A 61,097-nucleotide genomic window follows, 5' to 3' on the forward strand; every position below is an offset into this window, starting at 1 on the left:
TAATTTCATCCTTTTTTTTTTATTTCCTAAATGCTTGTGATGATCAAGTTTTTATATATGCCATTGAAATTGCCTGAAAATCATAAATAAGCTTTTAAAAAAATATATGTTTAACTAAAAACCTTGTTAAAAAGAAATGGTCAAAACGATATGAAAACCATGCCAAATTAAAAGATATTTTATATAACTGTAATACAGAATTACAGTTGCTTATAAATGAAATATACTCGATACATTATGCAGTAATTATATACAGTACAGGCAGTCCCCGAATTACAAAAGTCCAACTTACGAACATCGCCAATTCGAATGAGATTAAACTTTAAATTACAGTATTTTATGTAACATTATTATTTTCCTTCATTTGCTGTACTGTATTTTGTCATTCTATTTCATCATTTGTCTTAAATTAAGTGACTTTAGATGTATATAAGGACTTAGGATACGATATAGTGGGATTTTAAACATTGTTCTGGAAGTATGGAATGAACATAGCATCTGTTTTGACTGAAGTACATTTTCGACTTAAGAATGTCCCCAGGAACGAAACTCGTTCGTAACCTGGGGACTGCCTGTATAAAAAAGCTTGAAAAATAACAGACACATCTGCTATGTATAATGGATGAATTATTAACACTATACCAAGTAAATCACACTACTCCGTATTTTGCGCTGGGAGTAGTAGGGAGAGGGCTAAGGGGTTGTGACTATAGTGATGGTCTTATATTTCCATTAAAAATACAAAACTAATACAGTGGTTCCTCGGTTAATGACCGGTTCGATTAACGAAATTTCGGTTCACGAATTACCTCCCATAAGGATCTTCAATTCGGTTAACGAACAAAACTTTGATTAACGAAATCCTTACTAAAAACACGTTTTGTTGTGAGCACCAGCTGATCAGCTGATGGGTAAGTCTGCCAATTCAGTAATCTGTTCTATGCTTACATTCGTTTCCAGTGGAGTAAATATCAAGAAAGTTGTGCATTCTAATATTTTTGCATTTTTTATATTACAATTATTATTTATTTTAAAATTTAGTTAACATAATGATAATATATGCAGTACAGGGAACTAGTTTTTTGTGCACCCATCAGTCGCTTGACTCCGCCACCAGGCGTCAGCTTGGCTTTGTTAACAGTGGATTGAACATCAATTTTGTTGGTGCCTTGAATATTTTTGCATTTTCACATTAAAATTATTGGTCATTTTGAAATTTAATTAACATATTGATAATTTATAGTGCAGTGCAGTGTTGATTTAAATAAAATAATCTTGAATTACACCTAGTGAACTTAAAATTTTACTGCATCAAGCATGGGTCCCCTGAAAGGTGATTTCTCCTCCATCCCCACTTCCTTCTCTTCTCCCTTCTCCTCCACCCCCACTTCTAATTCCCATCATCATCATCATCAACCAGGAACCTTCTACATACACACCTCAAAGTAAGTGTACTTTACTGCATTTTTTTTTTTACTTTGTATGTACTTTTTGGTGAGTTGGAACCAATTACCCAATATCCCATTGAAATAATGGATTCGGTTAACGAAATTTTCGGTTAACGAACGACCCTCTGGAACGAATTGTGTTCGTTTACCGAGGGACCACTGTACTGAACAGTATAAAATGCTGAAAAACATACAAAAATATATAAAGAAAACGTAAAAAATATTATCACAGGTGTAAAGTAACAGAACAGCTTTGGCAAACTCTCAACTCCCTACATGAACCTCCTTTCCCAGCATCATAAACCTTATCACCTACCTTTCTTATGTTATGTAACAAATGTGCTACTTCAAACAACATTTGTGTACAATCTAGATGAAAAAAATACAGCTAAAACCATTAAGGAAAAGCCAAATAAAAGTTTAACACAACCACCATTTGCTTCGTCACTGGCTGCCAACTCCCTAGCAACGGGGCTCCCCCACACCCTGCTTACTGCTCAGAGTGCTTAATTCTAGTGCACAAAGAAATGTTTATTCCTTTCATCTGTATGACCATATATTAATTATTTCTTTTACCTTTTTTATGCATAATATGCATGTAGGATTGTGTGTACATATAACCGAGTAAAAAAAATGGAGAAAGTTATGTCTATCTACCTGAAATTACGAGTTGAAAAATAACCATAACACCTCACAGCTTGGCCTGGTAGCAGGATTGATTGATTGATTTGTGGAATTTAGGCTCAAACCTGATTTGTGGAAATAAGGCTCAAGCCAAACACTGAAGCCAGTAGACCAATCAGCACTGTATGACAATTATGGGAAATAAAAAAACAACCACATCCACACATCCAATCAAAACAAATTAAAAACAGCCGATGCTTCACAACCCTCTGACAAACGTAGAGGATGACGTATTAAAGAAAACTTGGCTCATTTTCCACCAAGGGATCACTGGACACAGAGAAGCATGCAAGGGTACACAGCACTTGCCTTAGATTAAAACAAATTTTCCATATTATAACTTGTAATATAACTGAAATTGTTTTAAAAACCTGGTATCAAGAGGGTTAGAATGATGTGGCTAGTGAGGAGTCTAACTTGGCAACAATGCTGCCAGCAATGTAACAGATGCAAATGAAAAGAAAATTATAAATAAATATTCATTTCTAGCAGGTATTTGTAGATATAAACCAACACATATAGTGAATAATGTTCTGCTCTTCATGCAGAAACAAAAAGAAAGAAATAGCCAGAGGTATGGTAGGCACGCCCAGGATAAAAGAGCTTACTGGTACTTATCGTTCACTGTAAATGACCCACAGAAATGCATGAATTTTAACCCCTTAAAATATATTGCATACTGTACAGTAGATAGTTCGACCCCTGACATTTTGCATAAAAATTTAATCATAAAAACTAAGCCTTACACGAGTATATGCAGTATTTTCTTATTAATACGGCACTCACGTGTTACATATAATCTGATGACCTATATCATATTCAGCATCTTTGTATTATGCATGTGACATTTATTTATTTTTTTTTGTATTTACTACAATTTTATTTACAGGCTATGGAAGGTTCAGTGAATGCAGGAAAATTAAACTGTGAAAAACACCGTCGGGTGTGCCAGGGGGCGGGAGTACGAGCTTACCCTACAGTGCGTCTCTACAGAGGCTCACCCAATGGTGATCGTCAGAGTACAGATGGAATTAATTTCCGAAGTCTACTTAAAGAGGATATACTTAGTAACTTGCCACACTGGCTACCCAAAGATAAGATAGGACATGATGAGTTGTGATTGCGTGTTTGTTATATTAGATATATCATCATCAGCCTGTACCACTCCTCTGCTGGGTGAAGGCCTTCCCAGATATAACACATTCTACTTTCTTGAACCTTCCCTGCCCACTGACTACTGCCTATAAATTTCCTGATAGGTAGATCAGTATCCCATATTACTATTACAAGTACTACAGTATTACTGTTTTCATTATTTTATTATTATTATTAATTCTATTTACAAGGTTTTGATGATATGATTACATTTGCAAAGTTTATGAAAATGATCCTTAAGTTCTTGTTATTAAAATAAATTGGTGTTTGATATTCTATATAATATTAGACATAGAAAAATTCAGTACACTCTTAAAGTCTTTCCATGATGGCAGTTGACTCATAAAATTGTTTTGTAATTTTTTTATAAAAATACCCTAGACCATAAATTTGTATAATTCTCTACCAATGAGAATTTTCCTGATAATCAATAGAGTAATTCAGAATATCCTACTTCTGATATCTTGCACAAGGGGGTGCATTAGTGAGTGGACTTGACAGTGATGAGTATCTTTCCCTGTGCTATTTATTGTTTTTGATAAGGAGACATGAAGTGACTAACTTGTTGTCTCACATAAATGGTGTCTAGTGGACCAGTTGCCCAGGTTGTACCACATCTGCACATATTTCAGAATCTCTTACATAAGTAAAATTTGAAGTCTGCATTTCAGATTTATTAACCTTATGCTATATTGTATTTTAATTTTCTTATATTGTTCTGGTTCTTGCAAAGAACAATGTTTAGAGAAGTAGGTTTTATAGAGGAAAAAAGTGACTGAAGAAAAAAGTGTTATTACAATAGACTTTACCTCAGAAGTCTTCAGTAACTTACTTGTAATAGTTGAAATTTTTTAGTGAATCATTAACATGTTCCTTTTAAGATCCAGACCAAAAATGCCAACCATATAAATGTCATCTAGTGGAGAGCAACCTATAATGATAAGTCTGTTTCCAAATATATGTACTGTGATATTTCTATACTTAAATGTTTTCTGGTCATATTTAGTAATGGTAACTAGTAGCCAGTGTGACCTCCACTACAAAGTCAAAAAGATGAAGAATTTCCTAAGATTTCATGTTTAATCTGAGTGACATGTGAAAATCTTACATCTCATTATATTCCTACTTGGTGGAGCATATAGAGGCGTGGTGCTTTCTCTCTGTTAATGTTTTGGTTTTTATATAATAACCACCAAATTTAAGTAGGAAATAGTGGTTAGGGATTAGCAGTCATATTATGAGCAGTCATATTATGTCCCACTTGTGGTACTCTTGTTATCTAGAGTTTCGTTTGTTCTTACCTAATCTTTTTTTACATGCTGTAATTTTTGTCTTGGGAGCATTGATTTTAGTAGAATAATTTGAATTAAGTTATGTTGGAAGTGAAAAATATACAGAAGAACAGTGTACATTGGAAGAGGCACAAATTCTTCTTACAGGTTGAAGCTCCCTTATCTGGCAACCATGGGACCAATTCCAAGCCAGATATAGGAAAATACAGGTTATTCAATAGTTTGTACAGTTATCCTTTGTTTAGCATTAATTCACTAACAAAAATTTGGTTTCGCAATATAACATTTTTAACACCCTTTCTTGTTTAACGTTGTCAAATTTGGTTTAGCTATGTTCGACTCGCTATGATGGAGGAAAACTGAGGATAAGGTGGCCTGTGAGATGGCATGATGCCTTTGGTACATGTATTGAAACTATTAAAGTTGTGGATAAATCATTACAATACACTAATGTGGCTTACAAATACAGAAAATATAATATAAACACATCCGGGCAGTCACCAAGCTGAATCGAGATATGTGTGTGACTGCTGCCTGTATGCCGAGACGTCACATAGGGGGAAGGGAGAGTGAAACTGGCCACAATTACAGCTCAGTGCCCTAATACACATGCTCACTTTCCACACATCCACACCCATGCTCTTTATTTTTCCGATTTTATAGTTTTCTAGTACAGTATACTGTACAGTAGTAGGTAGTAGGCAGCTCTCAAACAGGGAGGTACTACTGCCTGGGAGGATATTGGAAGCATAGTGTTTTGTCTAATGGTAGACCCTGCTGCCATATGGCATCACAAAAATTGTGACCAAGTCCCAGGTTACTGATCTGACTTTCTGCCTCATTTACACACAATTACAGGGTCTCAATTGTTTCTCTTTCTTTGACAACACAACATACATAATGTATATCGTTTCTCATTCTTGATTTATTTTTTCGTTTTTGTATTTATTTATGATTATTGTTTTTACTATTTTGTTATTAATTTTTGAATTATTATAATAATAATAATAATAATAATAATAATAATAATAATAATAATAGTTATTATTATATTTTCGCCCCCCAGGCCCTGATATGGGTGAGTGACCTGTGCCCGGGTGGGCTGAAACCCGTAAAAAAAATAATAAATACTTATACGGTACTATAAAACTATGAAATAATATACAGTAATTTTTCCTTTTTCTTTTTAACAGGGACTAGCCTATCCAGGCATACATAGGTCACCAACCCACATCGGGTCCTGGGGGAGGGGCAAAAAAATTTGAACTAAAAATAAATACATAATTTAAAAAAGATTAAACAAATTAAGATGATAAACGATATTCTGTATATGTTGTGTTGTCAGAGTAAGAGAAGCAATTGAGACCCTGCAATTGTGTGTAAATGAGGCAGAAAGTCAGATCAGCAACCTGGGACTTGGCCATAAGTTTTGTATACAATACAGCATTTTCTTTATTCTAAGCCACATTACAATATTGTAATGATGTGCACTTGGAGCACAGAATCCCCAGCTTTTCCAAGTTCCCTCATGATTTTTTCCCAGTGAGTTGAAGATCGCTAAACCAAAAATTGATGTTTAAATGAGAATGGGCGTTAAGAATTTTAAATTACTAAACTGAAAAATCACTAAGTTTCTAATTGTTAAACGAAGGATACCTGTACAATAGATATGGCTGGTATTGCACAAAAAGTAGTATCTATGTACTGTACTGTATATAGAACAGACAGGATTTAAAAATGTTATCAAGGTCCATTTTTATTTTCGTTTGAAGTTCCTGTTGTGAGCCCATGACTAATGTCATATACAGTGAGTTCTGCTATGACACGTGTTTTGACAACGCGAATTGGCTCTTAACGCAATTTATGAATAGAGGAACGATATTTCTATAACGCGAACGCTTGTTTGCTGTAATGCGATTTTTGTTTACTATTTTTCCAATTTTGTGGTATTAACTGTGAATATGGTAAAGAAGAATATCTCCAAGAAACGTTCTGGTGATCGCATTCCCAGTGATGATCGTAAAAGAAAGGCTATAACCCTTGAAGAGAAGCTCGATGTTATCAACCTCAAAATCACCTTCTCCCCCATCAAGTTATATTCATATTTTTTCAAGGTAAAGTGTTACATTTACTGTATGATTTCATTATTAGATATGAATGTAACATTTATTTAGACTGTGCTAACCTTTGTGTTAGGCTAACTACTAATTGTTATTTGATTTCGAGTAGTAATCTGCACCTAACCCTATTTTCTCCATAAGCCCTGTTATTTTTATTTCGCGAATTTCTATAACACGATGTTTTACAAGAACACAACTATCGCGTTATAGCAGAACTGACTGTACAGTATTGTTGCACAATTTACAGCAGTCAGTAACATTAATGTTTTCCTTTCACACACACACACACACACACACACACACACACACACACACACACACACACACACACACACACACACACACACACACACACACACACTGTCACTATGTTGAAATGAACTGTATTTTGAGCTGATCCCCATCTAAGTTACTATATGTCTTATTTGTGTCACTTATGTCACTTGTATATTATTTGTAATTCGTAACCCATTCCCCAAATATGTAACTGTATATTTTCAGCCTTCTGGCTGCCAAGCTCTTTCAATAAACCGTTAATTATTATTTTACACACACACACACACACACACACACACACACACACACACACACACACACACACACACACACACACACACACACACACACACACACACACACACACACACACACACACACACACACACACACACACACACACACACACACACACACACACACACACACACACACACACACACACACACACACACACACACACACACACACACACACACACACACACACACACACACACACACACACACACACACACACACACACACACACACACACACACACACACACACACACACACACACACACACACACACACACACACACACACACACACACACACACACACACACACACACACACACACACACACACACACACACACACACACACACACACACACACACACACACACACACACACACACACACACACACACACACACACACACACACACACACACACACACACACACACACACACACACACACACACACACACACACACACACACACACACACACACACACACACACACACACACACACACACACACACACACACACACACACACACACACACACACACACACACACACACACACACACACACACACACACACACACACACACACACACACACACACACACACACACACTATTTTAACAGTACAGGGGGGTCACGGGGTTATGAACGGACTCCGTTCCCGAGGACATTCATAAGTTGAATTTGTACTCAAGTCGGAACACATGTTATGTGCATACCGTACTTACAGAACAAGGTTTAAAATCCCACTATATCATAGCCTAAGTCCCGTTCGTATCAGCGTGTGTTCGTAAGTTGGACGTTCTTAAGTCGGGGATCTCCTGTACATACATACATACATACTGTGCAGTCACACATGTGCTCAGACATACAATGGTCTTAATCAGAATGTTAAAATTTACAATTCTGTAATTTCTAAAAGGTTTTTACTCTAAAAGTATGTACAAGAGTTATATCACTGATTCTGGTGAGGTGGAGGGACTGAAGTAGCCTTTATGTATGTTTTATCTTGTTATTCAGATGTGAGCATTGCTACTCTTGTAGTACTGTAAGATAAAGTACTTGGAACAGTTAATTTTATAAAAAATAAATAAAATTAAAGGTAATAATTACTTCATGAAATTTTGTCTTGTGAAAGTGGGTCCTGTAGGCATGACAGCCTAAACTTAAGTTAGGTACCCATTCACTGCTGGGTAGATTGGGGGTGCCCTGGATAAAAACCAACAGCCCTTAGGTCAGGAGGCAAGTGCTCTGTATCTACTTGACCATGCAACTTATCATGAATAAAATTGGCTTTGTCTCTCAAGAACATAATTTATTAAGGTTCCTCAATCTAAGCTCACCATGTGATTATTTTACTAAACAGAACTACACATGGAAATAAGATAGCTTTATTATTCCCCTGGGCAAAACCTTATAGAGGGATAGAGTTTTGGTGATGTACATTTTTCTGTTGACAAATGTTTTCAACAAAATCACAAAAGTTCCATTGGATGCATCACAACTAAGATTTATGCATTAGTTCTTTTTGCAGATGTTATTACATAGTTGAGGTTTGCTTTAGTTTAATAAGCATCACAACAAGCAGACTAATTTCAATAAGAAACATTCGTGACATTTGTGTTATTTAGGGAGGGAATATATAGTCTTAACTAGCCTGTAACTATGTTTTATGTACTGGAGGTTCCAGTCCTCATGTTCCAATGTATCCAGGAAAAGAAGGGGAACGAGTCTTTCTAATGGTAAAGACAAAACTTGATCATACCTCCTGATGGTGATTTCAAGAATGGTAACCACTCAATAAACACACTGGTTTAACAAATAAATCAGTTTATTTCACTTGTAAACCCAAAACTATCCATAGATATATTCTCTGAGATTTTGCTAAGGAAGTTTGGTAACTTCCCTTCCCCTCCCTGAAAAATCTTGGATCTGAGACTGTTATGTATGTGTTCAATTGTATTTCTTTAAAGCCTTTTCCCATTAAATGCAGGGTGACATTAAAATTTCATCCACAATAAAATTCATAAATTTTAGAAATGCACTTTGGAGTTTCATGTCTACAATTTATAAACTTTGAATTAAATTGAAACAGTTTATTTAGCCAGAAAAACACAGATACAGAGTGGATAATAATAACAATATTAACATGACTGAGCCAGTTGAGAACCTGAGCTCTCTTTTAGGCACCTGATATATACTATACAGTTATCTCAAGGAAATATTATGTAACATTTAGTATCATCTGGAACAGTACAATAGCATGGTGGTAATAAGAACATCTCATAAAGTTTCCACGGTTATCACTTCAATATTTATTAATTTTATTTATTTTTTTTATTTTTTTTAGTTTATTTTTTTTATTTATTTATATAATACAGTATTACCCCGCCTAAAGCGGTTTCACTTAGCGCGTTTTACCATATACGCGGTGCCTCGCCAGAGCTGAACTTTCACTTAACACGGATTTTTTCCACATATACGCGGTGAGTGTCCGGCTCGAGACGCTATTTTTAGATTTGCCCCACCCGCCACCCTGCCTGTTTTAGCTCATAAAATTCATACAAATTACCCGGTCAGAATATAATTTACATTGCTGGAATTCTTATAATTTGATGATCATTTTGAATATAAACATCATATATTTTGCATTAGACATACAAATTTTAGATAAAATGTTTTCTCTAGTAAATATGTTATCTTTTGTGCAAAATATGACATTTATATTCAAAATATTCCTGGTCTTACAAGGAATCCAGCAATGTCAATTATATTATCCTAACTTTAATCTGAGGTATTTAATACAAAATGTTAAAATTTAATTTTTTCACCCACTCTTCTCTTGAAGGGAGGAGTGGTGGGGGGTGGGGGGGAGGGTTGGGACTGACCGCGCGGTTGAAAGAGGGGGGGGAGGCAAGGTGGGGTACTTTGATTGACAGATAGTGTCCTGAAGAATATTTTTTTTTTTATTAACTGAAGACATTTGTTTTAGCTCATAAAATTCATACAAATTACCCGGCCAGAATATAATTTACATTGCTGGAATTCTTATAATTTGGTGATCATTTTGAATATAAACATCATATATTTTGCATTCGACATACAAATTTTAGATAAATTGTTTTCTCTAGTAAATATGTTATCTTTTGTGCAAAATATATGACATTTATATTCAAAATATTCCTGGTCTTACAAGGAATCCAGCAATGTCAATTGTATTATCCTAACTTTAGTTTGAGGTATTATTTATTAAAATTTAGTGGTTTTCCCCCAAAAATTTCTCAGAGAGGGAAGAGCCAGCAGTGTAGTGTGAGAAGAGGGGGAGGGAGTTGAGTCCATTATTTGAATGGACATTAACTTGGCGACTGTATTTCTCTATTTCTCTGAAGTATTAATTGTGTGCATGTACCATCATAAAATTAAGATGTTATTTTTACTACAACATAGTTATGTGTCTTCAAAAAGTGGAGTTTGGGGGTCGGGCTGGTTTCTATTGGAATTAATCCCATATGTTCTGTTGTTCACTTAACACGGATTTCACTTAACACGGGACCCTCTGGGTTCTATTGACCGCGTTAAGTGGGGTACAACAATTACAGTGGAATTGAAAAACTTAAGTATAATGGGGGAGCAGTACAACATGGGCTGTACAGTAAAAATGTTGAACAAGAGGACAGAGCTGTCAGGACTATGTCTAGTTGGCAATTATGTTTATTTCAATGGTAATTAATTATCTATTTACATGATAATTTCCAATAAAACGGTTTTGATGTTACAATAAAAGCAGGTACTGTAAATACAGTATAGTAGGTGTTACAAGAAATATTAATACTTAGACAATACGTAGATGTTTTTTAAGAGATGATTTAAAGGAAGGGAGCGTACCGGTAGTCATTTTCCATTATTCATTTTCTTTAATTGGTTTAACAATTGTGTTATGGAATCTTGTCATGGAAGGGCAACATTAGAGCGGAATAGATCTATTACAGCAGTTTGAGGATGAATGACTGCAGATTGTGGGAATGTGTGTTGCTCTTGATTAAGGCCACCCACTTCCAGCCTTGGGAAAGGCCTGAGAAGAATGAAAATTAAATTAAGTGTATAGTACTGTACTGTGAAATTACTAAATTGTTGATTACAGAGCTCAGAGTTGACCTTCCATGGTATATAATCATATTCAAGTTAACTAACCCCAAAAATAGTATACTGTGTCTGCTTACCATTCTTAATTGTAAATCATTAATCATGAACAAAATCCTGTCTTATTTTCGTATGGGTATATTTTTTTAAAGTATAATTTACAAAGTTGCATTTTTGGTGTTTCTGATGTTCTATGGCTGTACGAGTCATAGTAATTCCCTGTGGTCAAATAAACATTTCATATTATAACTTGTCTGTTTATCCATTCACTAAAAGGATATAATAGGAGTTCATAGTTTGCATGATACTGTGTAGAACCTATGTGTGTGTAAATAACATGTTTATAGTGCATCTTGGGGCCTAAGAATCTGTCATGCCAATTTTGAACACCTGAAAAAAAATAATAATTCTGCGAGTTAAAAAGACACACAGGTCTCTCCAGTACATGATTTTTTTTTAATTCTAAGGAGTCTCCTCTCTCCTCTCTTCTCTTCTCTCCTCTGTCTCTCCCCTCTCTCTATCTTCTTTTCTCTCTTCTCTTCTCTCTCTCTCTCCCTCTCCTGTCTCTCTCCCCTCTTTCTCTCTCTCTCTCTTTTCTTTCTTCTCTTCTCTCTCTCCCTCTCCTGTCTCTCTCCCCTCTCTTCTTTTCTCCTCTCTCTCTTCCTTCTCTCTTCTCTCCTATTTTCTCTCTCTCCTCTTTTCCTTTTTCTCTTCTCTTTTCTTTCTTCTCTCTCCTCTGTCTCTCTCTCTCCTCTCTTCTCTTCTCTCCTCTCTCTTCTCTCTCTCTCTGCCTGTCTCTCTCTCTTCTCTCTCTCTCTGTCTCTCTCTCTGTCTCTCTCTTCTCTGTCTCTGTCTCTCGCTCTGTCTCTCTCTTCTCTCTCTGTCTCTCTCTTCTCTTCTCTCTACCTCTCTCTCTCTCTGTCTCTCTTCTCTTCTCTCTCTGTCTCTCTCTCTTCTCTTCTCTCTCTCTCTCTCTTCTCTTCTCTCTCTCTGTCTCTCTCTCTTCTCTTCTCTTCTCTCTCTCTGTCTCTCTCTCTTCTCTTCTCTCTCTGTCTCTCTCTCTCTTCTCTCTCTCTTCTCTCTGTCTCTCTCTCTCTCTTTACACACACACACACACACACACCTTCTATCATATACTGTACTGTGTGGTATACCGTCCACCCCTTTCACCCACCAGACACACTCTTGTCAATCACCTCATTACCACCTCAGAGTTAGGTATCCATGTGCCAAGCTTGTATTATGTGGGGATTACAGTATAACAAAATTGACACCACTGATATCCAGGACCAGCTGCTACTATCACAAGTTGTGAACTTACCCACACACACGGTCAAAATACCCTTGACCTTATCTTAACTGACTTAGCGGACCAGTACCAACCACCTCAACTATTGCCTCCTAACGGGTGTAGCACACACCTATCAGTGCTCTGGTCCCCAGCTGCCACTACCAGCCAAGAACAGAAACCCTACATTAAGACTTACAGGACGATTACTGACTGTAGTATGTCTCTTTGGGCAGTGGATAGTTCACCATCCCTGGACTGAGGTACTGTACTTAGTGTGGATGATGTGGACACCAAATGGATAAATTATACCAGCGCCACCACGGAAGTTCACCACCACTTCTTCCCCGAGAAGTCCGTCAGATCACACCCAGCTGACTTGCCCTGAATCACACCTCGGATCAAAAAACTTATGCAGCAGAGAGACAGAGTCTTTTACCTAAATGACCACAACCGCTACAGGTCCCTTCGCAACCAAGTCATCTGCGAAATATGCACTGCAAAGAAGTCCCACTACTCAACCAAGTTGCAACACCTGAAGCAGACCAACAACAGTCAGTGGTAAGGTAAGCTTAAAGAACTCTGTGGACTAAACAATAAGACACACCCCCTCCCCTTCCTTAGCCATCTCACTAATGTTGAAACAGCTGAGCAAACAACCATTTCGTAACTACTGTATATGCCAGACGCCCCCGGCTTGACACAACCAGCCTCCCTGCTTACCTACCAGCCCCCTTTCCCACTGACTTAGAAGAATTTGAAGTAGCAAAACCTCTGGACAAACTGAAGTTAAAGCACTCCACCACCCCTATTGACTTACCAATGAAACTTTACAAGGAGTTCTCCCCGGAACTAGTTAAACCCCTCTGCTCCATCTTCAATGCTTCCCTCAGCCAAGCAAGATGCCCAGCTGACTGGAAGACCTCATATGTGTCACCAGTGCCTAAGTCAACCAGCCCATTGCAATCGCTCCAATACCCAGCTTAATCTGTGAAAATTTCGTAGTGACATTGCCATAGATCCTCAGTAATTTGGCAATATGAAAACTTCCTCCACCACTCCCTGTCTTGTCAGCTTTCTCGACTGCATATACAATCTGGAAAAAACGAAAAACGTCTGTGGCTGTCGCCTTCACTGATTTCACCAAAGCATTTGACCTAGTCGACCACAATTTAATCATCGACCGAGCTATCGACCTCGGGTTTCGAAGAAGTCTTATACCATGACTTATAGACTTCCTCAGTGACCAATGCCAAGCCGTACGCTTCTGAAGGGCTGTCTCCACTTTTCAGTCACTCACTTGTGGCGTCCCCCAAGGCACCAAGATGGGACCGCTCTGCTTCCTTATGCTTATCAATGATGCCCTAAGAGAAACCCCCGCTCGCTGGAAATATGTTGACGACTCCATCATTGGGATCAATGTCAATAACTCGGCTCCCGACAATACCGCCCTCCAGGATTTATTGAACAGTCTCCAAAATTGGGCCACCAACAACCACGTCACCATCAATCATACCAAGACTATGGGTATGCGCATCAACCTCTCCGACATTGTCCCGCCCCCTTCCATTACTTTAGGCCCCAACTCACTCCAGGTTGTAGACTCCACTAAGCTCCTCGGCGTCACTATAGATAAACTAAATTGGAAAACACACGTCAGTAAAGTTATCAAATCCTCCAGTTTTCGTCTCCACCTCCTCCACCGACTCAAGTCCCTCGGAGTTCCTGCGCCCGAGCTCCTCAGTGTTTACTCAACATTCATACTTCACAAGCTCACCTATGCCTCCCCTACCTGGTCTTCCTCCCTAAATGCCACACAACGTAAACACCTAGAAAAAGTGCAAAAAAGGGCGTGCAAGATTATTCTCTCCCTTTCCTACTCCACATACTAAGAAGCGCTCAACACTGACACTCTCAGCTCTCTCTGACCATCACCATGACCTCATCTGCAAATTTGGTGAGAAGCTTCTGCACCATCCTTAACACTGGCTCCTACTACCACCTGAGATCCCTCATCCGCGAATTGCTGTTTGACACCACAACCGCATCCAGCCCATATGAGCACGTACTGGTAGCTATAAAAACAGCCCAGTTCCAACCATTGTAAAAATTATCAATAACTTGTAATCAACCAGTGTATTCACTCCCAGTCAATCTTACCTTTTTGCACTGTCACTATGTTGAAATGCCCTGTAGTATGACCTTCTCCCCACCTAATTATTATATATCATATTTGTGTCACATATGTTACTTGTATATTATTTGTCAATCAAGAGACCCATTCCCCAATTGTGCAACTGTATATTTTCAGCCTTCCGGCTGCCATGCTCTTTTAATAAACCGTTAATTATTATTATTATTATTTTATTAGATGCATTTTTCAAAGCCAGTATTGTGCCATCTTTAATTCCTGACGACATGACCTGATAAACTATATCGTATGAAATGAAAACACTTATATTAGAGCTGTAAGAGTGAATGAATGACAGTAGGTGAAGTGAGAGTCTTTGTGCTGTTCATAGGTCCAGTTACAATGTTATGTATGATGATTGTTCATAGTGGAGGAGTGTACACTCGCACCAAAAAGTATCGGTGCAGGGTGAGATCGGTGAGTTCCGAAACGATACGTATACACTGTGATATGTCGGGAAGGTTGGTAAGTGTATCCTCATAAACCCCCCCCCCCCCTCCACTAGGTGTTGCCATATGGCTGACAATCAGGGCTGCCAACGAACGACTGGAACAACTCGCCTTTCCCAATACCTATCGTCATTGGTCTCAAATAGTTCACACTACAGTATGCACCAATACTTTTTGTTGCGAGTGTACCTGGGTGGTTGACATAGCAAAAGCACAAAGATAACATCAAAAACTTTACAAAAAAATCTATGTTAACTAGATACAGTCACTTAACACCAGCCATAAAAATAATATATAGAAGGTAGAGTGTCAGGTTAATCATTATGTTATTTTTGTGCTTTAGTTTGTTAAGCAGGCAGGTTTATCCTTAACTCTTCAGTTACAAGGACGATTCGTCATAGGAAACTCTCTGAATCTGGACTTTTCAGGGGCGTATCCAGGAATATCAAAAGGGGGGCCACAAGAAGTTTGGGTGGGGGAACATGGCGAGCAAAGCAACCCACCCAGCTGGGGGTTTTGGGGAGCACTGTAAGCCTTCCCAGAAATTATTTTGAAATCTGACCAATATCATGGGCATTTTGAGGTAATTTTGAAGCCAGATTTACTTAATATTAAAGGGATATTCTGAGGTCAATAGTAATTACCTTTAACTGTACAAAAATGCATGAGTACAATACTGCATTAAAGAAAGGTATTGGAATTTTCTGATGAAAAAAGGGAGTCTGGACCCCCAGGATCCCCCCCAATGGATTCACCCTTGCTTTTATGTACAGTACTAAATATCCATAAGCTTTTATTTTTTTACAATATGTTCAGTATCTACAAGAGTAAAGTTATACTTATTAACAATTGGACTTCCAAACAAGCCTCAGGAACGTAACTCATTCGTAAGTAGAAGAGATGGAATAGATAAACATGAATTTTAAAGAATGAAAATAAAAATAATCCAAATGAATAAACAAATAAATAAAATATTGTAATATGTGGAGGTCCCCAGATTGCGTAGGCCCCTGGGCAGCTGCCCACTTTGCCCACTCCTGAATCCGGCCTCAAACAGACAAGACCTCCTCTCAACAAGACCTCCTCACCACACAGCAACTCCCTAACACTGCATTGTATATAATATATATACGTGTATATATAGAAAACGCCATTGTGAGTTTACCTTCTCACCTCCTTCCTTAGTGCGAGATCTCATTACGCTACGCTACAGTGGAGTCAGAATAACCCTTAAAAGTGAGAAAAATGCACTTACACACTGTGGCATTTCATAAAATAAATTTCTTCAGTACCAGTATTATATTGACAAGGTTCCACACACCATCACATCAACACTTATTCCTAAATCATGTTATGCCGAGGCATAATTTCGTATTATGATTTTGCAAACTAGGTGTTTGATTGTTTTCTGTCCCTTGCAGCAGTTATTTTGGCAAATTTAGTGAAATTTTCGTGTATATAGTGATGTATTAATTATATTATGTAAGAATATTCTCGCATGTATTGCATTATTTTTTTCTGGTTTACTTATTATTGTAAGCCTCGATCAGAGAAGAAGGCGTCTCTGGGTAATTCAAGGATGTTCGAAAAGCGTCTGACGAGGCATATACAGTATAAGCGGACGCGGGCTGCCATGGAGGGGGGGTTGAATCGATAGCTTCTGTTCATAGTTTAAAGAATAAGCCTAACAGAACAACTGAAGACAATTGCTGTGAAAGTATTGTGGAAGACTAAGGAATTGTAAACTGGTAGTGTGCTGACTATATATTGGAAGTGTGGAGTTCAGCTGTGAAGAGATTACCTTGTTAACAGTGTTGTGAAGAATTACGGTTTATTAAAGAAGGCTACAGTGTACAAGCGTGTTTGTGACCTGGTGGAAATCTACCTGCCTATTGTTTGTCTGTACACTGATACCAATCGTCGGGAAATTACCGGAGACTGGCGGGATAGCCAGTGGTAATTCGACAACACTTGTGAGATATCTACTGCTTCTGTACATACGACCCTCGCGGGTAGCCAGTGGTGGAAGCTGGGTAAGCCGTGAAGGAGGAAGGTCGTAACAATACTTTACCCTTCTTCTGATCCTTAAGTTTACCATTATATGTCTGTTATATAAGAGTGTACAATTGTGTGGTGTCTGTCAGAGATTTCATTCCACACGATACTACTACTCAACACCTACAGAGAACTCCACATTAATAATACTCGCATTTAAACCAAGTCTGAAAATATGCCCAAAACTGCCATTTGATTGAGATTACTGTACTCAAACACGTCACTGAGAGATCCCTAACGTACAGTTGCCTAGTTTATACTACAGGAGAACAAGAGGAAATGAAACAGATCTCACTAATGTTGACGCAGCTGAGCAAACAAACAACCATTTCGCTACTACTGTATATGCCAGACGCTCCCCCGGCTTGACACAACCACTCTCCCTGCTTACCTACCAGCCCCCCCCTCCCATTGACCTAGTAGAAGAATTTGAAGTAGCAAAACGCCTGAACAAACTAAAATTAAAACGTTCTACCACCCCCATTGACTTACCAATGAAACTCTTCAAGGAGTTCTCCCCGGAGCTTGCTAAACCCCTATGCTCCATCATCAATGCTTCTCTCAGTCAAGCCAGATGCCCAGCTGACTGGAAGACCTCTTATGTATCACCAGTGCCCAAGTCAACCAGCCCACAATCCTTAAATCAGCTACGACCTATTGCAATCACCCCAATACCCAGCCTAATCTGTGAAAGTTTTGTGTTCGACTGGGCTTATGCTGATATTGCAGGAGTCGTAGACCCTCAGCAATTTGGCAACATGAAAACTTCCTCCACCACTCACTGTCTTGTCAGCCTTCTCGATTACATATTCCGCCATCTCGAGAAACGAAAAACGTCTGTAGCTGTCGCCTTCATTGATTTCACCAAAGCATTCGACCTATTCGACCACAATATAATCATCAACAAAGCTATTGACCTCGGGCTTCGGAGAAGTCTTATACCATGGCTTACAGGCTTCCTCAGTGACCGACGCCAAGCTGTACGCTTCCGAGGGGCTGTCTCTGTATGATATATATGGACACAAAGTAGTACCTTCAGCTGTATATTATTATATTACTCTTATATTACTCCATTAATTATGTATAGTAAAGTATTACAGAACATGTATTAATTCTATGTAATATTCTATTTATTGTGCACCATATTATGTATATAAATTATCATATTTATACTTTATGTATTTAGCTTGTGAATGCTGGCATCTGTACAGGCCAGCGCGTAGTAATACATAGATAGAGAGAGAAGACAGAGTCCTCGTGGCGTGACCGCGGGCTTCTGCGTCCTATTGTAAATATCTCCCGTACGAGAATAGAACCAACTTTTAAGACAACAAGTGTTTGTGTATACCCTCAGTAGTATAGAACATTCTTTGGGTATCCCTGGCAATACACGCTAGAGTCTCCACCTTTCAGTCACTCACCTGTGGCGTCCCCCAAGGCACCAAGATGGGACCACTCTGCTTCCTTATGCTCATCAATGATGCCTTAAGAGAAACCCCCGCTCGCTGGAAATATGTCGACGACTCCACCATTGGGATCAGCGTCAACAATTCTGCTCCCAACTATACCGCCCTTCAGGATTTATTGAACAGTCTCCAAAACTGGGCCACCAACAACCATGTCACCATCAACCATACCAAGACCATGGTTATGCACATCAACCTCTCCTCCGACATTGTCCCACCTCCTTCCATTACTTTAGGTCCGAACACACTCCAGGTTGTAGATTCCACGAAGCTCCTCGGCGTCACCATAGACAACAAACTAAATTGGAAACCACACGTCAGTGAAGTTGTCAAATCCTCCAGTTTCCGTCTCCACCTCCTCCGCCGACTCAAGTCCCTCGGAGTTCCTGCACCCGAGCTCCTCAGTGTTTACACAACATTCATACTTCCCAAGCTCACCTATGCCTCCCCCACCTGGTCTTCCTCCCTAAATGCCACACAACATAATCACCTAGAAAAAGTGCAAAAGAGGGCATGCAAGATTATTCTCTCCCCTTCCTACTCCACATATCAAGAAGCGCTCAACACACTGACCCTTTCGACTCTCATTGTCCATCACCACGACCTCATCTGCAAATTTGGTAAGAAGCTTCTACACCATCCTCGACACCGGCTCCTACTACCACCTGAGATCCCTAGCCCGAGAATTGCTGTTCGACACCACAACCGCATCCAGCCCATACGTGCACGAACTGATCGCTATAAGAACAGCCCAGTCCCAACCATTGTAAAAATTCTCAATAACTTGTAATAGACCAGTGTATTCACTCCCAGTAAATACTACTTCTTGCACTGTCACTATGTTGAAATGCACTGTAGTTTGAGCTTTTCCCCATCTAGTTATTATATATCTTATTTGTATCACTTATGTTACTTGTATATTATTTATAATTCGAAACCCATTCCCCAAATATGTAACTGTATATTTTCGGCCTTCTGGCTGCCAAGCTCTTTCAATAAACAGTTAATTATTATTATTATTATTCTTAGATGTCCCGGAACCACGCCCTTATCCAATTCCACGAGCCTCCACTTTACGTATTAGTCTTTCGTGGGGGATTCTGTCGAAGGTTTTGCCAAAGTCGAGGTAAACCACATCATAATCGTGTCTGTCATCCACTGATTTGAAAACCTTTGAAAATAATGATAATAGACTTGTCAGAAATGAATGCCCACTTGTGAAGCCATGTTAGAAATCAATGGCCAATTTGTGTTTCTCAGTGTGATTTCGAATTGAGTTTGAAATTATTGCTTCCAGTAATTTGCCCATAATTAAAGTTAAACTAATTGGACGGTAGTATGTGAAAAGTGATCAATCTCCCTTCTCGAAAATTGGTATCACATTCGCTATCCTCCATGATTCTGTCCGACTTCCCTAAAATTCCTACTTATGAATAACCTTCCCCCATAGATGCTTTCGATGATAATTTTGCTGAAAAAAAACCCCAACCAAAATAAGAATAAAAATTAACAATAAACATTTAAGCTGCACTTACCTTTATTGTAGCAAATGAACCTTGAGGTGGTGGACGGCGTGGGAGGCTGCTTACACATACAGTACAATGTATAATCACACTTATATTTAATTACACTTCATATTTAGTCACACTTATATTTAGCTTCACTTATATATAGGTTCACTTATATTTTGCTTCACTTATATTTAGGTTCTTATATTTTGCTTCACTTATATTTAGGTTCACTTATAGTTAAACTTGTATTTGGCTTCAATTATAGTTACTTAAATTTAGGTTGACTTATAGTTATACTTATGCACTAATATATAGGTTCACTTATAGTTCACTGATATTTAGGTTCACTTATATTTAGCTTCACTTATATTTAGCTACACTTATAGTTACACTTACATTTAGCTCCACTTAGTTACACTTATATTTAGCGTTACTTATATTTAGTATGCACTTATAGTTACACTTATATTTAGGTTCACTTATAGTTTTACTTAAACACTTGTATATAGGTTCACCTATAATTCACTTATATTTAGCTTCACTTATATTTAGCTACACTTATAGTTACACTTACATTTAGCTCCACTTACAGTTACACTTATATTTAGCGTTACTTATATTTAGTATGCACTTATAGTTACACTTATATTTAGGTTCACTTATAGTTTTACTTAAACACTTATATATAGGTTCACCTATAATTCACTTATATTTAGCTTCACTTATATTTAGCTACACTTTAGTTACACTTACATTTAGCTCCACTTAGTTACTTATATTTAGCTTTACTTATATTTAGTATGCACTTAAATCAAGCTGATGTCGTAAAATGTTACTTCACTTCAGCCCAAGCATCTCACAGGCGTCATTCAAGGAGACCACAGCATCGATTGTCACAGACTCTATATATTCAGTTTTTCTATAGTGGGTAGAGTTCTTAGCACCATTCCTCATCTCCCCAAGGTTTTAAGTGCTTTATTTTTTTTTCATTGTATGAGCAAAAAGTAGGCCGTCAATTTGGCGCCCCTCAATCACTGTGCTGAGTGGTAGAGTGTTTCTTGGAACAGGGTCGAACCCCTTTGGCTGTGGGAAGAGGTAGTGAGGTGAGGGGTGATGCAGTGAGGTGAGGGGTGATGCAGTGAGGTGAGGGGCAGTGAGGTGGAGGACAGTGAGGTGAGGGACAGTGAGATGTGGGGGAGAGAGGTGTGGGGGGAGTGAAGTGAAAGGTAGTGAGAGAGATGGGGGACAGTGAGGGGTGGATGAGTGAGGGGTGGAGGAGTGAGGGATGGCGGGTGAGGGAGAGGCAGTGAGGGATGGTGGGTGAGGGAGAGACAGTGAGGGATGGTGGGTGAGGGAGAGACAGTGAGGGATGGTGGGTGAGGGAGAGACAGTGAGGGATGGTGGGTGAGGGAGACACAGTGAGGGATGGAGGGTGAGGGAGAGACAGTGAGGGATGGTGGGTGAGGGAGAGACAGTGAGGGATGGTGGGTGAGGGAGAGGCAATGAGGGATTGAGGGGCGGGGCTGGGCGGGGCGGGGCGGGGTTGTCCTCTCGCCCGCATGTGCCCATCACCGCCACAACAACATCCTGCATCACTTTCCCGCTCTTCCTGGGTGCCTCACCACAATATACATTCACTGTACACACGTGGAGTGGGTGTACACATGTGGAGTGAGTGTACACATGTGAGGGGGGGGGAAGTACGTTTGTGGAATATCGAGTGATGATAATCCCTTGATTAATACCCCATGACCCCTGATACTCTTACAATAGCCAATTATCGGTGTTGGGAAATGTGGTTATAAAGGCGTGTTCGTCGCTAACAAGACTTCTTAAAGGTGCAGAGCTACCATACTACTACATTACCATATTACACTACTTCCACACTACCATCACCACACTACCACACTACCACCACCACCACCATATTACCACACTACTACCACCACCACTATTACACTACTTCCACACTACCATACTACACTACTTCCACATTCCCACACTACCACCACAGTACCATACTACCACCATACTACAGTACTTCCACATTACCACACTACCACCATACCACCACAGTACCATACTACAAGGGCGGATCCAGGGGGGTGGGGGGGGTCCGGATCCCCCTTTTCACCAGAAAATTACAATAGTTTTCTTGTTAATACAATATTTTACACAGACATTTTTGTAAAGTAAAAAGTATTTACGATTGACTTCAGAATATCTCCTAATATCAATTATGCATGGGTTCAAAATGACCTTAAAGTGTCCATGATATTGGTCAGATGGGTCGGCTCCCTGCGTTCACCATGTTCCTCCACCCACAACTTCCTGGACCCCCCTTTTGATATTCCTGGATCCACCCCCTGTACTGCCACACTATCATACTACCACACTATCATACTACCACACTATCATACTACCACACTATCATACTACCACACTATCATACTACCACACTATCATACTACCACACTATCATACTACTACACTATCATACTACCACACTATCATGCTACCATAATATCATGCTACCATAATATCATGCTACCACACTATCATACTACCACACTATCATGCTACCACACTATCATGCTACCACACTATCATACTACCACACTATCATGCTACCACACTATCATACTACCACACTATCATGCTACCACACTATCATACTACCACAATATCATGCTACCACACTATCATATTACCACACTATCATACTACCACACTATCATACTACCACACTATCATGCTACCACACTATCATGCTACACAATATCATGCTACCACCATACTACCACACTATCATACCACCACACCATCATACACCACACCATATACTACCACACATATCCCACACTGCTACCACACTATCATACTACCACACCATCATACCACCACACCTCATACCACCACACCATCATACTACTACACCATCATACTACCACAATATCATACCACCACACTATCATGCTACCACAATATCATACCACACTATCATGCTACCACACTATCATACTACCACACTATCATACTACCACACTATCATACTACCACACTATCATACTACCACACTATCATACTACCACACTATCATACTACCACACTATCATACTACCACACTACCATACTACCACACTATCATACTACCACACTATCATACTACGACACTATCATACTACGACACTATCATACTACCACACTATCATGCTACCACAATATCATGCTACCACACTATCATGCTACCACACTATCATGCTACCACAATATCATGCTACCACACTATCATTCTACCACAATATCATGCTACCATAATATCATGCTACCATAATATCATGCTACCACAATATCATGCTACCATAATATCATGCTACCATAATATCATGCTACCATAATATCATGCTACCATAATATCATGCTACCACAATATCATGCTACCATAATATCATACAACATTGCCATCCTACCATAAATATACAAACTGGGGTTATATGATGGGCGCCCTACTGAAGCTCAGAGGCTCAAGTACAGAAAACTGTAAGATATAGTAACTTCTTTGGAGTAAAGATTGTGAACTCTTGGAATGTCCTGCCAGAAAATGTGACGGCAGCAAGTGTGAGCTCTTTTAAACCCACACATGTTTAGCTACATTGAAGAAATGAAGAGCCCACACATGTCCAGTACTCAATAATAGCGGGCTAAGAACTGACCGGCCAGTGAGGGAGTTGGCAATGAATGGTTGTCAAGGGCAGTTGGTGTCAACGGCCGTCTTGACAGATATTGCAAGCCAATATCAGTCCCATTCATTGATAACTGGGACAACTTCTACGGCAGAAGGGACCTTTATGCTAGGGATGGAGTGGCTACCCTGGCTGGGACTCTCGAAAGGGCAGTCCAAAAGATGTCGAAGTCTTTAAACTGCTAGGGGAACATGTGAGCACGGGGGTGGAGGAGACTGCAGTGGGAGCGGGTAAACAAAGTGAAAGGTTACAGGAAAATAGTGTTAGGAATGACGACAAAACTAAATTAGACAGCGAGTTAAAACCTAAACGCGGCAAAGGGAGGACTCAGAACACGACTAACTTAAATGTCTACTACACGAACAGTAGAAGTATGAGAAACAAAATGAATGATATTAGGGCCTTGGTGTGTACCGAAAAAATATGATATACTAGCATTCACTGAAACATGGATCAACCTAGACTCACGTGAGTTACCTGTCAAATACCAAATTGCAGGTTACAAATTATTCCATACCGATAGGCAGATTAGGAAAGGAGGCGGAGTAGCAATCTATGTCAGGGATAATCTGAAGTGTGAAATAAATAAGGAAATAAGAACTGAGCGGAATACAGAAACAATTTGGATAGAATTAATCGAGGGTAGGGAAAAATTAATCACAGGAGTAATATATAGACCTCCCAATCTTGATAGAGTCAATGAGCGACTTATCTGGGATGAAATGCGCAGGGCTTCCATACACAACAAAGTCTGTATATTAGGCGACTTTAACCTTGGCCAAATAGATTGGACTGACCTTACAGGTTACTCAGAATCAGAGGATTTTCTCGAGACGATCCAGGATTGTTTTCTAAGTCAACATATAACCGAACCCACCCGGGGTAATAATATACTCGATTTAGTTCTGTCGAACAGACAAATCCTCATTAGTAATGTCGAGGTAGGGAATGAACTTGCAAAGAGCGATCACAAAGAAACTAGATTCCAGTTAGATTTTCAGGGCAGCCGTAAGGAAAATTCCACAAAAGTCCCAGATTTCAGAGGGGCAAACTTTGATAGTTTGAAGAGGCAGTTGAGAGAAGGGGCATCACGCTTGGGGGTGAACTACTTGGACCTGACGGTTGAAACACACCCTGATAACGAGATCTGAGGTTACCGAGTTCCACGACAATTTAAATAATGAGTTACTCAATGCACAAAGGCAGAACATACCATACAAAAAACTCAGATCAAACAACAATGACCCTAAATGGATAAATAATTATTTAAAGAACATTATTGGTCAAAGGAAGGCTATAGGTAGGAGGATAAATCGTGGCAAAATTTACCTCCGGGATTATTATAAGGTTTTGGCCGGTAGGGTTAAGACCGAGATAAGGAAAGCAAAGAGGAATAATGAGCTGAGGATAGCAAGGGAGGCGAAGACAAACCCCAAGGGATTCTATCAAATGTATCAAACTAAAACACGAGAAAAGATTGGGCCAATACTGTACAGTCAGATACCAGCGAGCTAACTGATAACGATGGAGAAATGAGCAATAATCTGAATATATATTTTTCAACAGTTGTCACCACCGAAAATTTAAACATGATACCCGAGGCACCGACTCTATTCAGAGATAGTGAAGAAAACAAATTAAGCGAGATAGTAGTGACTAGTAACGATGTTAGTAAGCAAATAGACAAACTAAAGCCTAATAAGTCACCTGGTCCCGATGAGATATTTGCCAGAGTATTAAAGGAATGTAAGAAAGAGCTTAGTATGCCCTTAGCAAAGTTGTTTAACATGTCATTAAAAACAGGTGTAGTACTAGAATCCTGGAGGATAGCAAATGTAATACCGATTTTCAAGAAGGGGGATAGATCACTATCCTCTAACTACTGTCCAATTAGTCTAACATCAATTGTAGGCAAATTACTGGAAGCAATCATTTCAAACTCTATTCGAAACCACCTGGAGAAGCACAAATTGATCAATGATTCCCAGCATGGCTTCACAAGCGAGCGTTCATGTCTAACTAATCTATTAACATTCTTTTCATCAGTTTTCGAATCGGTGGACGAGGGGCACAATTATGATGTGGTATATCTCGACTTTAGCAAAGCCTTCGACAGAGTCCCCCACGAAAGACTAATTAGAAAGGTAGAAGCGCATGGCATCAAAGGTGACATCCTTAAATGGATTCGGGCGTGGTTACAGGACAGGAAACAGCGAGTGAGCATTAACGGCACTAAATTCCATTGGAGCAACGTCACTAGTGGAGTTCCCTAAGGCTCAGTACTTGGACCATTATTATTTATTATATACAAAAACGACATATATATCGGCATAGACAGCAACATAAGTAAATTTGCTGATGACACTAAAATAGGACGTGTAATTAAATCTGACGAGGACTCCGCAAAACTACAGGGAGATATAAAAATTTTTTTCGAAGGGTCTGAAAAATGGCAGATGAAATTCAATGTGGACAAATTTAAAGTACTCAGTATAGGAGATGTAAACAGGGAAACCAGTTACCAGATGAACAACGATGCCATTGAGAAATCCGACTGCGAGAGAGATTTAGGAGTAATGATAAGTAGGAATCTTAAGCCAAGTAAACAATGTGTTTTTGCTCGTAACAAGGCTAATAAAGTACTTGGGTTCATACAAAGGAGTGTTAGTTACAAGACTAGCGAGGTCATCTTAAGATTATATCTAGCGCTTGTGAGACCTCACTTGGATTACGCAGTTCAGTTCTGGTCACCGTATTACAGAATGGATATAGAATCCTTGGAAAGAATTCAGAGGAGAATGACAAAAGTAATCCCTGGCATTAGGAACCTTGAGTAGAGACAGGTTAAAGCATCTTAATTTGCACTCCCTCGAGAGACGTAGAGTGAGGGGCGATATGATAGATCTGTATAAATGGAAGTCAGGGCTAAAGAAAGGGGACATTTCAAAGGTACTCAAACTATCCAACCAAGAGCAAACTCGTAACAATGGTTTTAAATTAGACAAATTTAGATTTAGACGCGAAATAGGTAAACATTGGTTTGGAAACAGAGTAGTGGATGAATGGAACAAGTTACCAAATATCATCATTAACTCCAATACGCGGGATAGCTTCAAACATAGGTTGGATGCTTATATGAGCAATAGGGGTTGGGTGTAAATGGGACTGCCCAGTATGGGCCATTAGGCCCGCTGCAGTTTCCTCCATTCTTATGTTCTTATGTTGATGGTGGGCGGCAGGGCTTGATGGTGGGCAGCAGGGTTTGATGTTGGGCGGCAGGGTTTGATGTTGGGCGGCAGAGCATAATGTTAAGTTGCAGGAGTTGAAGGTGGGTAGCAGGGGTGGGTGATAGGGGTGGGTGGCAGGGCTTGAGGTGAGTGGCAGGGCTTGAGGTGAGTGGCCGGGTTTGAGGTGAGCGGCAGGGCTTGAGATAGGTGGCAGGGCTTGAAATGGGTGGCAGAGCGTGGTGGTGGGCGGCATGATCAGGATGACGTTACATATATCAAGGGCGGCACCACAATCTTTGCATCCTGACTGGTGGGCCTGACTGATGGACCTGACTGGTGGACCTGACTGATGGCCCTGACTGGTGGACCTGACTTGTAGGCATGATTGTGGACCTGACTTGTAGGCATGTGTGTGGACCTGACTGGTGGACCTGACTTGTAGGCATGATTGTGGACCTGACTAATGGACCTGAATGGTGGATCTGACTGATAGGCATGACTGGTAGCCATGACTGGTGGACTAACACACACACACACACACACACACATGAGCTAAAGAGAGAGAAGTCATAATATCCTGAGTTCAGTGAATCTGTCAGGGGACGGGGTCATGTGGACAACATCGGACCCATCAATAACGAAGCCCTTTCCTGTTATGTACTCGCCGCTTATATTGGCCGGTCACCGTTGTCAATCATTCCACACACAGTATAGTATACTGTATATTCCTCGAGAGTTATTATTTATAATCAAGAAATTCCCAGAACAGTTTTTGAAAATATGTCATATCTACTGGAGGATGAAATAGGCTAGGGAGAGTGAGTTAGCGCACGCACGCACGCACACGCGCACACACACACACACGCGCGCGCGCACACACACACACGCGCGCGCGCGCACACACACACGCGCGCGCACACACACACACACAGATCCTGATTATTATATTGATAAATACTGGTGAGGAGATGAGGGAAGGGAAGGAAACGTACTGGCCTAGGATACTGCCTTATTGGCGCCAAATACTTCCTCATCCCAGGAGGTCTGAGAATTATGTGTATGTGTGTGTGTGTGTGTGTGGGGAGGTAGCAGGAGTGTCCACTTGTGGTATGAGCCAGTTTATATCGACGCTGAGTGGCCGGTGGTGGTGAGTGGCCCAATGGGGGTGAGTTTGTATTGCCTCGCCCCATCGTTACAGCCCAGCCAGTGGTGATGGTGGTGGTTGTTTATCACGTGCAGCTATTGGTGTTCTCATTTCGTTAAAGGTATTCACGAAATATTGATAAAGTGTCTACAGAGATCTTAGAAAAGTTTTACAAAGTCCTTCGTCGTAAGATTTCTAAAAAAGTTCTTCAGAATCTTCTTCTGGGGACTTCCCCCTTCCCAAATCCACTGCCCTCCGTAGTATCAACTTTATTACGGTTCACTACACTTTTCTGATTGAAACCTTTAGTTAAGGAGTAGAAACCTTTAAAGCTGACAGACAGAGTAAGTGTTCACCTAATACCTTTGTTATCAGATGACTGGTACACACTGTAAAGAGGTACAAATACTGACTTAACTAAAGTGGTAGAAATATTAATGTTAACTAAAGTGGAAGAAATGCTAACTTAACTAAAGTGGCAGAAATACTGACTTAACAAAAGTGGTATAAATACTAACTGTTAACTAAAGTGGCAAAAATGCTGACTGTTAACTAAAGTGGTAGAAATATTAACTGTTACCGAAAGTAGAAGATGTACTAACTGTTAACTAAAGTGGTAGAAATACTAACTTAACTAAAGTGGAAGAAATACTAACTGTTAACTAAAGCGGTACAAATACTAACTGTTAACTAAAGTGGTACAAATACTAATTGTTAACTAAAGCGGAAGAAATACTAACTGTTAACTAAAGTGGTAGAAATATTAACTTATCGAAAGTGATAGAAATACTAACTCAAATAAAGTGGTAGAAATATTAACTGTTAACTAAAGTGGTAGAAATATTAACTGTCACTGAAGTGGTAGAAATATTAATTGTTAACTAAAGTGGTAGAAATATTAACTGTTAACGAAAGTGGTAGAAATCCTAACTCAAATAAAGTGGTAGAAATATTAACTGTTAACGAAAGTGGAAGATGTACTGTTAACTAAAGTGGAAGAAATACTAACTGTTAACTAAAGTGGTAGAAATATTAACTGTTAACTAAAGTGGTAGAAATATTAACTGTTAACTAAAGTGGTAGAAATATTAACTCACTGAAGTGGTAGAAATATTAATTGTTAACTAAAGTGGTAGAAATATTAACTGAAGTTGTAGAAATATTAACTGAAGTGGTAGAAATATTAACTGTTAACTGAAGTGGAATAAATACCGACTGTTAACTGAAGTGGTAGAAATATTAACTGTTAACTAAAGTGGAAGAAATACTAACTGTTAACTAAAGTGGTAGAAATACTAAATTAACTAAAGTGGTAGAAATACTAACTGTTAACTAAAGTGGTAGAAATACTAAGTCAACTAAAGTGGTAGAAATACTAAATTAACTAAAGTGGAAGAAATACTAACTGTTAACTAAAGTGGTAGAAATACTAACTTAACTAAAGTGGTAGAAATACTAAATTAACTAAAGTGGTAGAAATACTAACTGTTAACTAAAGTGGTAGAAATACTAACTGTTAACCAAAGTGGTAGAAATACTAACTTAAGTAAAGTGGAAGAAATACTAACTGTTAACTAAAGTGGTAGAAATACTAACTTAAATAAAGTGGTAAATATAATTTTAAATAAGTGGTAGATATTTAAATGATAATAAATCCTGTCAACTTAAGTGGCACAGATAGTAACTCAAAGTGGCTGAGGAACTAATAGTTATCTTCTTTTATTAGTGTGGTCAGAACAGCAGTGAGTGCCAGAGGTCATGGTGAGGTTAAACTTACTTAGCTGGGTGACATCAGTGGCACTAATTGTCACTCATATGTTGGCAGGTGAGTTGTCCCTCCCCTACATTCTCACTCATCATCCTGGTAGGTGTGCGTCATTATCATCCTGGTAGGTGTGCGTCATTATCATCCTGGTAGGTGTCCGTCATTATCATCCTGGTAGGTGTCCGTCATTATCATCCTGGTAGGTGTGCGTCATTATCATCCTGGTAGGTGTCATAATCCTGGTAGGCGTGTTATCATCCTGGTCACCACTCGCCACCTCATCATCCTAGCTGTAGACATCATACTTGTGAGTTACTATTCCAGAGTTTTCATCCTTGCAGGTTCTATACTAAAAGATACATTATATTTGACATGTTACTCTCCTGAACTATAGGATTGGTCGTGTTTACAAAATATATGGTGGCCACTATCCCGGTCGGCAATTCAGCTTATTTAATAATAATATCACTATACTCGCCGTGTTGTTAGTGTTGATATATTGTACAGGAGTGTGACCTGCATTGCAAAATGGTTTGGGTTTTATCTTAAAAATGGTAAATTTAAGTTGTATATTTTTTTCTGGGACACTATCCTCCACGATCATGAAACCTATGCAGTGTTGGAACCTACAGTAACTAAAGGCGTTTTCGATTTACAGAATAGCCAACGCATTATCTATTCTGTATGCAAAGAAGCTACTTTAGAGCTGTGCGCATGGAACCTTCAGAGGGAAGAGCTAACACCTCGATCAGGCATCAGCCTTTTGCAGTGACCAAGACGCCCGAATAGCTAACAACCAATCAGGGAGTTTCTCCCACGTACACGCTGTGTAAATATGCGGATCATGGCCGCGTATGGAGAATATTTTGATTAATATTGAAGAGTTGTGGGCATGTAAGACAACAAAAAGCTGTGATATAATAATAAAAATAATTCTATATACGGTAGTATATTGGATAGGATCTAAAGCAAAGTGCATGGCGTGAACGAATTGAAAAGGATTTCGCCTTGTTGAAACCAATTTTGGCTCCGCCCATTTTTACGTGGGTGCTGTCCGATTTCATTAGTCGTTGGTGAATTTTGTGTAAAACATTGCGAATTGCTCAAATATGATTAAAACTTTAACATAATTACTCATAAGATACTTTAAGGGTGAACAAGTTGATTAAAGTTCAGTAAATGCAAAAAATAATACTTAAACGAGCCTGAAATTCTTCGTATTGCGTGTTTATGTATGCGAACAGCTGTAAACACTGTAGCAGCGAGACAAGAGCGTACGTAGTGTGGTTTAAAGCTCCCACCCGAGTCCGGACCTTTAAACGGGCCCGATATTTTGTGTTCTTATTTATTGTTGACTGACTTTTTTCCTTTTTTTTCTTTCTTTCCACAATTTACCATATATTTTCTTCACTATTTCTTTCCGTATTGTGTCCAAATAACAGTTCTCCTAATATTATTGTTTCCTGAAGACTGTGTTGTACAACAGTTATTCCCAAGATACGGTACAATGTCGAATTTTTAATGACAATCCGGGAAAACTAACGCGTTAGCTATTCCGTGCTTCATAAAACACCTTACAATAAACGCCTTAATATGGCTAATCATTTATTTACTTAAATATTTGGTTCCAATGTCGCGCAGGTGTCATGACCGCAGGTAACAACGGGGTTCCGTCAGTGGTGGAGATACCTGTACAATGTACTTCCTAGCGCAGGTACAGTTAGACACCCCCCCCCTTATCTTCATTATATGTTAACATATTACTTACCTTCAACCAATATTGACGGCAGTCCTGAAAGTCGCACACGTGGAAAATTTAGATTTAAACCCACAAACTCCTTCCTCAAGCAGCGTTAACACATTGTTTGACTCTTGAGGCAAAACACACAAATTTTAGAAATATTCCACGACTAAGATCACTAAACCATTTTTATATTAACAACACAACCTATTCCAACCTGAACTATCCCGACCAACAATACATTGACGTTGTTATATTGTTTTTGTAGGTTATATTAGGCTTTGTTGGTTCATGTCACCCCAAAACAAAAATTACACCAATCTTTTTCGTGGTTGCTTTGAAACACTGTATGTCTTGACTGCAAGAAAGCTTGCTTACCAAAGTCTAGACACGGAAGATAGGAAAGAGACCTCCTTGACGTGTGACACACAAACAGTGAAGTTTTGCTGTAAACCCGCTAGATGGCTCTGCCAAGGATTGTCGTCTGACAACGTTTATACAATGTTTGGGAGATTCAACACACAGAGCATTATATTATTCAAATATATGTCTGAACACGTTAACAATTGACATCTTGAAGTATCTAGCAACAATATGCATCTGGAAATGCCCGACTGCTGAAATTTCAAAAGATGACATCAGTGTTCGACAGCACATTTTATGCTGTGATTAGGGTAGCCACTTTCCTATCTTTTGTATATAGTCTTTGACCTTTTGACTGAGAACAGATTGTAAACAAACACTGACATGCGGTGGGGCGGGACATTATAATGGGTACGTTGGGGTATAATGGACTACATACCCCTGGAGGCACAAGCCGTTGACATAATGTGGGGGCCATATTTTATTTATATTAAACAAAGAAATTTAGATTATGTTATTTAGGACTGGGTTGGTCAGATTCAGGGTTGAGGAGTAGTCAAGTATATTCACTTCACTACAGTACTGAACTAGCATTTCTTGTACTTTGTTTTTACTCAAGTACTCTCAAGTACACTCAAGTATCTTTACTTAAGTAAAATTAAGAATAAATTATCTATTTTTACTCAACTAAGTTTCTTTTATAAGACTGTTGTTACATTTGAAAAAAAAAAGGTTTCTGGATGCCATGAGGATGTCTTTTGTTTACATCAACTGACCCACCAGTGTGACTGTTCTTAAGCAAACCAATCACAAGCGGACCGGTGGAAGTTGTTTGGACTTACTTCCTAGCCCTCATTAGTCCCTGTTCACCTAGCAGTAAAGTAGGTACCTGTTGTAAGTCGAAAGTTGGGAATTCGTATTCAGGGACAAGTTGTTGGAACTTCCAATAACTTGATGACATAAACCATTGACTCTTCAGGCTTCTCCGCCCTTAACTCATGAGACATAAAGGCAAGCATGAACTTAGCATGCTTCCCTGTTGGCGCTGTAAACGCTTCTGCGCTTCGCCTTACACAAGGATGTAGGGAGTGACCACCACCCAAAAAAAAAATAAAAAAAAAAAAAAAAAAAATCACAAGCGGCAATGTCTCCTGTAATGCGAAGAAGAAACACACACAGCCATATCCAATCCAGTGTTGACCTGTGAGCTTCATCCCGCTGTGGACATGTCCAGCTTGAAAAATCACCCATGGCCTTAGTTGGAAGAGTTATTTTCACTGAAAACTATGGTGGGAAATTGATTAAGTTGCAATGCCACTATGCAAGCCAAAAGTAGTGGAGTTTAGTGCATTCAAGAGTTGCACCAACCATTAGACTCAAGAGTTAGCTGGATTAGGTTCGGTTAAGTTAGGTTAAGTAAGGCTGGGTTAGGTAAGGTTAGGTTAGGTTTCTGTTCAGTATAATGTATAATCATCGTTCCTTTTCCTTGATGCGGTGTGCGGAGTAGCGGACGGCGTGGCGCTAGAGCGAGGCACCATCACCACCTACCACACCTCTGCCCTCCTTCACCACACCGTCACCATCACCTGCCATGTCCTGGGCGACGGTGACATTATGGTGAGTCAGTGCGGTGAGTCGTTCTTGCACTATGGTGAATCAGTGCGGTGAGTCACTTCTACGTATACTAGGGCGAGCCGGTGCGGTGCATCAGTCTTTTGCTATGGTGAGTCAATGCGGTGGGTTGCTCTTGTGCTATGGTGAGTTAGACAGTATGGTGATTTAAAGACTAATTCGTGAGTCACTGTGCAGTATTGTGAGCCAGAATTATGATGAGTCAGACTATGGTGCATCAGAGTACATTATGGTAAGTTATATGACACTATGGTGAGTTAGAGGACAATATGGCGAGTCCCAAAAGAACAATATGATGTTTTTTTTTGTCTTACAGGAGGAGCTGGAGTGGAGGAAAGCGAACGGCACGGTAGAGAGAGAAAAGGACGTCCTGCCATCCTCCCAGATCAGGTTTCTAAAGGTAAGGTTCACATAATCAAAGTATTTTAACAATTCTGTGTGAGACAATATGACAACGGACGAAGGATTTTGATCAACTCCTACCAAGACAACAGGAGTCGCAGTGTTCATTTTGAAATTCATCGGACCCCACCGTGAAGATACTTTTTTGATGGTGTGTATAACTCCCGTGATTGATGGTTTTTATTATGAATGTTGTAAACTTTCCTCTGGTTTCTAAATACACAATGTGAATTTGTTTCTCGAAACAGTGCAAAAACAATAAGGAATAATTGTAATTTTTTACGGTTTCTCAACATGCAAGTCAATTTCTTCCCATGATTTCTTGGGGTAAAGCACAATTTTGTTTAAAGGTTTGTTAAAAGTAATCAGTAGGAAGGCTAAAATTAAAAAAAAAATAATAACAAAATTACTGGACAGAATTTAATGGAATTTAGGGAAACTCAAAACAGGGACAGGGATAGAATATGAAACTGAAATAAAAAACAGATTCTCATAATTGATGAACAAGGATCAGAAGGCTGAAGAAGCCACAAGTCCAGAAAACTGTGAGGGCAAACTTTTTCGGAGTGAGAATTGTGAACTCCTTGGAACAAAATACCAGAGAGTGTTGTGACGGCACCGAGTGTGAGCTCTTTCAAGGCTAGACTTGACTAACACTGGAGCAGTTTTCGATCTATTCAGGAGCCAGTTCATGCCCAGCTTGCCAACAGTGCGTATCTGAGGCGTGACCGATCGCCCAAGTGGCTACTGACGGCATAATACCAGAAATATTAATGGGGAAAGTTGAGGATAGGAGGGCCAGGGGAAGGCAGAGACTAGGATGGATGAATGAGGTTTCAAAAAGGGGGTCCAAGAGAGTTACAAAACCTTGGATTGGTATAAAAACCCAGAGAGCGTTAAGAGTGGAGGATTGTTGTAGCCAACCCTCAGATATGAGGACGGTACTCTAATTAATTGAAAGTAAACAGCAGTTTTGTTGCTTTCTTAATATACAATACATTGTTTTAAGGATTACTTAAGCTACAATTCAAATTTTTTCTGAGGTTTCTAAACGTGCACAGTAATTCTGTCAAGGTTTTTAAAAGATGAAAAAAAAATGACTTACGCAGGTTGACTCGTTATAAGTGGCAAGTCATACACGTTGACGTATCTAATAGATCTTGATTGTACAAGTTAGTTCATCTAATGTTCTGAGTTATGCTGGCTGAGTTATGTCGGCTGACTTATTGGCTGGGTTATACCAGCTGGGTTATACCAGCTGAGTTACGCTGGCTGGGTTATACCGGCTGAGTTACGCTGGCTGGGTTATACCGGCTGAGTTATGCCGGCTGAGTTATGCTGGCTGAGTTACGAAGGTTTACAACTCTAACAGCCTTCCAAGGTGAGTGAGTGAGTGAAGTAACAAAATGGTCGTCACCCCCAGGCTATTTGGCTGTACCGGAGGGAGGCACCCGAGGCTGGCTACGGCGAACGTGACCTAACTGTTGACCCCAGGGTGAGCCAGACCCAAGACTGGTACACCTGTAACCTGACCATCACACAGGTGCAGGCCAAGGACGAGGGCTTGTACAGGTGTATTGCCATTAACCTGTCTGCTGACACTACGGTAAGGGATGTGGTTTGTTTGCTTAAGTTCCGACCAGCTCTGACCTGTCCTGTCCTGTCCTGACCTGACCTGACCTTATCCTATATGTTAACCTTAACCAAATCAAATTTACCTTCAACTAAACATTACCTAAACCAACATTAAAGTAACATAATTTCTAACACAATCTTAAACCAATGTAACATTAATCTAACCTTAAGCTAGCCTAACCTAAGATTAACCTAAATTAACGTTATCCTAACCTAAAACTAATCAAACCTTCACCTAACGAAATTCAACCTCAATAACCTTAAACTAACTTAACCTTCACATAAACAACCGTAATTTAACTCGGCGTAACCTTGACTTAGCCTAACACGCCCCATGAGCCCCTTGTCTTATTGAATAGCTAGGTTACTGTAGCCACACGTCTATTAGAAGTGAGATGGGGGCATGTCATATGATGGTGATGATATGATAGTAGTGGTGATGATGGTGGTGGTGGTGGTGGTTATGGTGATGATAATGGTGGTTCTGGTGGTGAAGATGGTTCTGGTAGTGATGACGGTTGTGGTGATGATGACGGTTGTGGTGGTGATGACGGTTGTGGTGGTGATGATGGTTGTGGTGGTGATGATGACGGTTGTGGTGATATGACGGTTGTGGTGATATGACGGTTGTGGTGGTGATGATGACGGTTGTGGTGGTGATGATGACGGTTGTGGTGGTGATGATGGTTGTGGTGGTGATGATGACGGTTTGTGGTGGTGGTGATGGTTGTGGTGGTGATGATGACGGTTGTGGTGGTGATGATGACGGTTGTGGTGGTGATGATGACGGTTGTGGTGGTGATGATGACGGTTGTGGTGTGTTGATGATGATTTGTTGTGGTGATGATGATGGTTGTGGTGGTGATGATGACGGTTGTGTGATGTGATGGTTGTGTGGTGATGATGACGGTTGTGGTGGTGATGATGACGGTTGTGGTGGTGATGATGACGGTTGTGGTGGTGATGATGACGGTTGTGGTGGTGATGATGACGGTTGTGGTGATGATGACGGTTGTGGTGGGTGATGACGGTTGTGGTGGTGATGATGACGGTTGTGGTGGTGATGATGACGGTTGTGGTGATGATGACGGTTGTGGTGATGATGGTTGTGGTGGTGATGACGGTTGTGGTGATGATGACGGTTGTGGTGGTGATGATGATGATGACGGTTGTGGTGGTGATGATGACGGTTGTGGTGGTGGTGATGATGACGGTTGTGGTGATGATGATGGTTGTGGTGATGACGGTTGTGGTGGTGATGATGACGGTTGTGGTGGTGATGATGACGGTTGTGGTGATGATGATGACGGTTGTGGTGATGATGATGATGACGGTTGTGGTGATGATGACGGTTGTGGTGATGATGACGGTTGTGGTGATGATGACGGTTGTGGTGATGATGACGGTTGTGATGATGACGGTTGTGGTGATGATGACGGTTGTGGTGATGATGACGGTGGTGATGATGACGGTTGTGGTGATGATGACGGTTGTGGTGATAATAATGATGATGATGGTTGTAGTGATAATGATGGTAGTGATGGTGGTGGTGGTGATAATGATGGTGGTGATGATAATGATGGTGGTGGTGATGATGATGGTGGTGGTGATGATGATGATGATGATGATGATGGTGGTGGTGATAATGATGGTGGTAATGATGACGGTGGTGGTTATATGTGATGATGGTGAAGGTAATAAGAAGCTGCCTCACATGGGGGGTTCACTACAACAAGTTAAGACACAACACAACAAACACTCCACCTCCCTTACTCCCGCAGGACATCTACCTGACGGTGCATTCGACGCTTCCGGTAATAGAGCAGACGCCAGAGGTGGTGGAGGTGGAGGAGGGAGGTGTTGCGACCCTAGACTGCCCTGCCGTAGGTCACATGGAACCCCTGGTGACCTGGAGAAGGCAGGACAGGGGCTTAATGTATGTTGAGGGTAAGAAGACGCCCAGGGCAGTAGGTGGGTACAGCAGTGTTCTTGTGTCTGTATCATGACGGATAATTGTATAAATAATGAGGATGATCATGATGATATTAACGATAATGATAATCTACATTACAAAACACGCTGTCTGTGCCTTTGTTCGTTTGTTTGTTTTTTGTGTATTTTGTTTGTTCGCTACAGTTATGAAAGAGAAGAACCTAGCCCCAGAAGTGTCCTGAAGGCAGATATTTGGGTTAGCCTCACAGGGGCCGAGCCGTACCCCGAAGGTGGAGCCACCCTCATTAATAACACATTTAAATTAGGAGATGGGGGTAGCCTCGCAGGGGCCGACCACAATATAAAAATGATAGTGTGGCTGGTGTATTGTAGATTATGGTGCAGTTGATGTAGTGTAAATGATAGTGCAGTGGATGCAATGCTTAATTTGTGCCGGAACGTATCGGAACGGCAGTCCAGCACATTCATTTTGCATGAGCAAATTATAAATGTCATCATATATGAACAAATACAGCCATCAGTAAAGTGTATATAATTTCTTCACAATGTGTTCCTACTGGTTTTAGCGATTATACGAGGTGCCTTGCTAGTCCCAGAGGCTCGGTCAGCATCTGTATCTGGCTCACTAGAGTTCCACCACTTCTTATTGTGAAAATGAAGCGCTGTGGCTGTTGTGTAGAAAGTGTAGTGGATGGAGTGTAGAGGATTATGAAGAGGTAGTAGTTTAGATTGTGTAATGGGTGAAGTGTAGATGATGGTGCAGTGCATGTACTGTAGAGTAGGAGTAGTCAAGGATAAGCTATGAGTTACCCCTCAAAATCAAGCCCGGGCAACACCGAGTACCTCTAATAATAATAATAATAATAATAATAATAATAATAATAATAATAATAATAATAATAATGAAAATCTTAAAATTTTTAATCTTAAAAAAATAAGCTAATCCACATACACTAATAACATCCAAAACAATATTGCATTTAAGTAAATATCTAAAGTTACTTGGGTAGTGGAAGAGGCTGGATCTAAGGTGTTCCTCAGTCACAGGCAGAAGGCTCAAGTTGACAGACGTGAGACGAAACGACGCTGGCAACTATACTTGTACGGTCAGCACCCGCGACATCCTCCACACCCGTAACATCCGTCTGGCTGTTCTATGTGAGTAAAAACTAGTATCATGAGAGTATTGTTACCCCACACACACACACACACACACACGAACTAACTTATCTTCGTCTAAAACGCCTTCACTCACCGTATGTATAACAAAGAGTAAATATTTAAACCATCTTCATTACACACAAAACATGCATCACTAATTGCTTCATCACCTTTCCACGGAACATAAAAACGAATCGATTCTCTTATTATCAATTCCTGTATATTCTATTTTCTAAGATATTCATCTTAATCGAGAAGGTAAGGATGAGGGGTAGAGACACCTCCTTCTTCCAGTGTTACGTCCTTGTCTCAAGATTAGATGCCCCTTGAGCTTGAAGTGGAGGGCGCCATAGTCGTCAGCCCTCAGGGAAGATGACACCTTATTAACATTTCTTTTAATGGCTACTGTTGTGCTGGTCTCGGGTGGAGCAATACTGTCAACACGCAACACAACAATATTACATGTTTTGCCAGGGAGATTTTTGTTTTTGCTAGGTTTTGATTCATGTGTGTGAGTGTGACCGACAGACCTAGCTGAGGTGTGGGCTACCCAGGAGATGGTGAGATCCCCGCTGGGCGCCTCTGTCACCCTGGAGTGTGAGGTGTACAGCTACCCTCCACCCTCCCTCCAATGGAAACTCCCCAATGGTCAGTACTTCTTCCTCCGCCTCACCCTTTACATTGTGGATAATGTCCCTCCAAACTTCTTGGTTGGTCAAAGTCTAATAAAGGTCACAGGGTGAAAGGTCGATCGAATAACCTTTAACCACTATCTTGCCACTAATGATATTTCCTTTAAAAAAATTTGTCCTCGTTAAGTGTTTTGCATTTTGTTGAGATTATAAAAAGATACAGGTCAAGGCCGAGGTCAACTGATATACAATTAAGGACTTTTAACATCGCAGATTAATGTCACGACTCTTACCTTTTATGGGTCACAGGTACCGTGTTACCAGGTGGCGGGTCCACACCCTCCGGCAGGTTCACCCTCACACTACACAACCTGACGACACACCAGTATGGGTGGTACTCGTGTAAGGCCTCCAACCCCGTGGGGGAATCTGAGGCAGCCATCACGCTGTACGGTGAGTGTGTCACGTGTGTTGGAGAGTGTCACGCGTGTTGGTGAGTGTCACGTGTGTTGGTGAGTGTCACGTGTGTTGGTGAGTGTCACGTGTGTTGGTGAGTGTCACGTGTGTTGGTGAGTGTCACGTGTGTTGGTGAGTGTCACGCGTGTTGGTGAGTGGTGGTGGTGAGGGCAGGAGGTCACTATGCCACCAGGGATACATTTATCCTTCTACCCACAACTCGGTAATATTCCAGGGTCTGTCTTCTCCTGTTCTCGGTGTCTACTACTGTATTAAACAATTAGTACTTGAACTTCTGTCTCGTTCCACCATTACTCATCCTACCCACTGTGAAAGGGTCAAGTCACCCCTCAGACGACCCTTCACCACCCATTACTTTTCCCCTAGAAATAGAATACAGTCGAGGATAGATTCCCCCGAGCAGAATATAATAAAATGATTTAGATCAAATTTCTACGGGAACTGAGCCGACTCGTGATACTTCTAGTTAACTTTACATCCTGTAGGAGGAAAGTTAACCAGAAATTGTACCTCTTTAAAGATGATGTTTTAACCCTTTGGGGAAGACGGTTCAACCCTTTGGGGAAGACGGTTCAACCCTTTTGTGTACGACGACTTAACCCTATCAAGATGATGGCTTAACCCCTCCGCCAACAAAAGGGTTAAAATACTGCCTGTATTTACTAAAATATTGTGACAAAGTGCTGAGCTGATCCCTGTTCATGAAACTATAATTTGTGGATAAAATTCATATAACTGCGTGTGTCAGGTTACAGAGGGTGTGTGTGTCATTGTGTCAAGCTACAGAAGGTGTGTGTGTGTGTGTGTGTCAAGCTACAGAAGGTGTGTGTGTGTGTCAAGCTACAGAGGGGGTGTGTGTGTGTGTGTGTGTGTGTGTGTGTGTGTGTGTATGTGTCATTTTACAGAGGGTGTGTGTCAAGCTACAAAGGGTGTGTGTGTCAAGTTACAGAGGCTTTTGTGTCAAGTTACAGAGGCTTTTGTGTCAAGTTCCAAAGGGTGTAGTAATTCCCTCTCAGATGGTGTTATGGGGGACCTGACGTGGTGTTGTAACTCCCTCACAGATGGTGCTATGAGGGACCTGACGGTGTGGTAACTCCCTCTCAGATGGTGCAATGAGGGATCTCACGTGATGCTGTAGCAACTCATTCACTACGTGGTGTCATAGCGTCATGGGGGCACCACATGGCCTGGTGTCACAGGACTTCACTCACTCAAGTGGTGTACAGTCAGGTGCAGTCCCAGGCCTCCCTATCGTGGACAGATTAACACATCATTGCTTGTTGTTGGGTTTCATGGGCAGACATCACTGGGTACCTGGGACCTCACTGTGTGAAGGTTAGCATGGGTACGACTCTCAGCTGTTGCTGTTGCATTGTTTTCACTGGCTTAAGCACTGTTCACCTCTGTTCAACACTGGTTCCACTCCTTTCCTAAATGAAATTGTAACTTCTGGCAAGAACTTGTTGATATTCCGGTAGGGAGGAGGGGTTCAGGGGAGGGAGTTGTTATGGGCCAACGTAACAGTTGAACTGGCTGCTGCCAGAGCAGCGCCAGGTACGTCTTGACCCTTCGGTGGTCAAGGATGAAGAGTGTGTGTGTGTCAAGTTACAGAGGATGTGTGTCAAGTGACAGAGGGTGTGTGTGTGTGTCACGTTACAGCGGGGGTGTGTGTCAAATAATGATGCGTTATATCTAGACATAGATCATATAGTTAAAGAGTTACAGAGGGTTTGTGACCAGTTCTAGATCTATAACTGTCGGCTCAGGAAAGCTGACCAGGGTGTGGAATGTAGGAACCCCTACCAGGTGCTGGAGGAAGCTGGCGAGGAAGAGAAGAGGCAGGAAAGTGTGGTGCAGGTAGAGGAAAGGGCAGTTGTACAAACCCTGCCCAGAGGTAAGGTCGTGGTAGTTGGGGACAGCCAGGTGAGGTTTTTAGATAGGACTTTTTGTACAAGAGATAGGAAACGTAGGACTAGGGTGTGTTTTCCTGGGGCTGGGATAGGGCATGTAGCTGAGAGGTTAGACAGGGTTTTGTCAGGGGAGGGTACCAATCCAGTAGTGTGTCTTAGTGTGGGAGGAAACGACATAGGAAAGGTTAGGAGTGAGGAACTTTTCAAGAGGTATAGGGAGGCGCTGGGGAAGATTAGAGATAGGGGAGGGATCCCGATAGTATGTGGTGTCTTGCCTAGAAGAGGGGTTGGTCGTGAATGGCTGTCCAGGGCAATTGCTATAAATTGCCGACTGGAAAAACATTGTGCAAACAATGGTTGGGCATTCATTGATAGCTGGCAACGATTCTATGGCAACGACTACCTGTACAGTCGTGACGGAGTACACTTGTCTCGTGCGGGGGTAAAGACGTTGTCTGCATCCCTGGAGCGTGAAATTGTCACTCCAAAGGGGGGGTTTCGCCAGTAGAGAGAGGTCGGGGAAAGTGGGAGTCAAAAAACAAGCAGGTCCTGGGAAGTAAAATTAGTTACTCAGGACAAGGGGTAAAACAGGACCAGGGAAGGGTAGGCTTAAATGTATACTATACAAACAGTAGGAGCGTTAGAAATAAAATAGACTTGCTGAGAGCGGTTGTATGTACCGAGAATGTAGACGTCATAGCAATCACCGAAACTTGGATGAATCTGGCGAGCAAATTTTTTTTATCAGAGTACCACATAGAAGGGTACAACCTTTTTCACAAGGACAGGGAAGGTAGGAATTGGGGAGGGGTCGCACTCTTCGTCAAGGATACATTAAAATGTTGTATTAATAATTCAATAAAGGGTGAAATGGGAACCGAGTCTGTATGGCTAGAAATCACGGAAGGAAGAGAAAAACTAATTATGGGAGTGATTTACAAGCCCCCAAGTCTGGGCAAAGAAGCAGCTCAGCCCACATGACAGGAAATGAGTAGGGCAGCAAAATATAACAACCTATGCATTATGGGGGACTTCAACTTCAGAAATATTGACTGGGACAACATTGTAGGTGACTATGAATTTGAAGACTTCCTAGACGCAGTACAGGACAATTTTTTGAAACAACTAATTACAGAACCTACTAGAGGTGACAATATATTAGACCTAGTATTAACAAATAAATTAAATATTATCAGAGATATCACACTAGGGGAAGAAATAGGTAACAGTGATCACAGAGAAATCAGGTTCACCCTAAATTGGGAAACAAAAAACAATGACAATATGGTCAGAGTCCCAAACTTTCGGTTGGCGGATTATCAGGGATTAAGAAAGTACCTAGGTGAGGTCACCTGGGAACAGTCACGTCAGTCCCCAGTAGGAAGGGGTGAGGTCATAGATGACACAACAATTGATCATGACCATAATGTATTCACTAATATACTACGTAAAGCACAAGAACAAAATATACCATACAGAAAAATTAGGTCAAATAAGAATGAGCCAAGGTGGATGACCAGAAAACTTAAACATGACATAGGAATAAAGAAAGAAATATAGAAGAAATTAAAGGGAGGGGAAGAACAGCTCAGAAATAGGTATAATGAGCTATCTAGGAATGTTAAGAAAAATGTAAGGAAAGCAAAGAGAGACTATGAAATCAAAATAGCAAGAGAATCCAAGGCGAATCACAAGGGATTTTTCCAGGTATATAGAACAAAAGTCAAGGACAAAGTTGGGCCTTTAAAGTCAGGGAAGGGAGAAGTGATAAATGGCTGTGAAGAAATAAGCAAAGCATTGAACTATTACTACTTACCAGTTTTCACAGAAGAAATTTGCGAGGCAATTCCAGAGGTGGAACTGATATTTAGGGGAATGGAAGAAGAGAAATTAAAGAATATCACTATCAGAAAAGAGGATGTTCTTAAGAGGATAAATAAACTAAAGACAAAATCCCCAGGGCCGGATGAAATTTTCCCTCGAGTCTTGAAAGAGTGTAGGGAACAGATTAGCGGACCCCTTGTAAATTTATTTACAAAATCATTAGACACCGGAGTTGTGCCAGACTTGTGGAAACAGGCAAATGTAGTACCCATATTCGAAAAGGGAGACAGGGCATCAGCGTCAAATTACTGGCCGATCAGTTTGACGTCAGTAGTGGGGAAATTTCTTGAATCAATTATAGCAGATAGCATCCGATCGCATCTAGAGAAAAGCCAATTAATCTACGACTCGCAACATGGGTTTACAAAGGGAAAATCTTGTCTAACAAATCTGCTGACGTTTTTTAGGAAAGTCTTCGAGGTAGTAGATATTGACGAAAATTACGATGTTATTTACTTAGACTTTAGCAAAGCATTTGACAGAGTACCGCATCAGAGGCTTCTGAGAAAAATTAAGGCTCATGGTATCGAGGGGAAAGTTTTAAATTGGATAAAATCATGGCTCACCGATAGAACGCAGAGGGTCAGTGTAGATGGTGTTAAATCTGAGTGGGGCAGTGTAACCAGTGGGGTTCCCCAGGGGTCAGTACTAGGCCCACTCTTGTTCATAATCTACATAAACGATCTAGATACTGGGATTAGCAGTGACATAAGCAAGTTTGCGGATGACACCAAAATAGGGCGGCAGATTAATTCAGGGCAGGTTGCAAATGCATGACAGGAGGATCTAAATAAGCTGCAGGGGTGGTCTGAAAAATGGCAAATGAAATTCAACATCAGCAAGTGCAGCATACTTAATATTGGAAGAACAAATACTGACAATGTATACAGCCTTAACAACATCAACCTAGAGAAGTCGACTTGTGAAAGAGACCTAGGGGTACTTGTAAGCCCGGACCTACGGCGTAGAAAACAGTGCATTAATGTTCGAAATAAGGCAAACAGAGTATTGGGTTTTATATCTAGAAGTGTAAGTAATAAGAGTGCAGATGTCTTATTGCAACTAAATCTTGCGCTAGTCTGGCCGCACCTCGATTATGCAGTTCAGTTGTGGTGCCCTTATTACAGAATGGATATCAATTCACTAGAGTCGGTGCAGCGAAGAATGACGAAAATGATTCCGAGGCTTAGAAACCTTCCATATCAGGATAGGTTAAAGAAACTCAACTTGCATTCCCTAGAAAGACAAAGAGTGCGGGGGAGATATGATAGAAGTATTTATGTGGGTGAAAGGAATCAATAAAGGGGATATAGATAAAGTTCTTATAATATCCGAGCAGGATAGGACTCGGAGCAACGGATTTAAGTAGGATAGGTTTAGGTTTAGGAGGGAGATAGGAAGAAACTGGTTCACAAATAGGGTGGTGGACGAGTGGAACAAGCTTAGCAACTTTGTAGTAAGTGCTGGAACTCTGGAAAGTTTCAAAAGGAGGCTAGATAGATTCATGGATGATAAAGAGTGGTAGTAACTCTCGACAGGAGCTGCCATGCACAGGCCAACCGGCCTATTGCAGACTCCTTATTTTCTTATGTTCTGTTCTTATGTCCAGCAGGGAAGGAGGAGGAGAGGCCCGTGGTGGTGTTGGGCAGCCGTGAGGTGAGGGTAATGGCAGGTCACTCCGCCTCCCTAGTGTGTGACGTCCACCACCCTGGCCACTACAAGGTGAGGCATTTAAAAGGTCAAGTACACTTAAGGTGAGACACACTCCACCCGAGGCATAATTATGGTAAACACAAAGGGTGAGGTGCATTTTAAGGTGAGACACTATTGTGCTGAGATGCACTCCACATGACACACTTCAGGTGAGACACACTCCACCTGAGAGGCACTTGACCCATTCAGTGCTCCCGGCCTTTTAAGCCAGGGTTTTTATTCTGGCGATTTTATTCAGTTTAGAGAACACATGGAGCACTGAGAGGGTTAAGGTGAGACACTTATGGTGAGACACATTTATGGTGAAATGAAGGTCAGGTAAGACTCACTTAAAGTGTGATACACAAGACATGACACACTCTTCAGGAGAAAATAAAATATGGGATAATCCTTGGAAAAGAAAATGTGAATTTGAAGAAATATAGTTAGAACAGTGAAGACAGTGGCGGTCACACCAGGCTCCTCGTGTATAAAAGACTAAGTATTCAGTTTGCTGTATCATTTCTGTCAGACTTATTGAGACCCACTTCACAGACATCACACCAGCGACTGCCATGGTGACATCTCGTACACTAACCCTCTACATTATCCATCACCAGCTGGGGTGGTTCAAGCGAGGCTCACCCAATAAAGAGCTGGTGCTGCACAACACAGTGGTGATCAACGACCCCCGCCTCAACGCCCACTACCACCTGGTGAACGGTATCGCTCGTCACCACCTCACCATCCAAAACGCCCGGCCTAGCGACGCAGGGACCTATGTTTGTCAGGTCAGCTCCAAGATCCGTACATCTCAGGTAAGCATCTATCTTCAGTTACCTGTATAGTTACTGTTAGAGTGGGAAGACTTATATAGACCGACAGCCCGAACTAGCCCGCGTTTTTAGCAGGGAAAGTGTCTTTTATGTTAGTGTATCTAGCAAGTGAGCTGGAGCAGTTGAGGGCAAGAGATGGACGTTTTGAAGGGGGAGAACGAACCCCTCCTTTAGGTGGGTATCCTGCCTAGCTGGACACCTACAAAGGAGAGTCAGGAGGAGCAGGAGTGGAGAGTGGTTGTCTCCAAGAGAACTAAGGTCAGCCTCAGGAAAGCTGACCAGGGTGAGGAGTGCCTTAACCCCTACAACGTGTTGGAGGAAGCTGCCGAGGAAGAGAAGAGGCAGGACGGTGTGGTGGCGGGAGAAGAAAGGGCGGTGGTAAGGTCGTGGTAGTTGGGGACAGCCAGGTGAGGTTCTTAGATATTGTGAAATAGATAGGAAACGTAGGACTAGGGTGTGTTTTCCTGGGGCTGGGATAGGGCATGTAGCTGAGAGGATAGACAGGGTTCTGTCAGGGGAGGGTACCAAGCCAGTAGTGTGTCTTAGTGTAAGAGGTAGCGCCATAGGAAAGGTTAGGAGTGAAGAACTTTTCAAGAGGTATAGGGAGGTGCTAGGGAAGGTTAGAGATAGGGGAGGGATCCCGATAGTATGTGGTGTCTTGCTTAGAAGAGGAGTTGGTGGTGAACACAAGTGCCAAAAACCATAGATAGTCTGATATGTGCCATGAGGAGGGCTGTGAACTTGAACATATCTAAAAGTTTACAGTGTAGGATAAAGTGAAAAACTGGTATGAGGAATAATTATGATATCGTATAAATGATTTTTCATAAACTAGCAAATATAATGTGTCTTCGTTGATTTCATAACAAAATAGCCACATGACCAAACACTCATAGAACCCCAAATTGAGAAAAAAAAACCAGGGTAAGTAAATTTGAAAAGTCATTAGCTCTGGGCAATTAATTTCCCAACATTATTTTCCCAGACTGATAAAATTAATCATCTTATTTCTTTCTTCAAACATCTCTCTCTCTCTCTCTCTCTCTTTAAATATATATATATATGTTTCTTTATGTCTCTCAATCTATTTTTTTTTACCTAAGTTTGTAATTATTTTCGTTTGTCAGTCAATTATAATCGTACGTGTATCGCATGTCTTTCTTTCTATCACTCTTTAAAGCAAAACATCTCATTAATTTTTATCTACCTTAGTTTTCCTCTCAGAAACGGAAGGAAAGAACGGAGCAGAAACTCTTTTTGTAAATGTAATTCTCTCTTAGATGTCCAACAAATGACTCCCTCACCTCTGATCAATGATGTGAGAGTCCCATAGTATTTTTATGACCTAAATTTTGATACAATACACATGTTAGTGAAAGCTGATTGTTAATATATTTTGGCTGGTCGAAACAGTGTGTTCAAAATGTTCAAAATAAGAAGAAAAAAAAGATCCAGCGATTTTAAACTGACACACACACATACATACAAACATACAGACGCTGATACACATACATACAATGATAGAGAGATAACAGGCACAGAAACAAACTCAGACAGATACAAACCCCCCAACACAAACATAATTACAAGTGTGTACTGACTTTTGCAGAAGGTTTATCTAAGAGTGGTGGTGGAGGAACCTAATGATGGCGTGGTGACGAAGGAAGATGAAGTGATAAGGAGGGAAGGCGAGGCTGTGAAACTCCGCTGTCCCATCAAGTGGAGTGAGGCCAACACCGTCACCTGGCGTAGACTGGACAATGCTGCCATCAACGTCACGCTGGAGCCTCCCTTACCCCTGGGTCAGCACCACCTGATACTGTAGTGAGGTTGATAAATTGTCTGTTATTTAGTTTACCAGACCACACTCTCTGTTTACCGTACACAGACCATACTCTCTGTTTACCGTACACAGACCACACACTCTGTTTACCGTACACAGACCACACTCTCTGTTTACCGTACACAGACCACACTCTCTGTTTACCGTACACAGACCACACTCTCTGTTTACCGTACACAGACCACACTCTCTGTTTACCGTACACAGACCACACTCTGTTTACCGTACACGGACCACACACTCTGTTTACAGTACACGGACCACACACTCTGTTTACCGTACACAGACCACACAGACCACACTCTCTGTTTACCGTACACAGACCACACTCTCTGTTTACCGTACACAGACCACACACTCTGTTTACCGTACACAGACCACACACTCTGTTTACCGTACACAGACCACACACTCTGTTTACCGTACACAGACCACACACTCTGTTTACCGTACACAGACCACACTCTCTGTTTACCGTACACAGACCACACCCTCTGTTAATATACTCACCACCTGACAGAGACTAACAAGAGAGTGTGCCCCTACAGGAAGCGCGGTGATGGCGGAGGGAGAGGAGCTACACTTCCCCAGTGTTAACAGGAGAGACGCTGCCACCTACACTTGCACCACCACCACCCGCGGCCCCACCACTACCCATCACGTACACCTCGTTGTCCACTGTGAGGCAAATAATAATAAGTATAACTTGTCTATCGCTCTATGACCTTTCTCCAGTTTCACACTAAACTAAGGAGTAAACTTATTAGAAATTGAAGCAAGGAATGACTTCAAGTTTTAAACACTTTCATTAGACTTCAAATGGATTTATAAAGCTTCTCCATCAGCACTATTCTTACGTGTCAGTACTGTAAAATATTACATAAATAAATGTTTACGTGATATCGTTGGAGCAGCTTCACGAATGCATACCTGCTTGTATTACAGTGATACACCGTAGCACTGTTACCTTCCTTCCTCCCTCAACTCACCGCACCAGTGGCTGAGGAAGAATGTAACAATACGTTAATACAATCTTAAGACAATAAACTAAACAATAAATTTTAGGACAATTTATAGAAAAACAACATCTTTATCAAGCGAATTCGACGACATGATAATCTTCCTCAGTCTCCTCATTAATGACGAAGAGTGCGGGGAGATATGATAGAAGTATTTAAGAGGGTGAAAGGAATCAATAAAGGGGATATAGATAAAGTTCTTATAATATCCGAGCAGGATAGGACTCGGAGCAACGGATTCAAGTTGGATAAGTTTAGGTTTAGGAGGGAGATAGGAAGGAACTGGTTCACAAATAGGGTGGTGGACGAGTGGAACAAGCTTAGCAACTTTGTAGTAAGTGCGGGAACTCTGGAAAGTTTCAAAAGGAGGCTAGATAGATTCATGGATGATAGAGAGTGGTAGTAACTCTCGACAGGAGCTGCCATGCACAGGCCAACCGGCCTATTGCAGACTCCTTATTTTCTTATGTTCTTATGTTCTTATGATACGTGCTGTCATGTCACTAAACTCTGAGTTTTAATTTAGGTCTTAAAGTTACCTACAGTGACTTAAGAATAATATTATAGTTTTATAAGCAAATTTTTTGAGTCCTAATAACATTCCTCCAATTCTTTGTTTGACTATTAATCTCTCGAGTCATTAAAACACAACCCTCACAAATTCAACGGAGATATATTTAATTTTCAAAGATGCTTTTCTTCAGGAATTCCTCGCCTACTGCATGCCTGATGTTCCTTAGCTGGTTGAATGTGACGCCATCTTTAAGTTCCACCCGTTCGTCCTATTTTACAAAGTTATTCTAATTTTTAATGTTTTCCAAGTCTTTCTTTAGTGACGTCATGAATGCCTAAATATGTAGGTAATCCTTCACATCTCATCTAAGAATATTATTTAAGTTACACAATAAAGCACACGCCGGGTATATGCCGTGCATTACTGTGGGATCAAGAAATTAAAGATTATTTCTAATTTGGTGTTATAAGAGAAAACGGTAGCACAGGTAAACACACAGACAGGTAAACCATAATTATCTTGGCCACCGCAGACGGAGCAGAGGTAGAGGCGAGCGAGGCTGTGGTGGGCGGAGTGTTGGGCGCCCGAGTGGTGCTCAAGTGCCTAGTGAAAGGGTCACCACCACCCACCCTCACCTGGACACACCTTAACGGTCAGTATCTAGAGTTAAGTGGAGACTACGACCGTGAGCAGGTATTGTGTTCACCTCCCTAATGTGAGTTATACAATATGTAACTAGTTAGGTTAGGTTAAGTTAGGTTATGTGGGACTAGGTTAGGTTAAGTTAGGGTTGTTAATTTTAATTGATGTAAGATTGGGGATACGCTTCAGCTAATCCACTTTTTCTACTTACTAAATGTTTTTTAATGTACAACCTACACTCCTTGTCTATGCTTCAAGACCTTAGTTGTTAAAGCAAGTTAATATAAGAGCTCTGTACACTTTATATCTATTATACTTCAACATTTATGGGAGAATGAAGTTCATGAAGTGCTGCTGTGATGATGTGGACAGGAAGTGTGATGTATCAGAGCCCAGAGGAGAGGCCGTGGGTACGCTGGCACGAAGACCACACCATGATGTGGCTGCCCCTCCTCACCCCTGAAGCCTTCACCACCTACCTGTGTACGGCAGACAACTATCTCGCCTCCTCTCAGGCCCGCGTCACCGTGTTTGGTGAGTTCCCTCCTTTCCTCTGCCACCCAATCCAAGGCTGTTGCTACTGACTGACACACACACACACACACACACAAACTTGTGTTCTGACCACCAGAGTCGCAGGATTTCTATGCAGTGCTTCGGCAGCTGCCAGAGCCAGAGTGTTGGTCCCCATCCCAATTTCCTCCCCTCAACCTTTCCTCCCCACCGGGATACCACCAAAATCCCAACAAAAGTGACAATGTTTAAAGCAGTGAAATCAACGTTAAACAGAAACAACTGAGGGCCGTGGCCACGACAACCCTCAAACCCATCAGTAAGGTCCCAGGATACCCATAGGTAACCGCTCATGGGAACCAACAACTCCTGGTGGACGCTAATCAGTCCACGCTGGGACACCTAACTGTAAGGTACTACACCACCACATGGCAGTGAGTGAGGTACTGTGACACCACACCACACCGTGTCCCCATGACACCGGGTGGTGTTCCCATGACAACACCTGTGAACGAGTTACTGCAGCACGTGAGGTCTCATGACAACACCTGTGAACGAGTTACTGCAGCAAGTGAGGTCTCATGACAACACCTGTGAACGAGTTACTGCAGCACGTGAGGTCTCATGACAAAACCTGTGAAGGAGTTACTGCAGCACGTGAGGTCTCATGACAACACCTGTGAACGAGTTACTGCAGCACGTGAGGTCTCATGACAACACCTGTGAACGAGTTACTGCAGCAAGTGAGGTCTCATGACAACACCTGTGAACGAGTTACTGCAGCACGTGAGGTCTCTCATGACAACACCTGTGAACGAGCTACTGCAGCACGTGAGGCTCTCTCATGACAACACCCAGGAACGAGCTACTGCAGCACGAGGCCTCTCATGACAACACCTGTGAACGAGCTACTGCAGCACGTGAGGTCATCATGAACGAGCTACTGACAACACCTGTGAACGAGACTGCAGCACGTGAGGTCTCATGACAACACCTGTGAACGAGTTACTGCAGCACGTGAGGTCTCATGACAACACCTGTGAACGAGTTACTGCAGCACGTGAGGTCTCTCATGACAACACCTGTGAACGAGCTACTGCAGCACGTGAGGTCTCTCATGACAACACCTGTGAACGAGCTACTGCAGCACGTGAGGTCTCTCATGACAACACCTGTGAACGAGCTACTGCAGCACATGAGGTCTCTCATGACAAAACCTGTGAACGAGTTACTGCAGCACATGAGGTCTCTCATGACAACATGACAACACCTGTGAAGGAGTTACTGCAGCACGTGAGGTCTCTCATGACAACACCTGTGAACGAGTTACTGTAGCACGTGAGGTCTCTCATGACAACACCTGTGAACGAGTTAATGCAGCACGTGATTGCTGTTCAACATTTTTAGTGCACGTGGCCTACGTGACCTCACACAGTAGGGCAAGAAGCCAGCACCTGCCAGTCAGTGTAAACTATAATTTGTATGTTAACTTTATGTCCCTTTCTTTTCTTTATTGAAAACTTTAGCTAAATGCCTCACTTCCTCGTGTCAGTGTATGTAATAACTTATTTCTACCCAGTGTATATTTTTAGCCTTCGGGCTGCTGTAACTTGTTCAATAAACCGGTAACTATAATCATTACTACACACACACAGTCAGGGTACATGCACCTAGGGATGACTAACTCACTAATATGTAACTTAACTGTATTTCAGAGCTCCCAAGTCGTGTACCGGAGGTGAAAGAGCATGATAGCAGGAGTGTCAGCACAGGTGAGTGTCAGGGAGTGCAGTGCTGACGGAGTACAGGTGATGAGTGGAAGGAGTAAAATACAGGTAGAGATTACTGTAAGGACAGATATAGGAGTTTAATACAGATAGAAATTAAGAATATAAGAATGGAGGAAACTGCAGCGGGCCTATTGGGCCATACTGGGCAGTCCCATTTACACCCAACCCCTATCGCTCATATATCCGACCAACTTATATTTGAAGCTATCCAGCGTGTTCGAGTTAATGATGATGTTCAGTATCTTGTTCCACTCATCCACTACTGTATTTCACAGCCAAAGTTTACCTATCTCGCGCCTAAACCTAAACTTGCCTACAGTAATAACAGATGCACGTGTGTTAATACTGAGGTAGATACTAGAGTAGTTAGAGGTGTATGCGTGTGTGTGTGTTAGGTGTTAACGTGTTTTACATAACTAAACCCTTAACTGTAATGAGTGAATACAGTAGACAAGAAGCATGAGTGAAATGTAAGTAGAGATTGTATATGTTCTGGGTACCAAGTTCTATCTACAGGAGCGAACACAAACACCTGTAGAGTTTTCGTAGGTTCTATTTACTGGACAGACAGAGATACACATCCTTGACCACCGAAGGGTCAAGACGTACCTGGCGCTCCTCTCGGAGCAGCCAGGTCAACTGTTAAGTTGGCCCATACCAACCCCCTCCCCTGAACCCTCCTCCCCACCGGAATATCAACAAGTTCTCGCCAGAAGTTATAATTTCATTTAGGAAAGGAACGGAACCAATGTTAAACAGAGGTGAACAGTGGTGAACAGTGCTTAAGTCAGTGAGAACAACTCAACAGTAACAGTCGTACCCAAGATAACCTTCACACAGTGAGATCCCAGGTACCCAGTGATAACGGCCAGCGAGACCCAACAACAACCACCGATGTGTTAATCCGTCTACGATAGGAAGGCCTGGGAACAAACCTCACTCATATAACACCATCTGTGAGGGAATTACTACACCACATGTCCCTCATAACACCATATGTGAGGGAATTACTACACCACGTCAAGTCCCTCATCACACCATCTGTGAGGGAATTACTATACCACGTGAGGTCCCTCATAACATCATCTGTGAGGGAATTACTACACCACGTCAGGCCCCTCATAACACCATCTGTGAGGGAATTACTACACCACGTGATGCCCCTCATAACACCATCTGTGAGGGAGTTACTACACCACGTGAGGCCCCTCATAACACCATCTGTGAGGTAATTACTACACCACGTGAGGTCCCTCATAACACCATCTGTGAGGTAATTACTACACCACGTGAGGTCCCTCATAACACCATCTGTGATTACTACACCACGTGCCCCCTCATAACACCATCTGTGAGGGAATTACTACACCACGTGAGGTCCCTCATAACACATCAATTACTACACCACGCCCCTTACTACATCGCCTACACCACGTGAGCCCCTCATAACACCATCTGAGTGGACACCACGTGAGTTCCTCCTAACACCATCTGGGAGGGAGTTACTACACTACGAGTTTGCTGTTCAACACCTACATTAATCTGTATGTTCACTGTATGTTCCTTTACCTTTCTCTAATGAAGGCTTTTGTTAAACCACCAATGTATGTAATAAGTCATTTATGTCCATTGTATATTTTCAGCCTTCGGGCTGCAGAACTTTTTGAATAAACCGTTAATTATTATTATTATTATTATTAAGCGAAACGGCTCTCCCTACTCTGTCTGGGGGTCAACTGGCCTTTCAGGCGACATGTGGCAAGTGATACATTAGCAGCTTCCATATGTCGCCAGGCACATTAATTAAGCGTGTGGGACATGGTAAATACATTGCCACACGCTGCTAGCTATGCTGAATAAATAATGTATATAAATGGAGCACATACATAATATAGCCTACATACAGCATACATAATATACATACAGAGATTACAGCAATAGGAGTAGTATGTTATATTAAGTGTATTATGACTGTCACTCACAGTCTGAATATGTTTCTCACACTGTCAATCCGACACTCAGGTGCCCCGAGAGTAGATGCTGTTTATGAGGCTGTTGGCACTTACCTGGGCACGGCGGTTGTCCTTGAGTGTACCGCCGCGGGACACCCTCGACCCTCCGTCAGTTGGTCACTCAACCATGGTGAGTGTCACTCCTCCTTCCTCAACCACGATGTCGCACTAAAACAAGTTAGTAGGAATAAATGCTGTATCTTACGGTGTTGTGAAAAATGTTGGCATACACGGATGACATACAAGGTGGTGACAAAACAAAAAGACAACAATAATAATAATAACAACAATAATGACAATAGTAATAATAATCTGTAGGCAGTAGGCAGCTACCAAACAGGGAGGTACTACAGCCTGGGAAGATATTGGAAGCATAATGTATTGTCTAATGGTAGACCCTGCTGCCATATGGCATCACAAAAATTTGTGACCAATTCCCAGGTTGCTGATCTGAAATTTCTGCCCCATTTACACACAATTGCAGGGTCTCAATTGTTACTCTTACTTTGACAACACAACATACTGTACATATATCATTTTTCACTATTGATATTTATATTTGTTGTTTTTGTATTTATTTATGGCTCTTTATTATTACAGGGGGTATTATTATTATTATCATTATTCATAATTTTTAAACAATTTTATTATTTTATTTTAAAATTGTCATTTATTTTTAAATATTATTATTATTATTATTATTTTCTTTTATTATAATTATTTATGTAATATATTTTTCTTAATTTTATTACTATTATTATATTATTATAATTATTATTTTATTATATTATATTTTCGCCCCTCAGGCCTTGATGTGGGTCATTAAAAATGACCTGTGCCCGGGTGAGCTAATGCCCGTAGAAAAAAATAAATAAAAAAATAAAAATAATAATAATAATGAAAAATAATAATAATGAAAAATAATAATAATAATGAAAAATAATAATAATGAAAAATAATAATAATAATGAAAATAATAACTGATAATGAAAGTAGTAATAACAATGAAAATAATAATAATAATGAAAATAATAATCACCATAATAATAATAATACAGTAATAATAGAAATAATAATAATAATAATAATAATAATAATAATAATAATAATAATAATAATACAGTAATAATAATAATATTAACCATAATAATAATAACAATAATAATAATAATAAAAATAATAATAATAATAATAATATTAATAATATTAATAACCATAATAATATTAATAATAATAATAATGAAAATAATAATAATAATAATAATAATAATAATAATAATAATAATAATATAATAATAATAATAATAATAATGAAAATAATAATAAATAATAATAATAATAATAATAATAATAATAACAATATTAATAACCATAATAATAATAATAATAATAATATAATGAAAATCATAAAAATAATAATAATAATAATAAAAATAATAAAAATAATAATAATAATAATAATAACATTAATAACCATCATAATAATAATAATAATAATAATAATAATAATATTAATATTAATAATAACAATAATGCCAATACCAATAACAATAATAAAAAAAAAAAAATAAAAATAATAATAATAATAATAATAGGGCCTAATCATGATGATGACAATGATGATCATCTTAATATTCCTCTGGGTCGAGTCAGTACATCATCTGACTCAAGATAGTTTTGCCTCACACAACTACTGTAGTCACATCTAGATTCTTAAACCTTCATACGATAACATTTTCCCTTTAAATATGATAAGAGATCACCGCCAGATTATGCTGTTATTTGAAAGAGTAAGTTTATGTTGTAGCGCAAGTGAGTTAGTTAGTTAGATCTAAAAAAACATGAAGGTTTGAGAATCTTCGTCCGTCACTCTGAGGTGTACGTACAGACTCTCGGAGAACCTCAATAAATCTGTGAATCTCCCAGAGTCACAGTAAGTAGTGGAGAGGTTCAGGTCTTAGAAATCCATGTCAGTAAGTGAGATGATGAGATGATGCTTATGAAAAATTAAAAGCCCGAATGAATTAAATCCCGTGAACTACAGCAGGGGATGAATAGTATTGTTTGTGGTGTGTGGTGGAGAAGGTGGTTGGTGGTGGTCCTCTATTGGCTGACTCGTGTTGTTCTCACAGAAGATGTGGCGTCCCAGTGTGAAGTGACGGCGTGGACTCCGCTGGACAACCAAGTGGACACCTTCCTCACCATCAGTAACGTTACGGTCCATCACCTAGGCAACTACACCTGCTGGGCCTCCAACAGCTGGGGCCAGGACCAACACAGCATTAACCTCTACGGTCAGTGAACACAGGATACTCTACACGTTAAGATACTCTACATTAGGTTGGGTTAGGACAAATAATGGTTGGATCACACATAGGGAAGGATGGCCGACCTTAACTCCACTTAGGTAAGTATTTACGTAAAGTGTATAGAAGCTGCCGGTTACAAAACGCCACATCCTGAGTTCACGAACGGAGCAATCCAGCTTCAAGAAGTAGTCCAGGAAGGCTGGATAACTCACCAACAGCACTGGCTAACTATTGCCCAAGACCACAGTACGCCAGTGTTCGATTTACCTGCAGGTGCTCAGTTACTGATGATTAAATTGATGCAAATGGCACAGAGGAAAACGGGCCTAGAGTCCTGCCTTGCCAAGGGATTGAACCCAAGTCCTCTCGCTTGCAGAACTAAGGAAGAGGCCGCCAAGCAACCACAGTGCTAGTCTCCATGGCGAGGGAGTGAGAGTGTTTACTAGACACACTCTAAAACAGAACCATAGTAATGAACCTCCCACATTAGAGACGGCAGCGTGAGGAGTGTGTTATATTATTGTTTTTGCAGCTGATGATGATGATTAAGGATTATCTAAAGGTCTTTGTTGCCACGATAAACATTTTTGGTAGATCTAGTGTTGATGTATCTACGTTTGACCACACATGTATCTTAGTCCATACTGTATTTTTGACTGAGATTAGCCAGTCCAACATCTGCCTTTCTTTACTTGACTACTCGAAGTTTATCACACAAGAGGGATTCTTTTTTTTTTTTCACGTGCGGCTTATTGAAGTGAATGACCTACTCTTCATTAACTTTATTTTACGGATGATAATAATGTTTATCACTGAAGAACATACAATAGATCCTGATGGTTTTCGGTGTAACTGGGAACAACAATCACAATGTTGTTTTTGTTACAGACGTGTTGTCAGCACCAGCGAGTATAGGGGCTGTGGGAGGGGAAGTTCAGCGCCAAGGAGACGAGCATCCTACCCCTGACACACTGTGAGTGACGCCCTACAACCTCTGTCAGGACAAAAAGAGTTGATATCGGACTGTCACTCACGCCCACCATATCCTCTGCCACATATCTGAGCATTATTTCAGTACTGTAACACCTGTATATTGATTAATTACCAACGTTGTCGTTCTTACAGCAACTGATGGTGCAGTATAGGAGGAGTCCGAGACGTTTGGAGATAGAGGAGCTGTTCAAGCGTTGGTCGTAATCTCTTAAATGGAGATAAATTTCCCAAGTGACCAAAGTTTGTGTGATTGGTGATACACGGTTACAGGCGTCGAAAGATTACTGATCATGAGGAAAACGAAACGTCTACTACAAGAAACTAAGGGGAGATCTCTGTTAGCAGGACTGTGTGAAGTTATTGATGCTCTTATAAAGTTAAGCTAATCTAGTTTTAAGGGAATACTTGTCAATCTTTGTTGTTCGGATTACTAGACACTGGGAATGTGACAGAATAGGAAGTGGTGGATTTTAACATGAAACTGACTTGAAGAACTGTTGAGAGGAGGGAGGGGAGGGGGGTGCTATGCGTACACTTCTAAACTCTGGAAATATTGTCATCAAGTCGTAAGTCACAAAGTCCATTAAATTTCTAGTATGACCTCGAGGACGGGTCAGGAAGTCCACGGGTCACTCTCACACGATTTTATAAACCTGTTCTTAACTCATGCGTAAAATATTAAAGGAACAACAGTTAGGTCAGTTTTTATATCACTATAATATCAATAACATCAAAATAAGTTTAAGATTTATGTAACTCGTTTCTAGTTCCCCTTGTTTAAAAAATAAAATAAATGTAAGAAAAAATAATTGCCATTTCCTTCGTTATTATTTTCCTATAAATGTTACTGCCTACACTACTGCACTGGCGCGGTAAGCTATTTCATCAACAAGTAAAACTACCACAACATACATACACCTAAGTGCTGTACACGCCAAAACTTATCTTCATATGTACACACACAACCTCTAAATAGGAACAATGACCCCGAGATGACTATTATCTTCACCGTACAATTGTTACTTGTGTCATGTTTATCTGCTGGTGACGCACAACGAGAGGGGTACAAAGCTTGGTGATCAGTGTAATACATTTATGATTTTTGGGAGACCTTCAAGATTGACATTAGTATCATTTAAATAACATCCTGTCAGATGTTTGTGACCCAGATTGCATGGACAGTCAGAGACCTTAGTTAGGATAGGATAGGATAGGTTAGGTTAGGAGTTAACCGTTTGGTCTACTTGGCAGAGTTGAAGTTAAGCCGACGCTGAAATTTATACCAGTAGAAATCACAGAATTTTGTGGTCAGGTATTGGTCCTTAAATTACAGTACTTTCCCTAAAGTGCACGATTCTACAGTAGACTAAGAACAAATTAATGTTTACATACCTATGAACCTTATCTTACAACAAACACTTAAGTGGGAGGTGCATCTGAAAACGTCATCGCTATAAAAGCTAAACACTTGTTAGTTATGGTGAAGGAGCCACTCGCGTTATTTATTTTGACTTATTAGCTAACACGCGCAGTACAGTCCAGCACTGTGTATGTTTCCGTTCATAACACAGATGGCGCTCTTTCCACCAGGCGTCGTGTTGTGACTAGACTGCTGGTCAACCACAGATCCTACGGGAGTTGCACAGCTGGTGTGAACTATTAAGCCTTGTATGTGGAGGAGTTAAATATATAACATTAAAACTATGATAAACTAACATAAATGCTACCGTTTACCATGAACCATATTGCACGATGAAACAAATTAATATGAATATTTTGTAGATTTATGATACGGAAGGTTAAATTGTCACTACATCTGGCAAATAACAAAAGTAAACAAACATAAGGCTTACGAATAGTTAGAAATGTTAGTTATATGAATAGCGTTACGGTAAATGCATGTGGTCATAATACATGTTTTAACCAATTATGTTGTAGATTACTGTACGTCCATGCTGGCTGGTCTTGTGAAACTTTTATGTTTTTAACCCAAGAAGACTATAATGTATCCACTTAATATGAATAAAGCGGAGAAATTTCCTCAAGACTACATCAATATGACGTCCACTCTATATCTATCATGTCTGTCTGTCTGTCCATGTACCAATCAATCATGTATGTGTGTATCATTTTGTTGATCTACCTCTGTCTGTCTGTCTGTCTGTCTGTCTGTCCTTACAATATTGCGTCACTGTCTGGTGTGAGGTAAATAATTCCAAACCGAATGGAATCATTTCTGAAATAAGTCAGCCCGACTTTCCCAATAGACTGGGGACCATCAGGATCGACAACTCCTCAGACAAGAAACGACATGGTGGACCTCCTAGAGACCCTGAGAGAGATGGCAGGCAGTAACCCAGATCACTCTAAGTCTAATATATCAAACACAACAAACTCAAGACTCAACTTTATTAAGCTCGCTAACATACGTCTCCACACAAAGGCTGGTTGATCTATTGAACAGTCTACCAGTACAAGTCATAGAACCAAGAACGGTAATGGGCTTCAAAATAGACCATTAGCTTCCATAACCCGTCATGGCCATTAGGTAAATCAGGTCGGTAATATATGATCTGTAGGGACATCATCCGGTACGAGGGCGTCAACATTAACCATGAAATTATGAAGTGTAAGGTCACTGACGCCAGGGACACGTGACCTGACCGTAAATGTGTACAGGCTGCATTTACATGGACAGTGTGTGTATTATTTGTGTGTGTGTGTGTGTGTGTTTGAGAGAGATAAAGAGTTGTCAGGTATAAAAGCGATTGAACGTTAAGTGAATTGAACAGCACAGAATGAATCAACCAGGTTGGTGTTTATCATCTTACCACAAACACTCAGAATTAACTAGAGCCCAAAGGTGTTGTCAGTGTTGGTTTTCAGGT

At 40.6% G+C, this 61,097-nt stretch overlaps 2 protein-coding genes across 18 annotated transcripts in view; both read left to right on the plus strand.

Moving 5' to 3' along the window:
* The window catches only part of LOC121865003 (dnaJ homolog subfamily C member 10-like), a 35,895-nt gene extending 31,945 nt beyond the window's left edge, over nt 1-3,950 (plus strand). For all 3 annotated transcript variants that reach the window (XM_042364278.1, XM_042364280.1, XM_042364279.1), the window contains exon 14: nt 3,022-3,950. In XM_042364278.1, coding sequence (XP_042220212.1) covers nt 3,022-3,252 — 231 coding nt within the window. In that variant the 3' untranslated portion in view covers nt 3,253-3,950. The remainder of the gene's footprint in view (nt 1-3,021) is intronic.
* A 24,474-nt stretch (nt 3,951-28,424) lies between these two features.
* On the plus strand, nt 28,425-59,018 carry LOC121865004 (hemicentin-2-like). Of its 15 annotated transcripts, none has more exons than XM_042364284.1 (20): nt 28,425-28,512; nt 30,218-30,316; nt 33,856-33,977; nt 34,309-34,392; nt 35,818-36,000; nt 37,811-38,000; nt 39,024-39,140; nt 39,672-39,791; nt 40,085-40,228; nt 45,656-45,768; nt 46,359-46,556; nt 48,184-48,376; nt 48,966-49,097; nt 50,483-50,602; nt 50,965-51,126; nt 52,821-52,877; nt 54,918-55,037; nt 57,040-57,201; nt 58,105-58,189; nt 58,342-59,018. In XM_042364284.1, exons 2-20 carry the CDS (start codon nt 30,250-30,252, stop codon nt 58,346-58,348), a joined length of 2,376 nt encoding a protein of 791 aa, XP_042220218.1. In that variant the 5' UTR covers nt 28,425-28,512; nt 30,218-30,249; the 3' UTR covers nt 58,349-59,018. The 15 variants fall into 15 exon arrangements, with proteins under 15 accessions (XP_042220218.1, XP_042220223.1, XP_042220224.1 ...); XM_042364289.1 differs by having other exon boundaries at nt 33,868-33,977; XM_042364290.1 differs by having other exon boundaries at nt 28,476-28,494; nt 33,868-33,977.
* The last annotated feature ends 2,079 nt before the right edge of the window (nt 59,019-61,097 follow it).

The sequence above is a fragment of the Homarus americanus genome, unplaced genomic scaffold (assembly GCF_018991925.1).
Source record: "Homarus americanus isolate GMGI-L3 unplaced genomic scaffold, GMGI_Hamer_2.0 scaffold2539, whole genome shotgun sequence".
Lineage (NCBI taxonomy): Eukaryota > Metazoa > Arthropoda > Malacostraca > Decapoda > Nephropidae > Homarus > Homarus americanus.

Coding starts and splice junctions, on each gene's coding strand:
- LOC121865004 (XM_042364284.1), top strand. CDS start 30,250: ATGGTGAGGTTAAACTTACTTAGCTGGGTGACATCAGTGGCACTAATT. Junction 52,878..54,917: donor TAGCAGGAGTGTCAGCACAG/GTGAGTGTCAGG, acceptor TCCGACACTCAG/GTGCCCCGAGAGTAGATGCT. Junction 57,202..58,104: donor ACACAGCATTAACCTCTACG/GTCAGTGAACAC, acceptor TTTTTGTTACAG/ACGTGTTGTCAGCACCAGCG.